The following is a 71,500-nucleotide window of genomic DNA, read 5'->3' on the forward strand; positions in this document are numbered from 1 at the left end:
ATTTGGAGGAGGGGACCGAGTGCAACATATCAAAATTTGCAGATGATACAAAGATGGGAGGGAAAGTAGAGAGTGAGGAGGACATAAAAAACCTGCAAGGGGATATAGACAGGCTGGGTGAGTGGGCGGAGATTTGGCAGATGCAATATAATATTGGAAAATGTGAGGTTATGCACTTTGGCAGGAAAAATCAGAGAGCAAGTTATTTTCTTAATGGCGAGAGACTGGAAAGTACTGCAGTACAAAGGAATCTGGGGGTCCTAGTACAAGAAAATCAAAAAGTTGGTATGCAGGTGCAGCAGGTGATCAAGAAAGCCAACGGAATGTTGGCTTTTATTGCTAGGGGGATAGAATATAAAAACAAGGAGGTATTGCTGCAGTTATATAAGGTATCGGTGAGACCGCACCTGGAATACTGCATACAGTTTTGGTGTCCATACTTAAGAAAAGACATACTTGCTCTCGAGGCAGTACAAAGAAGGTTCACTCGGTTAATCCCGGGGATGAGGGGGCGGACATATGAGGAGAGGTTGAGTAGATTGGGACTCTACTCATTGGAGTTCAGAAGAATGAGAGGCGATCTTATTGAAACATATAAGATTGTGAAGGGTCTTGATCGGGTGGATGCAGTAAGGATGTTCCCAAAGATGGGTGAAACTAGAACTAGGGGGCATAATCTTAGAATAAGGGGCTGCTCTTTCAAAACTGAGATGAGGAGAAACTTCTTCACTCAGAGGGTGGTAGGTCTGTGGAATTTGCTGCCCCAGGAAGCTGTGGAAGCTACATCATTAGATAAATTTAAAACAGAAATAGACAGTTTCCTAGAAGTAAAGGGAATTAGGGGTTATGGGGAGCGGGCAGGAAATTGGACATGAAGCTGAGTTCGGATCGGTCAATGCCCTGTGGGTGGCGGAGAGGGCCCAGGGGCTATGTGGCCGGGTCCTGCTCCGACTTCTTGTGTTCTTTAGATTTGTGGTTGGGATCAGATCAGCCATGATCTTATTGAATGGCGGAGCAGGCTCGAGGGGCCGATTGGCCTACTCCTGCTCCAATTTCTTATGTTCTTATGTTCTTATGTTCTTATGATGAATGAGGAGAGGCAATATAAACTAAATGGTACAATTTTAAAGGGGGTGCAGGAACAGAGAGACCTGGGGGTGTAGATACACAAATCTTTGAAGGTGGCAGAACAAGATGAGAAGGTTGTTAAAAAAGCATGAGGGATCCTGGGCTTTATTAATAGAGGCATGGAGTACAAAAGCAAGGAAGTTATGCTAAACCTTTATAAACACTGGTTGGGCCTCAGCGGGAGTATTGTGTTCAATTCTGGGCACCGCACTTTAGGAAGGATGTGAAGGCCTTAGAGAGGGTGCAGAGGAGATTTACTAGAATGGTTCCAGGGATGAGGGACTTCAGTTATGTGGAGAGACTGGAGAAGCTGGGATTGTTCTCCTTAGAACAGAGAAGGTTAAGGGGAGATTTGATAGAGGTGTTCAAAATCATGAATGGTTTTGACAGAGTAAAAAAGGAGAAACTGTTTCCAGTGGCAGAACGGTCAGTAACCAGAGGACACAGAGTTAAGGTGATCGGCAAAAGAGCCAGAGGCGACATGAGGAAATATTTTTTACGCAGCGAGTTGTTCTGATCCAGAGGGGCAATTTTTTCACTCAAAGGGTGGTGAGTGTCTGGAACGAGCTGCCAGAGGCAGTAGTAGAGGCGGGTACAATTTTGTCTTTTAAAAAGCATTTGGACAGTTACATGGGTAAGATGGGTATAGAGGGATATGGGCCAAGTGCAGGCAATTGGGACTAGCTTAGTGGTATAAACTGGGCGACATGGACATGTTGGGCCGAAGGGCCTGTTTCCATGTTGTAAACTTCCATGATTCTATGATCTGGAATGCGCTGCCTGAAAGGGCGGTGGAAGCAGATTCAATAATAACTTTCAAAAGGGAATTAGATAAAAATTTGAAGGGGAAAAATTTGTAGGGCTGTGGGGAAAGAGCGGGGAATGGGACTGATTGATAGTTTTTTCAAAGAGCCGGCACAGGCACGATGGGCCGAATGTTGCATCATTCTATGATTCCAAACTGATCCAAAACTGGACCAGAACTGAAGCCACACTGTCCCCAACTGAACACAATCTCTCTCTCTCTCTCCGGGTTTTGCTGCTCTCTCTGTGCCGAGATCTGGTGACGGGAGACAGGCTGCGCATCAGCACCAGTCTCTGCACCCGGGGACTGCGGGGATACCGGGGGGTGCGGAGAGTGCGGGGATACCGGGGGGTGCGGGGAGTGCGGAGATCACCGGGCAGTGCGGCACAAACCAAGCCTCGGCGCCACTGTAGGAGCAGCCGCCAACTGACGGTAAGAGCTGGCGGTCCCTCACCTTCAGTGTAATGTGAGCTCGACCGACCCATCCCTGAATCTTATCCTTATATCCCATCCCTGAATCTTATCCTTATATCCCAACCCTGAATCTTACCCTTATATCCCATCCCTGAATCTTATTCTTATATCCCATCCCTGAATCCCATCCCTGAATCTTATCCTTATATCCCAACCCTGAATCTTACCCTTATATCCCATCCCTGAATCTTATTCTTATATCCCATCCCTGAATCCCATCCCTGAATCTTATCCTTATATCCCAACCCTGAATCTTACCCTTATATCCCATCCCTGAATCCCATCCCTGAATCTTATCCTGATATCCCATCCCTGAATCTTATCCTTATATCCCATCCCTGAATCTTACCCTTATATCCCATCCCTGAATCTTATCCTTATATCCCATCCCTGAATCCCAACCCTGAATCTTATCCTTATATCCCATCCCTGAATCTTATCCTTATATCCCATCCCTGAATCTTATCCTTATATCCCATCCCTGAATCCCATCCCTGAATCTTATCCTTATATCCCATCCCTGAATCTTATCCTGATATCCCATCCCTGAATCTTATCCTTATATCCCATCCCTGAATCTTATCCTTATATCCCATCCCTGAATCCCCTCCCTGAATCTTATCCTTATATCCCATCCCTGAATCTTATCCTTATATCCCATCCCTGAATCTTATCCTTATATCCCATCCCTGAATCTTACCCTTATATCCCATCCCTGAATCTTATCCTTATATCCCATCCCTGAATCCCATCCCTGAATCTTATCCTTATATCCCATCCCTGAATCTTATCCTGATATCCCATCCCTGAATCTTATCCTTATATCCCAACCCTGAATCTTACCCTTATATCCCATCCCTGAATCCCATCCCTGAATCTTATCCTGATATCCCATCCCTGAATCTTATCCTTATATCCCATCCCTGAATCTTACCCTTATATCCCATCCCTGAATCTTATCCTTATATCCCATCCCTGAATCCCAACCCTGAATCTTATCCTTATATCCCATCCCTGAATCTTATCCTTATATCCCATCCCTGAATCTTATTCTTATATCCCATCCCTGAATCCCATCCCTGAATCTTATCCTTATATCCCATCCCTGAATCTTATCCTGATATCCCATCCCTGAATCTTATCCTTATATCCCAACCCTGAATCTTATTCTTATATCCCATCCCTGAATCTTATTCTTATATCCCATCCCTGAATCCTATCCTTATATCCCATCCCTGAATCTTATCCTTATATCCCATCCCTGAATCCCATCCGTGTATCCCGGATGGCGGGTGTTGCAGTGTTGACTCTCCAGGTGGTGATGTGAGTTGACTCTGTCCCGTGGAGTGTGAATGTTCAGTATCCCATTCACAGCTGGATGTGTGGGGTGCTGGGGGAAACCTATTGGGTAGGGAATTGGTTAGGAGGCAGGAGACAGAGAGTGGGAATAACGGGTATGTATTCAAATAGGCAGGATGTGACTAGTGGTGACCCCCAGGGATCTGTCCTGGGGCCTCAGCTTTTCACTATATTTATAAATAACTTGGATGAAGGAATAGAGAGCCGTGTATCTGAAGTTTGCAGCCGACTCTGAGTTAGGAGGCAAAGTAAATAGTGTAGATGGGAGCAGAAAGTTGCAAAGGGACATTGATAGATTCAGTGAGTGGGCAAAACTGCAGCAGATGGAGTTCAACATGGGGAAGTGTGAGGTCATCCACTTTGGACTGAAGAAAGATAAATCAGGGTATTTTCTAAATGGGGAGAAGCTCGGAACTGTGGAGGAGCAGAGAAATTTAGGGGTCCAAGTACAGAAATCACTCAAAGCTTGTGGACAGGTTCAGAAAATCATTAAAAAGGCTAATGGAATGTTGGCCTTTATTTCAGGAGAGCTGGAATACAAAGGGGTGGACGTTATATTACAGATGTGCAAAGCTCTGTTTAAACCCCATCTAGAGATGCTGCGTTCAGTTCTGGGCACCGCACCTCAGGAAGGATATATTCGCCTTGGAGGGGGTGCAGCGCAGATTCACTGGGACTGATGATACTGGGGTTAAATTATGAGGACAGGTTGCATCGACTAGGCTTGTATTCCCTTAAATATAGAAGATCATGGGGTGATCTAATTGAGGTGTTTAAGGTGATTAAAGGATTTGATAGGGTCGATAGAGAGAAACTATTTCCTCTGGTGGGGGGAGTCCAGAACAAGGGGGCAGAACCTTAAAATTAGAGCCAGGCCGTTCAGGGGTGATGTCAGGAAGCATTTCTTCACACAAAGGGGAGTGGAAATCTGGAAAACTCTCCCCAAAAAAAGCTGTTGAGGCCGGGGGTCAATTGAAAATTTCAAAATTGAGATTGATAGATTTTTGTTGGGTAAATGGAGTTAAGATGCAGATCAGCCATCTGTGGATCGAGGGGCTGAATGGCCTCCTCCTGTCCCGATGTTCCTATTTGCTGATGTGCAGTAGAATCATAGAATCATAGAAGTTTACAACATGGAAACAGGCCCTTCGGCCCAACATGTCCATGTCGCCCAGTTTATACCACTAAGCTAGTCCCAATTGCCTGCACTTGGCCCATATCCCTCTATACCCACCTTACCCATGTAACTGTCCAAATGCTTTTTAAAAGACAAAATTGTACCCGCCTCTACTACTGCCTCTGGCAGCTCGTTCCAGACACTCACCACCCTTTGAGTGAAAAAATTGCCCCTCTGGACCCTTTTGTATCTCTCCCCTCTCACCTTAAATCTATGTCCCCTCGTTATAGACTCCCCAACCTTTGGGAAAAGATTTTGACTATCTACCTTATCTATGCCCCTCATTATTTTATAGACTTGTATAAGATCACCCCTCAACCTCCTACTCTCCAGGAAAAAAAGTCTCAGTCTATCCAACCTCTCCCTATAAGTCAAACCATCAAGTCCCGGTAGCATCCTAGTAAATCTTTTCTGCACTCTTTCTAGTTTAATAATATCCTTTCTATAATAGGGTGACCAGAACTGTGCACAGTATTCCAAGTGTGGCCTAACTAATGCCTTGTACAACTTCAACAAGACATCCCAACTCCTGTATTCAATGTTCTGACCAATGAAACCAAGCAAGCTGAATGCCTTCTTCACCACCCTATCCACCTGTGACTCCACTTTCAAGGAGCAATGAACCTGTACTCCTAGATCTCTTTGTTCTATAACTCTCCCCAACGCCCTACCATTAACGGAGTAGGTCCTGGCCCGATTCGATCTCCCAAAATGCATCACCTCACATTTATCGAAATTAAACTCCATCTGCCATTCGGCCCACTGGCCCAATTTATCAAGATCCCGTTGCAATCCTCGATAACCTTCTTCACTGTCCACGATGCCACCAATCTTGGTGTCATCTGCAAACTTACTAACCATGCCTCCTAAATTCTCATCCAAATCATTAATATAAATAACAAATAACAGCGGACCCAGCACCGATCCCTGAGGCACACCGCTGGTCACAGGCCTCCAATTTGAAAAACAACCCTCCACAACCACCCTCTGTCTTCTGTCGTCAAGCCAATGTTGTATCCAATTGGCTACCTCACCTTGGATCCCGTGAGATTTAACCTTATGTAACAACCTACCATGCGGTACCTTGTCAAAGGCTTTGCTAAAGTCCATGTAGACCACGTCTACTGCACAGCCCTCATCTATCTTCTTGGTTACCCCTTCAAAAAACTCAATCAAATTCGTGAGACATGATTTTCCTCTCACAAAACCATGCTGACTGTTCCTAATCAGTCCCTGCCTCTCCAAATGCCCGTAGATCCTGTCTCTCAGAATACCCTCTAACAACTTCCCCACTACAGATGTCAGGCTCACTGGTCTGTAGTTCCCAGGCTTTTCCCTGCCGCCCTTCTTAAACAAAGGTACAACATTTGCCAGCCTCCAATCTTCAGGCACCTCACCTGTAGCGGTGGATGATTCAAATATCTCTGCTAGGGGACCCGCAATTTCCTCCCTAACCTCCCATAACGTCCTGGGATACATTTCATCAGGTCCCGGAGATTTATCTACCTTGATGCGCGTTAAGACTTCCAGCACCTCCCTCTCTGTAATATGTACACTCCTCAAGACATCACTATTTATTTCCCCAAGTTCCCTAACATCCATGCCTTTCTCAACCGTAAATACCGATGCGAAATATTCATTTAGGATCTCACCCATCTCTTGTGGTTCCGCACATAGATGACCTTGTTGATCCTTCAGAGGCCCTACTTTCTCCCTAGTTACTCTTTTGCCCTTTATGTATTTGTAGAAGCTCTTTGGATTCACCTTTGCCTTATCTGCCAAAGCAATCTCATGTTCCCTTTTTGCCCTCCTGATTTCTCTCTTAACTTTACTCCGGCAATCTCTAAACTCTTCAAGGGATCCACTTGATCCCAGCTGCCTATGCATGTCATATGCCTCCTTCTTCTTTCTGACTAGGGCCTCAATCTCCCGAGTCATCCAAGGTTCCCTACTTCTACCAGCCTTGCCCTTCACTTTATAAGGAATGTGCTTACCCTGAACCCTGGTTAACACACTTTTGAAAGCCTCTCACTTACCAGACGTCCCTTTGCCTGCCAACAGACTCTCCCAATCAACTTCTGAAAGTTCCTGTCTAATACCATCAAAATTGGCCTTTCCCCAATTTAGAATTTTAACTTTTGGGCCAGACCTATCATTCTCCATAGCTATCTTAAAACTAATGGAATTATGATCACTGGTCCCAAAGTGATCCCTCACTAACACTTCTGTCACCTGCCCTTCCTTATTTCCCAAGAGGAGGTCAAGTTTTGCCCCCTCTCTAGTCGGGCCATCCACATACTGAATGAGAAATTCCTCCTGAATACACTCAACAAATTTCTCTCCATCCAAGCCCCTAATGCTATGGCTGTCCCAGTCAATGTTGGGAAAGTTAAAGTCCCCTACTGTTACCACCCTATTTTTCTTGCAGCTGTCTGTAATCTCCTTACATATTTGCTCCTCAATTTCCCGTTGACTATTTGGGGGTCTGTAGTACAATCCTATCAACGTGATCTCTCCCTTCTTATTTTTCAGTTCTACCCATATCGACTCCGTGGGCGAACCCTCGGATATATCCCCTCTCACTACTGCCGTGATGTTCTCCCTAATCAAGAACGCAACTCCCCCTCCTCTCTTACCTCCTGCTCTATCTTTCCTATAGCATCTGAACCCTGGAATATTTAGCTGCCAGTCCTGCCCCTCCCTCAGCCATGTTTCAGTAATAGCTATAACATCCCAGTCCCATGTACCCATCCATGCCCTGAGTTCATCTGCCTTGCCCATCAGACTTCTTGCATTGAAATAAATGCAGTTTAATCTAGACTTCCCTTGGTCTTTGCCCTGCTTTCTCAGACCATCTGTCCGGTCATGTTCTGTACACTCTCCCTTACTGCCTTTTATTTCTGTCACCACTTTACTTCCCACTGACTTCCTGCATCGATTCCCATCCCCCTGCCACTTTAGTTTAAACCCTCCCCAACAGCACTAGCAAACACTTCCCCTAGGACATTGGTTCCAGTCCTGCCCAGATGCAGACCGTCCAATTTGTACTGGTCCCACCTCCCCCAGAACCGGTTCCAATGTCCCAGGAATTTGAATCCCTCCCTCTTGCACCATCTCTCAAGCCACGTATTCATCCTAGCTATCCTGTCATTCCTACTCTGACTAGCCCGTGGCACTGGTAGCAATCCTGAGATTACTACCTTTTGAGGTCCTACTTTTTAGTTTAACTCCAAACTCCCTAAATTCAGCTTGTAGGACCTCATCCCGTTTTTTGCCTATATCGTTGGTACCTATATGCACCACGACAACTGGCTGTTCACCCTCCCCCTCCAGAATGTTCTGCAGCCGCTCCGAGATATCCCTGACCCTTGCACCAGGGAGGCAACATACCATCCTGGAGTCTCGGTTGCGTCCGCAGAAACGCCTGTCTATTCCCCTTACAATCGAGTCCCCTATCACTGTAGCTCTGCCACTCTTTTTCCTGCCCTCCTGTGCAGCAGAGCCAGCCACGGTGCCATGAACCTGGCCGCTGCCACCTTCCCCTGGTGAGCCATCTCCCACAACAGTATCCAAAACGGTATACCTGTTTGAGAGGGGGATGGCCACAGGGGACCCCTGCACTACCTGCCTGCACCTCTTACTCTTCCTGGTGGTCACCCATTCACTTCCTGCCTGTACTGCCTTTACCTGTGGTGTGACCAACTCGCTAAACGTGCTATCCACGTGTTTCTCTGCATCGTGGATGCTCCACAGTGAGTCCACCCGCAGCTCCAGCTCCGAGATACGATCGGTCAGTAGCTGCAGGTGGACACACTTCCTGCACACATGGTCGGCAGGGACACTGGTCGTGTCCATGACTTCCCACATCTTGCAGGAGGAGCATATCACGGGTGCGAGGTCTGCTGCCATGATTTGCCTTAGCTTAGTTACCCCTTTTAAATTACGTTGAAATTTGAAAATGTTAACCATACCAAGGACCTAGGTTCACTAAAAAAAAAACTACCTGCTATAAAAGCTGCTTAGTTTCCCAGCTCTTAGTTTAAACCAATGCCCTAATTTAGAGAAAAAAAACAGTAATACTCACCAACCAATCACTTACCTGCTGTCCTGTGACGTCACTCCTTGGTTTTCTGTTGTTGTTTTTGATCCGCTCAGGTCCCCCACCGCTCTGGTCTCGGGACTGGGGCCGCCGGCCGCCGCTCTTTTATCCCCGCTCTCGCTCTCTCTCCTCTGCTCCCGATCAGGTCCGCCATCGCTCTGGTCTCGGGCCTCGGTCCACCGCTCTTTTATCCCCGCTCTCGGTCTCTCTCTCCTCTGCTCCCGATCAGGTCCGCCGCTCTTTTATCCCCGCTCTCGGTCTCTCTCTCCTCTGCTCCCGATCAGGTCCGCCGCCGCAGTGTCCCATTCCCACAGAACTCTCTGCTGCTGCCTAAATGTCACAATGAATTTCCTTAAAGTGCATGTAGGTACATGTAGCACAACGGCTTCAGGGCATTCTCAAGGGGGAGGGTGAGCAGGCAGAGGTCGTGGTCCACATTGGGACCAACGACATAGGTAGGAAGGGAGATAAAATCCTGCATCAAGAATTTAGGGAGCTAGGTAGCAGATTAATCTCTGGATTACTCCCAGTGCCACGGGCTAGTGAGTATAGAAATAGGAGGATAGAACAGATGAATGCGTGGCTAAAGAGTTGGTGCAGGAGGGAGGGTTTCAGTTTCCTGGATCACTGGGCCTGCTTCTGGGGAAGGTGGGACTTGTACAAGTCGGATGGGTTGCACCTGAACCAGAGCAGGACAAATATCCTTGCGGGGAGGTTTGCTAGCACTGTTGGGGGGGGTTTAAACTAACTTGGCAGGGGGATGGGATACAGAGTGGAGCTACAATAGGGGGTGATGTGCAGCCAAATATTGAGAAAAAAACAAGTCAGCTTGGAAGACAGGGCAAATATGTGAGGGCAAGGCTGGATGGCATCTATTTTAATGCAAGGAGTCTTGCAAATAAGGTGGATGAACTGAAGGTGTTGATAAACACATGGGAGTATGATATTGTTGCTGTCACAGAGACATGGTTGAGGGAGGGGCAAGACTGGCAGCTCAATATTCCGGGGTACAGAATCTTCAGGCGAGACAGAGGGGGAGGTATAAGAGGAGGGGGGGGTCGCAATATTAATTAAAGAATCAATTACTGCCATAAGGAGGGATGATATATTAGCAGGTTCCTCAAATGAGGCCATATGGGTGGAGCTTAAAAACAAAAAGGGGGCAAGCACTTTGATGGGAGTGTACTATAGACCCCCAAACAGTCAGGGGGAGATAGAGGAACAGATATGTAGGCAAATCTCAGAAAATTGTGCAAATAATAGGGTAATAATAGTGGGGGATTTCAACTTCCCCAATATTAACTGGGATACTCAGAGTGTAAAAGGCTTAGAGGGTACAAAATTGTGCAAATAATAGGGTAATAATAGTGGGGGATTTCAACTTCCCCAATATTAACTGGGATACTCAGAGTGTAAAAGGCTTAGAGGGTACAAAATTCTTAACGTGCATCCAGGAGAGCTTTTTGAGCCAGCATGTAGAAAGTCCTACAAGAGAGGGGGCGGTACTGGACCTAATTCTAGGGAATGTGGCCGGCCAAGTGGAAGAAGTGCTAGTAGGTGAGCACTTTGGTGACAGTGACCATAATTCAGTGAGATTTAAGGTGGTCATGGAAAAGGACAGGGAGGGGCCGGAAATAAAGGTTCTAAATTGGGGGAAGGCCGATTTTAATAGGATAAGGCAGGATCTGGCCAAAATGGACTGGGATCAGCTGCTTGTAGGAAAATCCGCATCGGAGCAATGGGAGTCTTTCAGAAGGGAGATTGAGACCATACAATGGCAACATGTTCCCGTAAAGGTCAAGGGTGGTTCCAAGAACTCCAGGGAACCTTGGATGTCAGGGGATATACGAGAATGGATTAGGAAAAAAAGGAGGGCTTTTGGCAGATACAAAAGGCTAAGGACGGAGGAAGCCCTAGAGGAGTACAAAAAGTGCAGGGGGATACTTAAAAAGGAAATTAGGAGATCAAGGAGGGGCCATGAAATAACACTGGCGAGCAAAATAAAGGAAAATCCTAAGATGTTTTATAAGTATATTAAGGGTAAGAGGATAACTCGGGAAAAAATAGGGCCCATTAGGGACAAAAATGGTAATCTGTGTGTGGAGCCGGCAGATGTAGGAGGGGTTCTAAATGAATTTTTTGCATCTGTTTTCACTATGGAGAAGGACGATGTAGACATAGAAATACGGCAGGGGGACTGTGATATACTCGAACATATTAACATCGAGCGGGAGGAGGTATTGGCGGTTTTAGCAGGCCTAAAAATGGATAAATCCCCAGGCCCGGACGAAATGTATCCCAGGCTACTGTGTGAGGCAAAGGAGGAGATTGCGGGGGCTCTAACACATATATTCAGAACCTCTCTGGCCACAGGGGATGTGCCAGAGGACTGGAGAACCGCTAATGTAGTACCATTATTCAAGAAGGGGAGTAGGGAAAAACCGGGGAACTACAGGCCAGTGAGCCTAACATCAGTGGTAGGAAAATTATTGGAAAAAATTCTGAAGGACAAAATTAGTCTCCACTTGGAGAAGCAAGGATTAATCAGGGATAGTCAACATGGCTTTGTCAAGGGAAGATCATGTCTGACTAATTTGATTGAATTTTTTGAGGGGGTGACTAGGCGTGTGGATGAGGGTAACACAGTGGATGTGGTATACATGGATTTCAGTAAGGCCTTCGATAAAGTCCCGCACAGGAGACTGGTCAAGAAGGTACGAGCCCATGGAGTCCAGGGTGCCTTGGCACTTTGGATACAAAACTGGCTTAGTGGCAGAAGGCAGAGGGTGATGGTCGAAGGTTGTTTTTGTGACTGGAAGCCTGTGGCCAGTGGGGTACCACAGGGATCGGTGCTGGGTCCCTTGCTGTTTGTGGTCTACATTAACGACTTGGATATGAATGTAAAAGGTATGACCAGTAAGTTCGCTGATGATACAAAAATTGGTAGGGTGTTAAATAGCGAGGAGGATAGCCTCAGTCTGCAGGACGATATAGATGGGCTGGTCAGATGGGCGGAACAGTGGCAAATGGAATTTAACCCGGAAAAGTGCGAGGTGATGCACTTTGGAGGGACTAACAAGGCAAGGGAATACACATTGAATGGGAAGACCCTAGGCAAGACAGAGGGTCAGAGGGATCTTGGTGTGCAAGTTCACAGATCCCTGAAGGCGGCGGAACAGGTAGATAAGGTGGTAAAGAAAGCATATGGGATACTTGCCTTTATTAGCCGAGGCATAGAATATAAGAGCAAGGAGGTTATGATGGAGCTGTATAAAACACTGGTTAGGCCACAGCTGGAGTACTGTGTGCAGTTCTAGTCGCCACACTACAGGAAGGATGTGATCGCTTTGGAGAGGGTGCAGAGGAGATTCACCAGGATGTTACCAGGGCTGGAGCGCTTCAGCTATGAAGAGAGACTGGGAAGATTGGGTTTGTTTTCCTTGGAGCAGAGGAGGCTGAGGGGGGACATGATTGAGGTGTACAAAATTATGAGGGGCATAGATAGGATGGATACTAAGGAGCTTTTTCCCTTCGTTGAGGGTTCTATAACACGGGGACATAGATTCAAGGTAAAAGGCCGGAGGTTTAGAGGGGATTTGAGAAAGAACTTTTTCACCCAGAGGGTGGTTGGAGTCTGGAACTCACTGCCTGAGAGGGTTGTGGAGGCAGGAACCCTCACAACATTCAAGAAGCATTTGGATGAGCACTTGAAATGCCATAGCATACAAGGCTACGGACCAAATGCTGGAATATGGGATTAGATTAGACTGGGCTTGATGGCCGGCGCGGACACGATGGGCCGAAGGGCCTCTATCCGTGCTGTATAACTCTATGACTCTAACAAGATCCCACAAACAGCAATGAGAGGACTGAGCAGTTAACCATTAATTTCAGGGTGAAATATAGCCAGACACTAGAGACTCCCTACTCTTTAAATAGTGTTACAGGACTGCTTACACCATCCTGAACAGACAGACAGGGCTTTATTCATCTCATGCAGAAGACAGTATCTCCCCTTGACATTCAACGGCATTACCATCGCCAAATCCCCCACCATCAACATCCTGGGGTCACCATTGACCAGAAACTTAACTGGACCAGCCATATAAATACTGTGGCTACAAGAGCAGGTCAGAGGCTGGGTATTCTGCGGCGAGTGACTCACCTCCTGACTCCCCAAAGCCTTTCCACCATCTACAAGGACAAGGGCAGCAGGCACATGGGAACAACACCACCTGCACGTTCCCCTCCAAGTCACACACCATCCCGACTTGGAAATATATCGCCGTTCCTTCATTGTCGCTGGGTCAAAATCCTGGAACTCCCTTCCTAACAGCACTGTGGGAGAACCGTCACCACACGGACTGCAGCGGTTCAAGAAGGCGGCTCACCACCACCTTCTCAAGGGCAATTAGGGATGGGCAATAAATGCCGGCCTCGCCAGCGACGCCCACATCCCAAGAATGAATTAAATAAAACTCTGCCAGTGCAGCACTCCCTCAGCCAGCCTGGATTATCGGCTGAAGTGGGTTCAAAGGTGGAACTTTCAAATCAGAATCATAAAAAGGAAAAGCAGAAAATACTCAGCGGGTCAGTCAGGATCAGGAAAGAGAAAATGCAGTTTCTAACGTCTCGGGTGTGTAATCAGTTATCAGGACAGATGGATGAGAGATCAGCACTTTAGTACGGTAGGAAAAATAGAGGAGGAGGTGAAGAGGGAGAGAAGCAACAGATACATCAATCTCAGAGAGGGAATTAAAGTGTTAAATGACTAAATAATAAACAGTTTGTTAACACAAAAGAGCCAGCAGTGAAAGTGTCTCTGTGAAGGGCACAGTGCTACAGGAGCCCTTCACACTCCAGCAATCTCATCCCTCCATCTCCGGGAGAGTTTGTACAGTATACAGAAGGTGTCTGGGGTTAGGCAGTTGGCAACTTCACACAAAAGCTGTGGGGAGCGACGGTGTGACTGTGGGGAGCGACGGTGTGACGGTGTGGGGTGTGACAGTGTGACGGGGTGTGACGGTGTGGGGTGCGACGGTGTGACAGTGTGGGGTGTGACGGTGTGGGGTGTGACGTGTGACGGTGTGGGGGTGTGACGGTGTGGGGTGTGACGTGTGACGGTGTGTGACGGTGTGGGGTGCGATGGTGTGGGGTGTGACAGTGTGACGGGGTGTGACGGTGTGGGGTGCGACAGTGTGACGGGGTGTGACGGTGTGGGGTTCGACGGTGTGACAGTGTGGGGTGTGACGGTGTGGGGTGTGACGTGTGACGGTGTGGGGGTGTGACGGTGTGGGGTGTGACGTGTGACGGTGTGTGACGGTGTGGGGTGCGATGGTGTGGGGTGTGACGGTGTGGGGTGTGACGGTGTGGGGGTGTGACGGTGTGGGGGTGTGACGGTGTGGGGTGTGACGTGTGACGGTGTGGGGTGTGACGGTGTGGGGTGTGACGGTGTGGGGTGCGACGGTGTGACGTGTGACGGTGTGGGATGTGACGGTGTGGGATGTGACGGTGTGGGATGTGACGGTGTGGGGTGTGACGGTGTGGGGAGCGACGGTGTGACGTGTGACGGTGTGGGGTGTGACGGTGTGGGATGTGACGGTGTGGGATGTGACGGTGTGGGGTGTGACGGTGTGGGGAGCGACGGTGTGACGTGTGACGGTGTGGGGTGTGACGGTGTGGGGTGTGACGGTGTGGGGTGTGACGGTGTGACGTGTGACGGTGTGACGTGTGACGGTGTGGGGAGCGACGGTGTGACGTGTGACGGTGTGGGGTGTGACGGTGTGACGGTGTGGGGTGTGACGGTGTGGGGTGCGACGGTGTGACGTGTGACGGTGTGGGGTGTGACGGTGTGGGGAGCGACGGTGTGGGGTGTGACGGTGTGGGGAGCGACGGTGTGACGTGTGACGGTGTGGGGTGTGACGGTGTGGGGAGCGACGGTGTGGGGTGTGACGGTGTGGGGAGCGACGGTGTGGGGTGTGACGGTGTGGGATGTGACGGTGTGACGTGTGACGGTGTGGGGAGCGACGGTGTGGGGTGTGACGGTGTGGGGTGTGACGGTGTGGGGAGCGACGGTGTGGGGTGTGACGGTGTGGGGAGCGACGGTGTGGGGGTGTGACGGTGTGGGGTGCGACGGTGTGACGTGTGACGGTGTGGGGTGTGACGGTGTGGGGTGTGACGGTGTGGGGTGTGACGGTGTGACGTGTGACGGTGTGGGGTGTGACGGTGTGGGGAGCGACGGTGTGGGGGTGTGACGGTGTGGGATGTGACGGTGTGACGTGTGACGGTGTGGGGAGCGACGGTGTGGGGTGTGACGGTGTGGGGTGCGACGGTGTGGGGGTGTGACGGTGTGGGGTGCGACGGTGTGACGTGTGACGGTGTGGGGTGTGACGGTGTGGGGTGTGACGGTGTGGGGTGTGACGGTGTGGGGTGTGACGGTGTGGGGAGCGACGGTGTGGGGGTGCGACGGTGTGTCTGTGGGGTGTGACGGTGTGGGGAGCAACGGTGTGTCTGTGGGGTGTGACGGTGTGACAGTGTGGGGTGCGACAGTGTGGGGTGCGACAGTGTGGGGTGCGACAGTGTGGGGTGCGACAGTGTGGGGTGCGACAGTGTGACGGGGTGTGACGGTGTGGGGCGTGACGGTGTGGGGCGTGACAGTGTGACGGTGTGACGGGGTGTGACGGTGTGGGGTGTGACGGTGTGACAGTGTGGGGTATGACTGTGTGACGGGGTGTGATGGTGTGGGGTGTGACGGTGTGGGGTGTGGGGGTGTGGGGTGCGACGGTATGACAGTGTGACGTTGTGGGGTGTGACGTTGTGGGGTGTGACGGTGTGACGGCGTGAGGTGTGATGGTGTGATAGTGTGGGGTGTGACAGTGTGACGGTGTGGGGGTGTGACGGTGTGGGGTGTGATGGTTGGGGGTGTGACGGGGTTACGGTGTGACGGCGTGGGGTGTGACGGTGGGGGGGTGTGGGGGCGTGATGGCGTGGGGTGTGACGGTGTGACGGCCTGGGGTGTGGGGGTGTGACGGTGTGGGGGTGTGACGGTGTGGGGTATGACGGTGTCCGGTGTGGGGGTGTGATGGTGTGGGGGTGTGACGGTGTGACGGTGTGACGGTGTGGGGGTGTGACGGTGTGGGGGTGTGACGGTGTCCGGTGTGGGGGTGTGACGATGTGACGGTGTGGGGGTGTGGGGGTGTGAGGTGGCGGTGTGGGGGTGTGACGGTGTGGGGGTGTGACGGTGTCCAGTGTGGGGGTGTGACGGTGTGACGGTGTCCGGTGTGGGGGTGTGACGGTGTGGGGGTGTGGGGGTGTGGGGGTGTGACGGTGTGGGGGTGTGACGGTGTGGGGGTGTGGGGGTGTGACGGTGTGGGGGTGTGACGGTGTCCGGTGTGGGGGCGTGACGGTGTGACGGTTTGGGGGTGTGACGGTGTGGGGGTGTGACGGTGTGGGGATGTGACGGTGTGACGGTGTGACGGTTTGGGGGTGTGATGGTGTGGGGGTGTGACGGTTTGTGGTGTGACGGTTTGTGGTGTGACGGTTTGGGGGTGTGACGGTGTGGGGGTGTGACGGTGTGGGGGTGTGACGGTGTGGGGGTGTGACGGTGTGGGGGTGTGACGGTGTGGGGGTGTGACGGTGTGACGGTGTGGGGGTGTGATGGTGTGGGGGTGTGACGGTTTGGGGGTGTGATGTGGGATGTGGGAATTCAGGGATCCTTCCTGTATCCCTGATTCCTTCACCTGCGGGAAGTGTGTCCAGCTGCAGCTATTGTTTGACCGCTTGACGGCTCTGGAGCTGCGGATGGACTCACTTTGGAGCATCCGCGATGCTGAGAAAGTCGTGGATAGCACGTTCAGTGAGTTGGTCACACCGCAGATAAAAATTACTGAGGGAGATAGTGAATGGGTGACCAACAGACAGAGGAAGAGTAGGAAGGCAGTGCAGGGGTCCCCTGCGGTCATCTCCCTCCAAAACAGGTATACCGTTTTGGATACTGTTGGCGGAGATGGCTCACCAGGGGAAGGTGGCAGTGGCCAGGTTCATGGCACCGTGGCTGGCTCTGCTGCACAGGAGGGCAGGAAAAAGAGTGGCAGAGCTATAGTGATAGGGGACTCGATTGTAAGGGGAATAGACAGGCGTTTCTGCGGACGCAACCGAGACTCCAGGATGGTATGTTGCCTCCCTGGTGCAAGGGTCAAGGATGTCTCGGAGCGGCTGCAGGACATTCTGGAGGGGGAGGGTGAACAGCCAGTTGTCGTGGTGCATATAGGCACCAACGATATAGGTAAAAAACAGGATGAGGTCCTACAAGCTGAATTTAGGGAGTTAGGAGTTAAACTAAAGAGTAGGACCTCAAAGGTAGTAATCTCAGGATTGCTACCAGTGCCACGGGCTAGTCAGAGTAGGAATGACAGGATAGCTAAGATGAATACGTGGCTTGAGAGATGGTGCAAGAGGGAGGGATTCAAATTCCTGGGCCATTGGAACCGGTTCTGGGGGAGGTGGGACCAGTACAAATTGGACGGTCTGCATCTGGGCAGGACTGGAACCAATGTCCTAGGGGGAGTGTTTGCTAGTGCTGTTGGGGAGGGTTTAAACTAATGTGGCAGGGGGATGGGAACCGATGCAGGAAGTCAGTGGGAAATAAAGTGGTGACAGAAACAAAAGGCAGTAAGGGAGAGTGTACAGAACATGACCGGACAGATGGTCTGAGAAAGAAGGGCAAAGACCAAGGGAAGACTAGATTAAACTGCATTTATTTCAATGCAAGAAGTCTGATGGGCAAGGCAGATGAACTCAGGGCATGGATGGGTACATGGGACTGGGATGTTATAGCTATTACTGAAACATGGCTAAGGGAGGGGCAGGACTGGCAGCTCAATGTTCCAGGGTACAGATGCTATAGGAAAGATAGAGCAGGAGGTAAGAGAGGAGGGGGAGTTGCGTTCTTGATTAGGGAGAACATCACGGCAGTAGTGAGAGGGGATATATCCGAGGGTTCGCCCACTGAGTCCATATGGGTAGAACTGAAAAATAAGAAGGGAGAGATCACTTTGATAGGATTGTACTACAGACCCCCAAATAGTCAACGGGAAATTGAGGAGCAAATATGTAAGGAGATTACAGACAGCTGCAAGAAAAATAGGGTGGTAATAGTAGGGGACTTTAACTTTCCCAACATTGACTGGGACAGCCATAGCATTAGGGGCTTGGATGGAGAGAAATTTGTTGAGTGTATTCAGGAGGACTTTCTCATTCAGTATGTGGATGGCCCGACTAGAGAGGGGGCAAAACTTGACCTCCTCTTGGGAAATAAGGAAGGGCAGGTGACAGAAGTGTTAGTGAGGGATCACTTTGGGACCAGTGATCATAATTCCATTAGTTTTAAGATAGCTATGGAGAAGGATAGGTCTGGCCCAAAAGTTAAAATTCTAAATTGGGGAAAGGCCAATTTTGATGGTATTAGACAGGAACTTTCAGAAGTTGATTGGGAGAGTCTGTTGGCAGGCAAAGGGACGTCTGGTAAGTGGGAGGCTTTCAAAAGTGTGTTAACCAGGGTTCAGTGTAAGCACATTCCTTATAAAGTGAAGGGCAAGGCTGGTAGAAGTAGGGAACCTTGGATGACTCGGGAGATTGAGGCACTAGTCAAAAAGAAGAAGGAGGCATATGACATGCATAGGCAGCTGGGATCAAGTGGATCCCTTGAAGAGTATAGAGATTGCCGGAGTAGAGTTAAGAGAGAAATCAGGAGGGCAAAAAGGGGATATGAGATTGCTTTGGCAGATCAGGCAAAGGTGAATCCAAAGAGCTTCTACAAATACATAAAGGGCAAAAGGGTAACAAGGGAGAGAGTAGGGCCTCTTAAGGATCAACAAGGTCATCTATGTGCGGAACCACAAGAGATGGGTGAGATCCTGAATGAATATTTCACATCGGTATTTACGGTTGAGAAAGGCATGGATGTTAGGGAACTTGGGGAAATAAATAGTGATGTCTTGAGGAGTGTACATATTACAGAGAGGGAGGTGCTGGAAGTCTTAACGCGCATCAAGGTAGATAAATCTCCGGGACCTGATGAAATGTATCCCAGGACGTTATGGGAGGTTAGGGAGGAAATTGCGGGTCCCCTAGCAGAGATATTTGAATCATCCACCGCTACAGGTGAGGTGCCTGAAGATTGGAGGGTAGCAAATGTTGTGCCTTTGTTTAAGAAGGGCGGCAGGGAAAAGCCTGGGAACTACAGACCAGTGAGCCTGACATCTGTAGTGGGTAAGTTGTTAGAGGGTATTCTGAGGGACAGAATCTACAGGCATTTGGAGAGGCAGGGACTAATTAGGAACAGTCAGCATGGTTTTGTGAGAGGAAAATCATGTCTCACGAATTTGATTGAGTTTTTTGAAGGGGTAACCAAGAAGATAGATGAGGGCTGTGCAGTAGACGTGGTCTACATGGACTTCAGCAAAGCATTTGACAAGGTACCGCATGGTAGGTTGTTACATAAGGTTAAATCTCATGGGATCCAAGGTGAGGTAGCCAATTGGATACAAAATTGGCTTGACGACAGAAGACAGAGGGTGGTTGTCGAGGGTTGTTTTTCAAACTGGATGCCTGTGTCCAGTGGTGTGCCTCAGGGATCGGTGCTGGGTCCGCTGTTATTTGTTATTTATATTAATGATTTGGATGAGAATTTAGGAGGCATGGTTAGTAAGTTTGCAGATGACACCAAGATTGGTGGCATTGTGGACAGTGAAGAAGGTTATCTAGGATTGCAACGGGATCTTGATAAATTGGGCCAGTGGGCCGATGAATGGCAGATGGAGTTTAATTTAGATAAATGTGAGGTGATGCATTTTGGTAGATCGAATCGGGCCAGGACCTACTCCGTTAATGGTAGGGCGTTGGGGAGAGTTATAGAACAAAGAGATCTAGGAGTACAGATTCATAGCTCCTTGAAAGTGGAGTCACAGGTGGATAGGGTGGTGAAGAAGGCATTCAGCATGCTTGGTTTCATTGGTCAGAACATTGAATGCAGGAGTTGGGATGTCTTGTTGAAGTTGTACAGGGCATTGGTGAGGCCACACTTGGAGTACTGTGTACAGTTCTGGTCACCCTATTATAGAAAGGATATTATTAAACTAGAAAGAGTGCAGAAAAGATTTACTAGGATGCTACCGGGACTTGATGGTTTGACTTACAGGGAGAGGTTAGACAGACTGGGACTTTGTTCCCTGGAGAGTAGGAGGTTAAGGGGTGATCTTATAGAAGTCTATAAAATAATGAGGGGCATAGATAAGGTCGATAGTCAAAATCTTTTCCCAAAGGTAGGGGAGTCTATAACGAGGGGGCACAGATTTAAGGTGAGAGGGGAGAGATACAAAAGGATCCAGAGGGGCAATTTTTTCACTCAAAGGGTGGTGAGTGTCTGGAACGAGCTGCCAGAGGCAGTAGTAGAGGCGGGTACAATTTTGTCTTTTAAAAAGCATTTGGACAGTTACATGGGGAAGATGGGTATCGAGGGATATGGGCCAAGTGCAGGCAATTGGGACTAGCTTAGTGGTATAAACTGGGCGACATGGACATGTTGGGCCGAAGGGCCTGTTTCCATGTTGTAACTTCTATGATTCTATGATTCTATGATTCTATGGTGTGACGGTGTGGGGTGTGACGGTGTGACGGTGTGACGGTTTGGGGGTGTGACGGTTTGGGGGTGTGACGGTTTGGGGGTGTGACGGTTTGGGGGTGTGACGGTGTGGGGGTGTGACGGTTTGGGGTGTGACAGTGTGACGGTGTGGGGTATGACGGTGTCCGGTGTGGGGGTGCGGGGGTGTGGGGTATGACGGTGTGGGGTATGACGGTGTCCGGTGTGGGGGTATGACGATGTGGGGGGGTGACGGCGTGGGGGTGTGACGGTGTGGGGTGTGACGGTGTCCGGTGTGGGGGTGTGACGATGTGGGGGTGTGACGGTGTGACAGTGTGGGGTGTGACGGTGTGGGGTGTGACGGTGTGGGGTGTGACGGTGTGGGGATGTGACGGTGTGGGGGTGTGACGGTGTGACGGTGTGGGGATGTGACGGTGTGGGGGTGTGACGGTGTGACGGTGTGGGGATGTGACGGTGTGGGGTGTGACGGTGTGGGGACGTGACGGTGTGGGGGTGTGACGGTGTGACAGTGTGGGGTGTGACAGTGTGGGGTGTGACAGTGTGGGGTGTGACGGTGTGGGGGTGTGACGGTGTGGGGACGTGACGGTGTGGGGGTGTGACGGTGTGACAGTGTGGGGTGTGACGGTGTGGGGGTGTGACGGTGTGGGGTGTGACGGTGTGGGGTGTGACGGTGTGGGGACGTGACGGTGTGGGGGTGTGACGGTGTGACAGTGTGGGGGTGTGACGGTGTGGGGGTGTGACGGTGTGACAGTGTGGGGTGTGACGGTGTGGGGGTGTGACGGTGTGACAGTGTGGGGTGTGACGGTGTGGGGTGTGACGGTGTGGGGACGTGACGGTGTGGGATTGTGACGGTGTGACAGTGTGGGGTGTGACGGTGTGGGGTGTGACGGTGTGGGGACGTGACGGTGTGGGGGTGTGACGGTGTGACAGTGTGGGGGTGTGACGGTGTGGGGGTGTGACGGTGTGGGGGTGTGACGGTGTGACAGTGTGGGGTGTGACGGTGTGGGGGTGTGACGGTGTGACGGTGTGGGGACGTGACGGTGTGGGGGTGTGACGGTGTGACAGTGTGGGGTGTGACAGTGTGGGGTGTGACGGTGTGGGGGTGTGACGGTGTGACAGTGTGGGGTGTGACGGTGTGGGGTGTGACAGTGTGGGGTGTGACGGTGTGGGGGTGTGACGGTGTGGGGACGTGACGGTGTGGGGGTGTGACGGTGTGACAGTGTGGGGTGTGACGGTGTGGGGTGTGACGGTGTGGGGTGTGACGGTGTGGGGTGTGACAGTGTGGGGTGTGACGGTGTGGGGGTGTGACGGTGTGGGGACGTGACGGTGTGGGGGTGTGACGGTGTGACGGTGTGGGGTGTGACGGTGTGGGGTGTGACGGTGTGGGGACGTGACGGTGTGGGGGTGTGACGGTGTGACAGTGTGGGGTGTGACGGTGTGGGGGTGTAACGGTGTGGGGTATGACGGTGTCCGGTGTGGGGGTGTGACGATGTGGGGGTGTGACGGTGTGGGGGTGTGACGGTGTGACGGCGTGGGGGTGTGACGGCGTGGGGGTGTGACGGCGTGGGGGTATGACGGTGTGACGGTGTGGGGGTGTGACGGTGTGGGGGTGTGACGGTGTGGGGGTGTGGGGTGTGACGGTGTGGGGTGACGGCGTGGGGGTGTGACGGTGTGGGGTGTGACGGTGTGGGGTGTGACGGCGTGGGGGTGTGACGGTGTGACGGTGTGGGGGTGTGACGGGGTGTGGGGTGTGACGGTGTGACGTGTGACCATGTGGGGTGTGACAGTGTGGGGGTGTGACAGTGTGACGGTGTGGGGTGTGACGGTGTGGGGGTGTGATGGTGTGGGGGTGTGACGGTGTGACGGTGTGGGGTGTGACGGTGTGACGGTGTGGGGTGTGACGGTGTGGGGGTGTGACAGTGTGACAGTGTGGGGTGTGACGGTGTGGGGTGTGACGGTGTGACGGCGTGACGATGTGGGGTGTGACGGTGTGGGGTGTGACGGTGTGGGGTGTGACGGTGTGACGGTGTGGGGGTGTGACGGTGTGGGGGTGTGGGGTGTGACGGTGTGACGGTGTGGGGGTGTGACGGTGTGGGGGTGTGGGGTGTGACGGTGTGGGGGTGTGGGGTGTGACAGTGTGATGGTGTGGGGTGTGACGGTGTGGGGTGTGACGGTGTGACGGTGTGACGGTGTGGGGTGTGACGGTGTGGGGGTGTGACGGTGTGGGGGTGTGACGGTGTGACGGTGTGGGGTGTGACGGTGTGGGGTGTGACGGTGTGGGGTGTGACGGTGTGGGGTGTGACGGTGTGACAGTGTGGGGGTGTGACGGTGTGGGGGTGTGGGGTGTGACGGTGTGACGGTGTGGGGTGTGATGGTGTGACGGTGTGGGGTGTGACGGTGTGGGGTGTGACGGTGTGACGGTGTGGGGTGTGACGGTGTGGGGGTGTGACGGTGTGGGGGTGTGACGGTGTGGGGTGTGACGGTGTGGGGTGTGACGGTGTGGGGTGTGACGGTGTGGGGTGTGACGGTGTGGGGTGTGACGGTGTGGGGTGTGACGGTGTGGGGTGTGACGGTGTGACAGTGTGGGGTGTGACGGTGTGGGGTGTGACGGTGTGACGGTGTGACGGTGTGGGGTGTGACGGTGTGGGGTGTGACGGTGTGACAGTGTGCTTGTGCTGTGCCTGGTGACTCCAGTTCTGCTGGGTTCAGAGTCAGGCTGTGATGTGAGGGTGGACCAGGATGGAGAAGATCTCTGAGTTTCTGATCTTTTGGAGTTACAGCTCGATTACGATGGGGAAACATAACAGCAAGCTGACACCAGAGGTCATGGACGACCTGGTGAAAAGCACAGAGTTTAATGAACAGGAGCTGAAGCAGTGGTACAAAGGCTTCCTGAAGGACTGTCCGACTGGGATCCTCAATCTCGAGGAGTTTCAGCAGCTCTACGTCAAGGTACCGATCAGTATCAGCACCCATTACTGGACTGAGGGAAAGGCCCACCTCCACTCACAAAGCAACTGTCCCTCTATCCACTCCCCCTCCCCTGCGCACCTCCCCCACACCCCCTCCCCCGCATCCCCTCCCCCTCCCCCTCCCCCGCATCCCCTCCCCCTCCCCCGCATCCCCTCCCCCTCCCCCGCATCCCCTCCCCCGCATCCCCTCCCCCTCCCCCGCATCCCCTCCCCATCCCGCTCCCCCACACCGAGTCCCCACACCCCTCCCTACACCCCATCCCCCGCACCTCCCATCCCCTAACTCTGAAACTACTGGATTGCGATAAAAACCCATCTGGTTCACGAATGTCCTTTAGGGAAGGAAACCTGCCGTCCTTACCCGGTCTGGGCCTGTTTGTGACTCCAGACCCACAGCGATGTGGTTGATTCTTAATCACCCCCTTGAAATGGCCCAGCAAGCCACGCAGTTGTACAATCTCGCTAAAAAAAGTCATAATAAGAATAAAACCGGACGGACCACTCGGCACTGGACATGACAAAGGCAAACCAAGCCCTGCAAGGTCCTCCTCACTAACATCTGGGGACTTGTGCCAAAATTGGGACAGCTGTCCCACAGACTAGTCAAGCAACAGCCTGACATAGCCATACTCACAGAATCATACCTTTCAGCCAACGTCCCAGACTCTTCCATCACCATCCCTGGGTATGTCCTGTCCCACCGGCAGGACAGACCCACCAGAGGTGGCGGTACAGTGATATACAGTCAGGAGTGAGTGGCCCTGGGAGTCCTCAACATTGACTCTGGACCCCATGAAATCTCATTGCATCAGGTCAAACATAGGCAAAGAAACCTCCTGCTGATTATCACCTACTTACCATGTTGAGCACCACTTGGAGGAAGTACTGAGAGTGGCAAGGGCACAGAATGTACTATGGGTGGGGGCTTCAATGTCCATCACCAAAAGTGGCTCAGTAGCACCACTATTGACTGAGCTGGCCGAGTCCTGAAGGACATAGCTGCCAGACTGGGCCTGCGGCAGGTGGTGAGACAACCAACATAAGGAAAAAACCTACTTGATCTCGTCCTCACCAATCTACCTGTCGCAGACGTCCATGACAGAATTTGTAGGAGTGACCATTGCACAGTCCTTGTGGAGACACTCAGGACACCATCCAACGTGTTGTGTGGCACTACCACCGTGCTAAATGGGATAGATTCAAAGCAGATCTAGCAGCTCAAAAGTGGGTATCCATGAGGCGCTGTGGGCCATCAGCAGCAGCAGAATTGTATTCCTGTAACCTCATGGCCTGACATATTCCTCACTCTACCATTACCAACAAACCAGGGGATCAACCCTGGTTCAACGAGGAGTGTAGAAGAGCATGCCAGGAGCAGCACCAGGTGTACCTAAAAATGAGGTGCCAACCTGGTGAAGTTACAACATAGGACTACATGCATGCTAAACAGTGGAAGCAACATGCTATAGACAGAGCTAAGCGATTCCACAACCAACGGATCAGATCAAAGCTCTGCAGTCCTGCCACATCCAGTCGTAAATGGTGGTGGACAATTAAACAACTAATGAAAGGAGGAGGCTCCATGAACATCCCCATCCTCAATGATGGCAGAGTCCAGCACGTGAGTGCAAAAGATAAGACTGAAGCGTTTACAACCATCTTCAGCCAGAAATGCTGAGTGGATGATCCATCTCGGCCTCCTCTTGAGATCCCCACCATCACAGAAGCCAGTCTTCAGCCAATTCGATTCACTCCATGTGATATCATAGAATCATAGAAAATTTACGGCACAGAAGGAGGCCGTTCGGCCCATCGTGTCTGTGCCGGCCGAAAAAGAGCCACCCAGCTTAATCCCACTTTCCAGCACTCGGTCCGTAGCCCTGGAGGTTACAGCACTTCAGGTGCATATTCAGGTACTTTTTAAATGAGTTGAGGGTTTCTGCCTCTCCCACCCTTTCAGGCAGTGAGTTCCAGACCCCCACCACCCTCTGGGTGAAAATATTTCTCCTCAACTCCCCTCCAATCCTTCCACCAATTACTTTAAATCTATGCCCCCTGGTTATTGACCTCTCTGCTAAGGGAAATAGGTCCTCCCTATCCACTCTATCTAGGCCCCTCATAATTTTATACACCTCAATTAAATCTCCCCTCAGCCTCCTCTGTTCCACAGAGAAGAACCCAGCCAATCCAATCTTTCCTCATAGCTAAAATTCTCCAGTCCTGGCAACATCCTCGTAAATCTCCTCTGCACCCTCTCTAGTGCAATCACATCTTTCCTGTAATGTGACCAGAACTGTACACAGTACTCAAGCTGTGGCCTAACCAGTGTTTTATACAGTTCCAGCATAACATCCCTGCTCTTATATTCTGTGCCTCGGCTAATAAAGGAAAGTATCCCGTATGCCTTTTTAACCACCTTATCTACCTGTCCTGCTACCTTCAGGGATCTGTGGACATGCACTCCAAGGTCCCTCTGTTCCTCTACATCTCTCAGTGTATTCCCTTGCTTTGTTTGCACTCCCCAAATGCACTTCTCTGCCCACCTGACCAGTGCACTAATATCTTCCTGCAGTCTACAGCTTTCCTCCACACGGCCAATTTTTGTATCATCTGCAAACTTCTTGATCAAGCCCGCCACGTTCAAGTCCAAATCATTAATACGTACCACAAAAAGCAAGGGACCTGGTACTGAGCCCTGCGGAACCCCACTGGAAACAGCCTTCCAGTCACAAAAACACCCGTCGACCATTACCCTTTGCTTCCTGCCACTGAGCCAATTTTGGATTCCACTTTCCCTTGGATCCCATGGGATTTTATTCTTTTGACCAGTCTGCCATGTGGGACCTTGTCAAAAGCCTTGCTAAAATCCATGTAGACTACATCAAACACCGTCATCAATCCTCCTTGTTACCTGCTCAAAAAATTCAATCAAGTTAGTCAGACACGACCTTCACTTAACAAATCCGTGCTGATTGTCCTTGATTAATCAGTGCCTTTCGAAATGACGGTTTATCCCTCGAAATTGATTCCAATAATTTGACTGTTAGACTGACTGGCCTGTAATTACTCGGTCTATCCTTCACTCCCCTTTTAAACAACGGTACAATGTTAGCAGTCCTCCAATCCTCCGGCACCACGCCTGTATCCAGTGAGGATTGGAAAATGATGGTCAGAGCCTCCGCTATTTCCTCCCTGGCTTCTTTTAACAGCCTGGGATACATTTCATCCGGGCCTGGTGATTTATCTACTTTCAAAGATGCTAATCCCATTAATACTTCCTCTCTCACTGAGTTTATCCCATCCAATATTTCACACTCCTCCTCCTTAACTACAATCTCTGCATCGTCCCTCTCTTTTGTGAAGACAGACACAAAGTATTCATTAAGAACCAGACCCACATCTTCCGCCTCCACACATAGTTTACCTTTTGGTCTCTAATAAGCCCTACTCTTTCCTTAGTTATCCTCTTGCTCTTAATGTATTTATAAAACATCTTTGGGTTTTCTTTGATTTTACTTGCCAGTATTTTTTCATTCCCTCTTTTTGCTTTCCTAATTTCCTTTTTAATTTCACCCCTGCACTTTCTATATTCCTCTAGGCTTTCTGCAGTATTGAGCTCTCGGTGTCTGACATAAGCTTCCCTTTTTTGCCTTATCTTACCCTGTGTGCTCCTTGTCATCCAGGGGGCTCTAGATTTGGGAGTCCCACCCTTTTTCTTTGTGGGAACATGTTTACTCTGAACCCCTTGAATCTCCCCCTTGAATGCCTCCCACTGCTCTGACACTGATTTACCTTCAAGTAGCCGTTTCCAGTCCACTTTTGCTAAATCACTTCTCAGCTTAGTAAAATTGGCCTTTCCCCAATTGAGAACTTTTACTCCTGTTCTATCTTTGTCCTTTTCCATAACTATGCTAAATCTAACTGAATTATGATCACTATCACCAAAATGCTCTCCCACTGATACTCCTTCCACCTGCCCAGCCTCATTCCCTAAAACTAAATCCAGAACTGTCCCCTCTCTTGTTGGGTTTGCTAAGTACTGGCCAAAAATGTTCTCCTGAATGCATTTTAAGAATTCTGCGCCCTCTGTACCTTTTCCACTGATTCTATCCCAGTTAATATTCGGGTAGTTGAAATCCCCCACTATTACAGCACTATTGTTTTGGCACTTCTCAGAAATTTGCCTCCATATTTGCTCTTCTATCTCCCTCTGACTGTTTGGGGGTCTATAGTACACTCCCAGCAGTGTGACTGCCCCTTTTTTTGTTCTTTAGCTCAACCCATTTGGCCTCATTTGATGATCCTTCTAACATATCATCCCTCCTCACAGCTGTAATTGTTTCTTTAACCAATATTGCGACACCCCCCTCCTTCTTTATCCCCCTCTATCTCCTCTTGAAAACCCTGTAACCAGGAATGTTGAGCTGCCATTCCTGCCCCTCTTTAAGCCATGTTTCAGTAATAGCTAAGATATCGTACATCCACGTGTCTATCTGTGTCCTCAGCTCATCCGCCTTATTCACTGGACTCCCTGTATTGAGGTATATACCTTTAAGCACTGACAAACACGTCTGTTGTCCAGTTTCTAGCCTTTGTTTCCTCTGCCTTCCAAACTCGCTCACTAATTTTCAGCCTTCCATTTCCAGCTCTGCTTCTCTCCCTTCTGAATCTACGCTCAGGCTCCCATCCCCCTGCCAAGTTAGTTTAAACCCTCCCCCACAGCACCAGCAAACCTCCCCGTGAGGATATTGGTCCCGGCTCTGTTGAGGTGCAACCCGTCCGACTTGTACAGGTCCCACCTCCCACAGAACCGGTCCCAATGTCCCAGGAATCTAAAGCCCTCCCTCCTGCACCATCTCTCCAGCCACGCATTCATCTGCTCCATTCTCCTATTTCTATACTCACTAACGCGTGGCCCCGGGAGTAATCCAGAGATTACTACCCTTGAGGTCCTGCTTATTAATCTCTTTCCTAACTCCTTAAACTCTGCCTGCAGGATCTCATCCCTCTTTCTACCTATTTCATTGGTGCCGATATGGACCACGACCTCTGGCTGTTCACCCTCCCACCCCAGAATGTTCTGCAGCCACTCAGTGACATCCTTGACCCTGGCACCAGGGAGGCAACTTACCATCCTGGAATCACGTCTGCAGCCGCAGAAACGCCTGTCTGCTCCCCTAACTATAGAATCCCCGATCACTATTGCTCTCCTGATCTTTTTCCTCCCTCCTGGACAGCTGGGCCACCCATGGTGCTATGGTCTTGGATCTGGATGCACTCCCCAGAGAAACCTTCTCCTTCACCGGTATTCTCATCTGAATACTGGTTAAAGAGTGAGATGCCCTCAGGGGACTCCTGCACTACCTGCCTGGTCCTCCGTGTCTGTCTGGTGGTCACCCAGTCCCTCTCTGCCTGCTCTCTCTTAATCTGCGGGGTGACCACCTCCTGAAACGTGCTGTCCCCGTAGCTCTCACCCTCATGGATTCACTGCAGTGACTCCAGCCGCTGCTCAAGGTCCGAAACCTAGAGCTCGAGCTCCTCCAGCTGACGACACTTCCTGCACCTGTGGCCGTCCAGGACATGGGAAACGTCCTGGAGTTCCCACATGGCACAGGCCGTGCATTCGATGGGTCGAAGCTGCCCTGCTATGCCTCAATTTATTAGATTATTAACTCAAATTAACAAAAATAAACTTTAAAAACTATTAAAAAAACACTCACCAATCAGCTCCTTCCGTTGCGCTGACGTCACTTTAGGTATTTTTCCACCTCTTTCCCTGCCCTCGCTCCTCTCTCTCCCCCTCGCTCCTCTCTCTCCCCCTCGCTCCTCTCTCTCCCCCTCGCTCCTCTCTCTCCCCCTCGCTCCTCTCTCTCCCCCTCGCTCCTCTCTCTCCCCCTCGCTCCTCTCTCTCCCCCTCGCTCCTCTCTCTCCCCCTCGCTCCTCTCTCTCCCCCTCGCTCCTCTCTCTCCCCCTCGCTCCTCTCTCTCCCCCTCGCTCCTCTCTCTCCCCCTCGCTCCTCTCTCTCCCCCTCGCTCCTCTCTCTCCCCCTCGCTCCTCTCTCTCCCCCTCGCTCCTCTCTCTCCCCCTCGCTCCTCTCTCTCCCCCTCGCTCCTCTCTCTCCCCCTCGCTCCTCTCTCTCCCCCTCGCTCCTCTCTCTCCCCCTCGCTCCTCTCTCTCCCCCTCGCTCCTCTCTCTCCCCCTCGCTCCTCTCTCTCCCCCTCGCTCCTCTCTCTCCCCCTCGCTCCTCTCTCTCCCCCTCGCTCCTCTCTCTCCCCCTCGCTCCTCTCTCTCCCCCTCGCTCCTCTCTCTCCCCCTCGCTCCTCTCTCTCCCCCCCCCCCCCCCCCCGTCGCCCCGCTCTCTCTTCCTCTCTCGCTCCTCCTTTTATCACGTGATATCAAGAAACGGCTGAGTGCACTGGATACAGCAAAGGCTATGGGCCCCGACAACATCCCAGCTGTAGTGCTGAAGACTTGTGCTCCAGAACTAGCTGTGCCTCTAGCCAAGCTGTTCCAGTACAGCTACAACACTGGCATCTACCCGACAATGTGGAAAATTGCCCAGGTATGTCCTGTCCACAAAAAGCAGGACAAATCCAATCCGGCCAATTACCGCCCCATCAGTCTACTCTCAATCATCAGCAAAGTGATGGAAGGTGTCGTCGACTGTGCTATCAAACTCACCAATAACCTGCTCACTGATGCTCAGTTTGGGTTCCGCCAGGACCACTCAGCTCCAGACCTCATTACAGCCTTGGTCCAAACATGGACAAAAGAGCTGAATTTCAGAGGTGAGGTGAGTGTGACTGCCCTTGACATCAAGGCAGCATTTGACCAAGTGTGGCACCAAGGAGCCCTAGTAAAATTGAAGTCAGTGGGAATCAGGGGGAAAACTCTCCAGTGGCTGGAGTCATACCTAGCACAAAGGAAGATGGTAATGGTTGTTGGAGGCCAATCATCTCAGCCCTAGGACATCGCTGCAGGAGTTCCTCAGGGCAGTGTCCTAGGCTCAACCATCTTCAGCTGCTTCACCAATGACCTTCCCTCCATCATAAGGTCAGAAGTGGGGATGTTCGCTGATGATTGCACAGTGTTCAGTTCCATTTGCAACCCCTTAAATAATGAAGCAGTCCGAGCCTGCATGCAGCAAGACCTGGACAACATCCAGGCTTGGGCTGATATGTGGCAAGTAACATTCGCGCCAGATAAGTGCCAGGCAATGACCATCTCCAACAAGGCAGCGAGTGACTCACCTCCTGACTCCCCAAAGCCTTTCCACCATCTACAAGGCACAAGTCAGGAGTGTGATGGAATACTCTCCACTTGCCTGGATGAGTGCAGCTCCAACAACATTCAAGAAACTCGACACCATCCAGGACAAAGCAGCCCGCTTGATTGGCACCCCATCCACCACCCTAAACATTCACTCCCTTCACCACCGGCGCACAGTGGCTGCAGTGTGTACCATCCACAGGATGCACTGCAGCAACTCGGCAAGGCTTCTTCCACAGCACCTCCCAAACCCACGACCTCTACCACCTAGAAGGACAAGAGCAGCAGGCACATGGGAACAACACCACCTGCACGATCCCCTCCAAGTCACACACCATCCCGACTTGGAAATATATCGCCGTTCCTTCATCGTTGCTGGGTCAAAATCCTGGAACTCCCTTCCTAACAGCACTGTGGGAGAACCGTCACCACACGGACTGCAGCGGTTCAAGAAGGCGGCTCACCACCACCTTCTCAAGGGCAATTAGGGATGGGCAATAAATGCTGGCTTGGACAGCCACATCCCATGAATGAATAATAAAAAAAAATCCTTCCTTAGATCAGGAGACCAAAACTGTACACAGTGCTCCAGGTGAGGTCTCACCAAAGCCCTGTACAATTGCAGTTAGACCTTCTTCCTCTTATACTCCAACCTCCTTGCAATAAAGGCCAACATACCATTTGCCTTCCTAATTGCTTGCTGTACCTGCATGCTAACTTTCTGTGATTCGTGTATATGGACATTCAAATCCCTCTGAACACCAACATATAACAGTTTCTCACCATTTAAAAAATATTCTGTTTTTCTATTTTTCCTACCAAAGTGAATAACCTCACATTTCCCCACATTATATTCCATCTGCCACCTTCTTGCCCACTCACTTAACCTGTCTATATCCCTTTGCAGACTCTTTGTGTCCTCCTCACAGCTTACCTTCCCACCTAGCTTTGTACCATCAGCAAATATGGATACATTACACTCAGTCCCTTCAACTAAGTCATTAATATAGACTGTGAATAGCTGAGGCCTAAGCACCGATCCTTGTGGTACCCCACTAGTTACAGCCTGCCAACCTGAGAATGACCCGTTTATTCCCACTCTCTGTTTTCTGTCCGTTAACCAATCTTCTATCCATGCTAATAAATTACCCCAACCCCATGAGCCCTTATCTTGTGTAACAACCTTTTATGTGGCACCTTATCGAATACCTTTTGAAAATCCAAATATACAACATCCACTGGTTCCCCTTTATCTACCCTGCTAGTTACATCCTTTAAACACTCTAATAAATTTGTCAAACACGATATCCCTTTCATATTATGATTTTCTCAGTGCACTATTACTATGTCGTTAATAATATATTCCAGCATTTTCCCGACGACTGATGTCAGACTAACTGGCCTGTAGTTCCCTGTTTTCTCTCCCTCCTTCCTTGAATAGTGGGGTTACATTTGCCACCTTCCAATCCACTGGGACTGTTCTAGAATCTAGGGAATTCTGGAAGATTAAAACCAATGCATCCACTATCTCTGCAGCCACCTCTTTTAGAACCCTCTGATATAGGCCATCAGGTCCAGGGGATTTGTCGGCTTTTAATCCCATTAATTTCTCCAGTACCTTTTCTTTACCGATCTTAATTGCTGTAAGTTCCTCACTCTCATTACATAGAAACATAGAAAATAGGAGCAAGAGTAGGCCATTCGGTCCTTCAGGCCTGTTCTGCCATTCAAAATGATCATGGCTGATCGTCTACTCAGTACCCTGTTCCCACTTTTTCCCCATATCCCTTGATCCCTTTAGCATTAAGAAATATATCGATCTCCTTCTTGAATACATCTAATGACTTGGCCTCCACTGCCTTCTGTGGTAGAGAATTCCACAGGTTCACCACCCACTGAGTGAAGAAATTTCTCCTCATCTCGGTTCTAAATGGCATACCCCGTATCCTGAGACTGTGATCCCTGGTTCTGGACTCCCCAGCCATCGGGAACATCCTCCCTGCATCTAGTCTGTCTAGTCCTGTTAGAATATTGTATGTTTCGATGAGATCACCTCTCATTCTTCTAAACTCGAGTGAATATAGGCCTAGTCGACCCAATCTCTCCTCATACGTCAGTCCTGCCATCCCAGGAATCAGTCTGGTAAACCTTTGTTGCACTCCCTCCATGGCAAGGACATCCTCCCTCAGATAAGGAGACCAAAACTGCACACAATACTCCAGATGTGGTCTCACCAAGGCTCTGTATAACTGCAGTAAGACATCCCTGCTCCTGTACTCAAATCCTTTTGCAATGAAGGCCAACATACCATTCGCCTTCCTAACTGCTTGCTGCACCTGAATGCTCGCTTTCAGTGACTGGTGTACAAGGACACCCAGGTCTCATTGCACCTCCCCTTTTCCCAATCAATCACCATTCAGATAATAATCTGCCTTTTTGTTTTTACAACCAAAGTGGATAACCTCACATTTATCCACGTTATACTGCATCTGCCATGTTCTTGCCCACTCACCCAACTTGTCTAAATCACATTGGAGCCTCTTTGCATCCTCCTCACAGCTCACATTCCACCCCAGCTTTGTGTCGTCTGCAAACTTGGAAATGTTACATTTGGTTTCCTCATCTAAATCATTGATATATATTGTGAATAGCTGGGGCCCAAGCACTGATCCCTGCGGTACCCCACTAGTCACTGCCTGCCACCCGGAAAAAGACCCGTTTATTCCTACTCTCTGTTTCCTGTCTGTCAACCAATTCTCAATCCATGCCAGTATATTCCCCCCAATCCCATGTGCTTTAATTTTACACACTAACCTCTTGTGTGGGACCTTATCAAAAGCCTTCTGAAAATCCAAATACACCACATCCACTGGTTCTCCCCTATCTATTCTACTAGTTACATCCTCAAAAAACTCCAGTAGATTTGTTAAACATGATTTCCCTTTCATAAACCCATGCTGACTTTGTTCAATCCCGTTAATGCCCTCCAAGTGTTCAGTTATCACATCTTTTATAATAGACATGAGCATTTTCCCCACTACTGATGTTAGGCTAACTGGTCTGTAATTCCCTGTTTTTTCTCTCCCTCCTTTTTTAAATAGTGGGGTTACATTTGCTACCCTCCAATCTGTAGGAACTGTTCCATAATCTATAGAATTTTGGAAGATGATCACCAATGCATCCACTATTTCCAGGGCCACTTCCTTTAGTACTCTGGGATGTAGATTATCAGGCCCTGGGAATTTGTCAGCCTTTAGCCCCATTAATTTCACTCGCACTATTTTTTTACTAATACTGATTTCCTTCAGTTCTTCCCTCTCACTAGACCCTTGGTTCCCTAACATTTCTGGCAGGTTATTTGTGTCCTCCTTTGTGAAGACAGAACCAAAGTTTGTGTTTAATTGTTCTGCCATTTCTTTGTTCCCCATTATAATTTCCTCCATTTCTGACTGTAAGGGACCTACATTGTCTTCACTAATCTTTTTCTCTTGACATATTTATAGAAGCTTTTACAGTCAGTTTTTATGTTCCCTGCTAGTTTACTCTCATACTCTATTTTTCCCCTCTTAATCAATCTCTTTGTCCTTTGCTGAATTCTGAACTGCTCCCAATCTTCAGGCTTGCCGCTTTTTCTGGCAATTTTATATGTCTCCTCTTTGGATCTAATACTATCCCTAATTTCTTTTGTAATCCACGATTGAGCCACCTTTCCTGTTTTATTTTTGCGCCAGACAGGAATGAATAATTGTTGTAATTCCTGCACACGTTCTTTAAATATTAGCCATTGCCTATCCACCGTCATCCCTTTTAGTAAAGTTCCCCAATCTATCATAGCCAACTTGCACCTCATACTTTCATAATTTCCTTTATTTGGATTCAGGACCCTAGTTTCGGATTCAACTACTTCACTCTCCATCTTAATGAGGAATTCTATCATGTTATGGTCGCTCTTCCCTCAGGGACCCTCACAACAAGATTGTTAATTAATCCTTTCTCATTCTATATAGAGGCAGTAGTAGAGGCGGGTACAATTTTGTCTTTTAAAAAGCATTTGGACAGTTACATGGGTAAGATGGGTATAGAGGGATATGGGCCAAGTGCAGGCAATTGGGACTAGCTTAGTGGTATAAACTGGGCAACATGGACATGTTGGGCCGAAGGGCCTGTTTCCATGTTGTAACTTCTATGATTCTATGATTGCACAACACCCAGTCTAGGATCGCCTGTTCTCTAGTTGGTTCCTCAACGTATTGGTCTAGAAAACCATCACATACACACTCCAGGAATTCCTCCCCCACAGTATTATTGCTAATTTGGTTTGACCAATCTATATGTAAATTAAAGTCACCCATGATTATAGTTGTACCCTTCTTGCATGCGTCTCTAATTTCCTGTTTAACGCCCTCCCCTACATCTCCACTACTGTTTGGGGGCCTATAGACAACCCCCACCAACGTTTTCTGCCCCTTGGTGTTTCTTAGCTCCACCCATACAGATTCCACATCGTGATTTTCCGAGTCAATATCCTTCCTCACTATTGCATTGATTTCCTCCTTTGCTAGTAACTCTACCCCTTCTCCTTTCCCTTTTTGCCTGTCCTTCCTAAATATTGACTACCCCTGGATGTTCAGTTCCCATCCTTGGTCACCCTGCAGCCATGTCCCCGTAATCGCAATGATATCATAACCATTAATATCTATCTGCGCTGTTAATTCATCTACCTTATTGCGAATGCTCCGCGCATTAAGACACAATGCCTTTAGACTTGTCTTTTTAAGATTGCTAGTCATCTTAGTTTTATTTTGCACTATGGCCCGATTTGTTTTTCGCCCTTGTTTTCTCTGCGTTCCACGATTGCTTCTTCCCTTTCTGTCTTTTGTTTCTATCCTTGTTTCCCCCTCCTCTGTCTCCCTGCTCAGGTTCCCATCCCCCTGCCATTCTAGTTTAAACCTTCCCCAACAGCACTAGCAAACACCCCCGCGAGGACATTGGTCCCGGTCCTGCTCAGGTGTAACCCGTCCCGCTTGTACAGGTCCCACCTTCCCCACAACCGGTCCCAATGTCCCAGGAATCTAAATCCCTCCCTCCTACACCATCCCTGCAGCCACGCATTCATCTGGTCTATTCTCCTGTTCCTATACTCACTAGCACGTGGCACTGGTAGTAATCCTGAGATCACTACCTTTGAAGTCCTGCTTTTTAATTTATCTCCTAACTCCTTAAATTCACCTTGCAGGACCTCGTCCTTTTTTTACCTATGTCGTTGGTACCAATATGGACCACGACTACTGGCTGTTCACCCTCCCCCTCCAGAATGCCCTGCAGCCGCTCCGTGACATCCTTGACCCGAGCACCAGGGAGGCAACATACCATCCTGGAGTCACATTTACGGCTGCAGAAACGCCTATCTGTTCCCCTTACAATGGAATCCCCTATCACTATAGCCCTGCCACTCTTCTTCCTCCCCTCCTGTGCAGCAGAGCCACCCGTGGTGCCCCGAACTTGGCTCTTGCTGCTTTCCCCTGATAAGCCATCTCCCCCAACAGTATCCAAAGCAGAATATCTGTTTGAGAGGGAGATGGCCCAGAGGACTCCTGCTCTACCTGCCTAGTCCTTTTACTCTGCCTGGCGGTCACCCATTTCCTTTCTGCTGCGTAATCTTTACCTGCGGTGTGACCACCTCACTGAACGTGCTATCCACGATAGTCTCAGCATCACGGATGCTCCACAGTGAATCCACCCGCAGCTCCAGCTCCGAAATGCGGTTAGCCAGTAGCTGCAGCTGGACACACTTCCTGCACACATGGTCGCCAGGGACTCTGGTAGTGTCCATGACTTCCCCCATAGTGCAGGAGGAGCATATCACGGGTGCGAGCTCTGCTGCCATGACTTGCCTTAGATTTACACTGCATTCACCTCTCGGACTCTCGGACTCTCCTTTTACACTGCACTCACCTCTTGGACTCTGTGGAGAAAGAAACAGAGTTAACGTTTCAGGTCGAAGACCTTGTGTCAGAACTTAGACCCTTGGCTCCCCACTATTTCCCGTATTTTTTTGTGTCTTCTACTCTGAAGACAAATACAAAATATTTGTTTAACGCCTCTGCCATTTCGTTATTCCCCATTATAATATCTGCAGTCTCTGCCTCTAAGGAACCAACTTTTACTTTTGCTAATCTCTTCCTTTTTACAATCTTTTTATATATTTTTTTTATTCGTTCACGGGATGTGGGTGTCGCTGGCGAGGCCGGCATTTATTGCCCATCCCTAATTGCCCTTGAGAAGGTGGTGGTGAGCCGCCTTCTTGAACCGCTGCAGTCCGTGTGGTGACGGTTCTCCCACAGTGCTGTTAGGGAGGGAGTTCCAGGATTTTGACCCAGCAACGATGAAGGAACGGTGATATATTTCCAAGTCGGGATGGTGTGTGACTTGGAGGGGAACGTGCAGGTGGTGTTGTTTCCATGCGCCTGCTGCTCTTGTCCTTCTAGGTGGTCGAGGTCGTGGGTTTGGGAGGTGCTGTCGAAGAAACCTTGGCGAGTTGCTGCAGTGTATCCTGTGGATGGTACACACTGCAGCCACAGTGCGCCGGTGGTGAAGGGAGTGAATGTTTAGGGTGGTGGATGGGGTGCCAATCAAGCGGGCTGCTTTGTCCTGGATGGTGTCGAGTTTCTTGAGTGTTGTTGGAGCTGCACTCATCCAGGCAAGTGGAGAGTATTCCATCACACTCCTGATTTGTGCCTTGTAGATGGTGGAAAGGCTTTGGGGAGTCAGGAGGTGAGTCACTCGCCGCAGAATATCCAGCCTCTGACCTGCTCTCGTCGCCACAGTATTTATGTGGCTGGTCCAGTTAAGTTTCTGGAAAATGGTGACCCCCAGGATGTTGATGGTGGGGGATTCGGCGATGATAATGCCGTTGAATGTCAAGGGGAGGTGGTTAGACTCTCTCTTGTTGGAGATTGTTATTGCCTGGCACTTGTCTGGCGCGAATGTTACTTGCCACTTATGAGCCCAAGCCTGGATGTTGTCCAGGTCTTGCTGCATGCGGGCTTATATTTCTTGCTAGTTTACTTTCATATTCAATTTTCTCTCTCTTTATCAATTTTTTGGTCATCCTTTGCTGGTTTCTAAAACCCTCCCAATCCTCAGGCTTAATACTCTTTTTTACAACATTATAAGCCTCTTCTTTTAATCTAATACTATCCTTAACTTCACTAGTTAGCCACGGGTGGATCATTTTTCCCGTGGTGTTGTTATTTCTCAAGGGAATGTATATTCGTTGAGAATGAATTATTTATTTAAATGTTCACCATTGCTGATCGACCATCACATCTTTTAATCTAATTTCCCAATCTACCTTCGCCAACTCGCCCCTCATACCTACAAAATTGGCCTTGTTTAAATTTAAGACCCTAGTTTCGAACTTAACGACATCACTCTTAAACTCAATATGAAATTCTATCATGTTATGATCACTCTTTCCCAGAGGATCCTTTATTATAGGATTACTAATTAATCCTGTCTCGTCATACTAGATCTAAAATAGCCTGTTCCCTAGTTGGATCCTCGACATATTGTTCTAGAAAATTGTCTCGAATGCATTCCATGAACTCGTCCTCCAAACTACTTTTGCCAATTTGATTTTCCCAGTCTATATGAAGATTAAAGTCCCCCATGATTATTGCATTACCTTTGTTACAAGCTCCTCTAATTTCCTGATATACACTCTGTCCAACAGTATAACTACTGTTAGGGGGCCTGTAAACTACTCCCACCAGTGTTTTCTGGCCCTTGCTATTTCTTAGCTCCACCCAGACTGATTCTACATCCTCATTTTCTGAGCTAAGATCCTTTCTCACCATCATTTTTATCTCATCCTTTATTATCAGGGCTATCCCCACCCTGCCCCCCTGCCTCCTCCCCCCGCCCCCCCCCTCCCTCCCTCCTTTTCCATTTTGCCTATCTTTTCTAAAAGTCGAGTACCCTGGAATATTTAGTTCCCAATCTTGATCACCCTGCAAACATGTCTCAGTAATGGCTACTGGATCAAACCCATTTATCTCTATTTGTACCATTAATTCATCGATCTTGTTACGAATGCTTCATGCATTCAGATACAGTGCCTTTAATTTAAACTTTTTACTATTTTTCCCTGATGTGACCTTAGTCACTAATGCCCCATTACCTTTGCTAAACTCTCTGTCCCTTCCCGACACACTCTGCTTGTTTTTACCCAAATCACTACTCTGCTCTACAGCATGGACTTTTGTCTACAGACTTATAAATTTACCCTTACCTGAACACTCCTCCCCTCTTATTAGTTTAAAGCCCTATCTACCGCCTTAGTCACTCGATTCGCCAGGACACTGGTCCCAGCCCAAAGGAACAGCTCCCTCTTTCTCCAGTACTGGTGCCAGTGCCCCATGAATTGAAACCCCTGTCTCCCACACCACTCTTTGAGCCCTGCATTTAACTCTCTGATCTGTTTGACCCTATGCCAATTTGCACATGACTCCAGAGATTATTACCTTTGAGGTTCTGTTTATTAATTTGGACCCGAGCTCCTCAAACTCCCTCAGCAGAACCTCATTCCTAGTTCTACCTATGTCGTTGGTCCCTACGTGGACCACGACAACTGGATCCTCCCCCTCATGCTCCAAGTTCTTTCTCAGCCGCGAGGAGATGTCCTTAACCCTGGCACCGGGCAGGCAACACAGCCTTTGGGACTCACTCTCGCGGCTGCAGAGAACAGTATCTGTCCCCCTGACTCTACTGTCCCCTACCACGACCACATTCCGTTTTACTCCCCGTACTTGTACCACGGTGCTGTGGTCAGTTTGCCCATCCTCCCTGCAGTCTTTGTTCTCATTCACACAGGTAGCAAGTACCTCGTACCTGTTGGACGAGGTCAAGGGCTGAGACTCCTCCATCACTACATCCTGGGTCCCCATACCCCCCTGACTCGCAGGCACATCCTCCTGTCCCTGACCACTGAACAAATCGAAACTATTACCTAATCTAAGGGGTGTGACTGCCTCCTGGATCGAAGTGTCCAGGTAACTTTCCCCCTCCCTGATGCACCACAGTGTCTGCACCTCACACTCCAGCTCAACAACTCTGAGCCGAAGTTCCTCGAGTTGCAGACACTTATTGCAGATGTTGCCTGGGATCACACTGCTCTCCACAAACTCCCACATGCTGCAGTTATAGCAACACCTGCACTGCCATCTCTATCTAACATCGTTTTATTTATTTACTTAATTAAAGTTTTTATGTAATTAATTGACTTGGTTTATTTTTAGTTATAAACCAATCATGAACTGTAGGGAGAGTGGGTCCATTCTCATTGCTCCCTGCAGAGAGCAGCCCCACTGCTGAATGAGGCAGCCAATAGGGAACATCATTCAGACGGGGAGGTGCTGGGGGTCCTGGCATTGTCCTGTGGGAGTGTCAGACCCCACTGGATGGGGAACCAGCTTCAGTGTCTTTGTAAGGTGACCCGTGGCTGTATTTAGTCAGAGAGCTAGACACTGATCAGGACATAATAAAAGGAATGATCTGAGAGTCCGTTTTATGTTCAGGGTCACAATGTTACACTGAGTTACATCGAGTCTACAGTACAGAAACAGGCCATTCGGCCCAACTGGTCTATGCCAGTGTTTATGCTCCACATGAGCCTCCTCCCTCCCTACTCCATCTCACCCTATCACCATTTCCTTCTATTCCTTTCTCCCTCATCTGTTCATCTCGCTTCCCCTTAAATGTATCTACACTATTCGCCTCAACTACTCCTTGTGGGAGTGAGTTCCACATTCTCACCACTCTCTGGGTAAAGAAGTTTCTCCTGAATTCCCCATTGGATTTATTAGTGACTATTTTATATTTATGGCCTCTAGTTCTGGTCTCCCCCACAAGTGGAAACATCTTCTCTACGTTTACCCTATCAAACCCTTCCATAATCTTAAAGACCCCTCAGTCTTCTCTTTTCTGGAGAAATGAATATATATATAATATGGTTGATATAAAATGATATTGATGAGGTGATGGATCGGGGGAGTTGGAACCAGAAGGTTTTTAACAGTGAGGTTTCCCTGGAGCTCTGTTGGGTCCTTGTCCGTATCTAACTTTCGATCAGTTACTCGAAGATGTCGTACTGCCCTCGCGGCAATGGGCGAAGACGCTCGGTCTGCGCTCCCCGCTCTACGAAACAACTCGCAGCCCCGTAGATACGTTCAAGGGGCCCCTTAGGTGTATAAATGCCGTTATATTTTCGGGGGGTGGGGGGGTGGGGTGGGGGTGGTGGAGACGTTCTTTTTTAAACTACGTCAAAGGCGCTATATAAATTCCGAAGCTGATCTCGCTCCTGTTGGCACGACGATGGCCGGGTAACGTTCCGGCCGAAAGCTTCATGGGTCTGAGCGTTTACAATTCCACTCTCCGCAAATTGACCATCGAGAAACCCAGCATATTCATGGGTACAGTGCCCCCATACCCTGGGCTATCAGGGGTACAGTGCCCCCATACCCTGGGCTATCAGGGGTACAGTGCCCCCATACCCTGGGCTATCAGGGGTACAGTGCCCCCATACCCTGGGCTATCAGGGGTACAGTGCCCCCATACCCTGGGCTATCGGGTACAGTGCCCCCATTCCCTGGGCTATCGGGTACAGTGCCCCCATACCCTGGGCTATCGGGTGTACAGTGCCCCCATACCCTGGGCTATCAGGTACAGTGCCCCCATACCCTGGGCTATCGGGTACAGTGCCCCCATACCCTGGGCTATCAGGGGTACAGTGCCCCCATACCCTGGGCTATCGGGTACAGTGCCCCCATACCCTGGGCTATCAGGGGTACAGTGCCCCCATACCCTGGGCTATTGGGTACAGTGCCCCAATACCCTGGGCTATCAGGGGTACAGTGCCCCCATACCCTGGGCTATCAGGGGTACAGTGCCCCCATACCCTGGGCTATCAGGTGTACAGTGCCCCCATACCCTGGGCTATCAGGTACAGTGCCCCCATACCCTGGGCTATCAGGGGTACAGTGCCCCCATACCCTGGGCTATCAGGGGTACAGCCAACTCATGCAATTTAAGGTGCTGTGTTCACACTGCGTTTCTGCCATGTCTGGTGTTTATGCCTCATCTGTGCCAGGTGCGTATGGTATTTGTCGTGCTGTGTTCATGCGGTGTTTTGCCATGTCTGTGCTGTGTTTTATGCCATGTCTGTCCCGTATTTGTGCTGTGTCTGTGCCATATATGTACTGTGTGGAAACTGTGTTTGGCGTGCTGTGTTTGTGCGGTGTTTTGCGATGTGCGTTTTATGTTTTGCCGCCTTCTTGCAGTGTTTTGCTGTGTTTGTACCATGTCCGTCCTGTTTTTATATCATGTCTGTGCCTTGTTTACACTGTGACTGTGCAATGTTTCAGCCATGTCTGTCATGCATTTATGCCGTGCCTGTTCTGTGTTTGTGCCGTGCCTGTGCCATGTTTGTGCCGTGCCTGTGATGTGTTTATGCCATGTCTTTCCCATGTTTTTCACATGTCTGTCTTGTGTTCATGCTGTGTCTGTGCCATATTTATGCTGTTTCTGTGCCGTGTTTATGCCATGTCTTTCCCATGTTTATGCCATGTATGTCGCATGTTCATGCTATGTTTGTGCCATGTTTATGCCATGTCTGTGCCATGTACACGCCATGTGCATGTGGCATTTGTCGTGCTGTGTCCATGCTGTGTTCGTGCTGTGTTCGTGCAGTGCTTTGCTGTGTTTGTGCTGTGTTCGTGCTGTGTTCGTGCTGTGGTCGTGCTGTGGTCGTGCTGTGGTCGTGCTGTGTTCGTGCTGTGTTCGTGCTGTGTTCGTGCTGTGTTTTGCTGTGATTTGCTGTTTTCGTGCAGTGTTTTGCTGTGTTTTGCTGTGTTCGTGCAGTGTTCTGCTGTGTTCTGCTGTGTTTGTGCTGTGTTTGTGCTGTGTTTGTGCTGTGTTTGTGCTGTGTTTGTGCTGTGTTCGTGCAGTGTTCGTGCAGTGTTCTGCTGTGTTTTGCTGTGTTCGTGCTGTGTTTTGCTGTGTTCTGCTGTGTTCGTGCAGTGTTTTGCTGTGTTCGTGCTGTGTTTGTGCTGTGTTTTGCTGTGTTCGTGCAGTGTTCTGCTGTGTTCGTGCAGTGTTTTGCTGTGTTCGTGCAGTGTTTTGCTGTGTTCGTGCAGTGTTTTGCTGTGTTCGTGCAGTGTTCGTGCAGTGTTTGCTGTGTTCGTGCAGTGTTCGTGCTGTGTTCGTGCAGTGTTCGTGCTGTGTTCGTGCTGTGTTCGTGCAGTGTTTTGCTGTGTTCGTGCAGTGTTTTGCTGTGTTTTGCTGTGTTCGTGCAGTGTTTTGCTGTGTTCATGCAGTGTTTGTGCTGTGTTCGTGCTGTGTTTTGCTGTGTTTGTGCAGTGTTTTGCTGTGTTCGTGCAGTGTTCGTGCAGTGTTCGTGCAGTGTTCGTGCTGTGTTCGTGCTGTGCAGTGTTCGTGCAGTGTTCGTGCTATGTTCGTGCTATGTTCGTGCTGTGTTTGTGCTGTGTTTTGCTGTGATTTGCTGTGTTCGTGCAGTGTTTTGCTGTGTTCGTGCAGTGTTCGTGCTGTGTTCGTGCAGTGTTTTGCTGTGTTCGTGCAGTGTTCGTGCTGTGTTCGTGCAGTGTTTTGCTGTGTTTTGCTGTGTTCGTGCAGTGTTTTGCTGTGTTCGTGCAGTGTTTTGCTGTGTTCGTGCTGTGTTCGTGCAGTGTTTTGCTGTGTTCGTGCAGTGTTTTGCTGTGTTTTGCTGTGTTCGTGCAGTGTTTTGCTGTGTTCGTGCAGTGTTTTGCTGTGTTCGTGCAGTGTTTTGCTGTGTTCGTGCAGTGTTCGTGCAGTGCTTTGCTGTGTTCGTGCTGTGTTCGTGCTGTGGTCGTGCTGTGGTCGTGCTGTGTTCGTGCTGTGTTCGTGCTGTGTTTTGCTGTGATTTGCTGTTTTCGTGCAGTGTTTTGCTGTGTTTTGCTGTGTTCGTGCAGTGTTCTGCTGTGTTCTGCTGTGTTTGTGCTGTGTTTGTGCTGTGTTTGTGCTGTGTTTGTGCTGTGTTCGTGCAGTGTTCTGCTGTGTTTTGCTGTGTTCGTGCTGTGTTTTGCTGTGTTCTGCTGTGTTCGTGCAGTGTTTTGCTGTGTTCGTGCAGTGTTTTGCTGTGTTTTGCTGTGTTCGTGCAGTGTTTTGCTGTGTTCGTGCAGTGTTTTGCTGTGTTCGTGCAGTGTTTTGCTGTGTTCGTGCAGTGTTCGTGCAGTGCTTTGCTGTGTTCGTGCTGTGTTCGTGCTGTGTTCGTGCTGTGTTCGTGCTGTGTTCGTGCTGTGGTCGTGCTGTGGTCGTGCTGTGGTCGTGCTGTGTTCGTGCTGTGTTCGTGCTGTGTTTTGCTGTGATTTGCTGTTTTCGTGCAGTGTTTTGCTGTGTTTTGCTGTGTTCGTGCAGTGTTCTGCTGTGTTCTGCTGTGTTCTGCTGTGTTTGTGCTGTGTTTGTGCTGTGTTTGTGCTGTGTTTGTGCTGTGTTTGTGCTGTGTTCGTGCAGTGTTCTGCTGTGTTTTGCTGTGTTCGTGCTGTGTTTTGCTGTGTTCTGCTGTGTTCGTGCAGTGTTCTGCTGTGTTCGTGCAGTGTTTTGCTGTGTTCGTGCTGTGTTTGTGCTGTGTTTTGCTGTGTTCGTGCAGTGTTTGCTGTGTTCGTGCAGTGTTTTGCTGTGTTCGTGCAGTGTTCGTGCAGTGTTCGTGCAGTGTTCGTGCTGTGTTCGTGCAGTGTTTTGCTGTGTTCGTGCAGTGTTTTGCTGTGATTTGCTGTGTTCGTGCAGTGTTTTGCTGTGTTCGTGCAGTGTTCGTGCTGTGTTCGTGCAGTGTTTTGCTGTGTTCGTGCTGTGTTCGTGCAGTGTTTTGCTGTGTTCGTGCAGTGTTTTGCTGTGTTCGTGCTGTGTTCGTGCAGTGTTTTGCTGTGTTCGTGCAGTGTTTTGCTGTGTTCGTGCTGTGTTCGTGCAGTGTTTTGCTGTGTTCGTGCAGTGTTTTGCTGTGTTCGTGCTGTGATTTGCTGTGTTCGTGCAGTGTTTTGCTGTGTTCGTGCAGTGTTTTGCTGTGTTCGTGCAGTGTTTTGCTGTGTTCGTGCTGTGATTTGCTGTGTTCGTGCTGTGATTTGCTGTGTTCGTGCTGTGTTCGTGCTGTGTTCGTGCAGTGTTTTGCTGTGTTCGTGCTGTGATTTGCTGTGTTCGTGCAGTGTTTTGCTGTGTTCGTGCAGTGTTTTGCTGTGTTCGTGCAGTGTTTTGCTGTGTTCGTGCAGTGTTTTGCTGTGTTCGTGCAGTGTTTTGCTGTGTTCGTGCAGTGTTTTGCTGTGTTCGTGCAGTGTTTTGCTGTGTTCGTGCAGTGTTTTGCTGTGTTCGTGCAGTGTTTTGCTGTGTTCGTGCAGTGTTTTGCTGTGTTCGTGCAGTGTTTTGCTGTGTTCGTGCAGTGTTTTGCTGTGCTTGTGCTGTGATTTGCCCTGTTTGCCCCCACCCATGAGGGGAAACCCTCCCTCACAGTACTATGTAACTGGGCTCCTTTCCCGCAGTTTTTCCCGTATGGCGACGCCTCCAGATTTGCTCAGCACGCGTTCCGGACCTTTGACAAGAACGGTGACGGCACCATTGATTTCCGTGAGTTTATCTGCGCCTTGTCCATCACCTCGAGAGGCGGCATCGAGCAGAAACTGAACTGGGCTTTCAACATGTACGACCTGGACGGAGATGGCAAAATCACCCGGGAGGAGATGCTGGAGATCATCGAGGTACCAAACCCGGGGGAGGGGGCAGTGTGTGTACAGTGTGTGGGGGAGGGGCAGTGTGTGTACAGTGTGTGGGGGAGGGGCAGTGTGTGTACAGTGTGGGGGAGGGGCAGTGTGTGTACAGTGTGTGGGGGAGGGGCAGTGTGTGTACAGTGTGTGGGGGAGGGGCAGTGTGTGTACAGTGTGTGGGGGAGGGGCAGTGTGTGTACAGTGTGTGGGGGAGGGGCAGTGTGTGTACAGTGTGGGGGAGGGGCAGTGTGTGTACAGTGTGGGGGAGGGGCAGTGTGTGTACAGTGTGTGGGGGAGGGGCAGTGTGTGTACAGTGTGTGGGGGAGGGGCAGTGTGTGTACAGTTTGGGGGAGGGGGCAGTGTGTGTACAGTGTGGGGGGGAGGGGCAGTGTGTGTACAGTGTGGGGGAGGGGGCAGTGTGTGTACAGTGTGGGGGGAGGGGCAGTGTGTGTACAGTGTGGGGGAGGGGCAGTGTGTGTACCGAGTGGGGGAGGGGCTGTGTGTGTACAGTGTGGGGGAGGGGCAGTGTGTGTACAGTGTGGGGGAGGGGCAGTGTGTGTACAGTGTGGGGGAGGGGCAGTGTGTGTACAGTGTGGGGGAGGGGCAGTGTGTGTACAGTGTGGGGGAGGGGCAGTGTGTGTACAGTGTGGGGGAGGGGCAGTGTGTGTACAGTGTGGGGGAGGGGCAGTGTGTGTACAGTGTGGGGGGGAGGGGCAGTGTGTGTACAGTGTGGGGGGAGGGGCAGTGTGTGTACAGTGTGGGGGAGGGGCAGTGTGTGTACAGTGTGGGGGAGGGGCAGTGTGTGTACAGTGTGGGGGGAGGGGCTGTGTGTGTACAGAGTGTGGGGGGAGGGGCTGTGTGTGTACAGAGTGTGGGGGGAGGGGCAGTGTGTGTACAGTGTGGGGGGAGGGGCAGTGTGTGTACAGAGTGGGGGAGGGGCTGTGTGTGTACAGAGTGTGGGGGGAGGGGCAGTGTGTGTACAGTGTGGGGGGAGGGGCAGTGTGTGTACAGAGTGGGGGAGGGGCTGTGTGTGTACAGAGTGTGGGGGGAGGGGCAGTGTGTGTACAGTGTGGGGGGAGGGGCAGTGTGTGTACCGAGTGTGGGGGGAGGGGCAGTGTGTGTACCGAGTGTGGGGGGAGGGGCAGTGTGTGTACCGAGTGTGGGGGGAGGGGCAGTGTGTGTACCGAGTGTGGGGGGAGGGGCAGTGTGTGTACCGAGTGTGGGGGGAGGGGCAGTGTGTGTACCGAGTGTGGGGGGAGGGGCAGTGTGTGTACCGAGTGTGGGGGGAGGGGCAGTGTGTGTACAGTGTGGGGGGAGGGGCAGTGTGTGTACAGAGTGGGGGAGGGGCTGTGTGTGTACAGAGTGTGGGGGGAGGGGCAGTGTGTGTACAGTGTGGGGGGAGGGGCAGTGTGTGTACCGAGTGTGGGGGGAGGGGCAGTGTGTGTACCGAGTGTGGGGGGAGGGGCAGTGTGTGTACCGAGTGTGGGGGGAGGGGCAGTGTGTGTACCGAGTGTGGGGGGAGGGGCAGTGTGTGTACCGAGTGTGGGGGGAGGGGCAGTGTGTGTACCGAGTGTGGGGGGAGGGGCAGTGTGTGTACCGAGTGTGGGGGGAGGGGCAGTGTGTGTACCGAGTGTGGGGGGAGGGGCAGTGTGTGTACAGTGTGGGGGAGGGGCTGTGTGTGTACCGAGTGGGGGAGGGGCTGTGTGTGTACCGAGTGTGGGGGAGGGGCAGTGTGTGTACAGTGTGGGGGAGGGGCTGTGTGTGTACCGAGTGGGGGAGGGGCTGTGTGTGTACCGAGTGTGGGGGAGGGGCAGTGTGTGTACAGTGTGGGGGAGGGGCAGTGTGTGTACAGTGTGGGGGAGGGGCAGTGTGTGTACAGTGTGGGGGAGGGGCAGTGTGTGTACAGTGTGGGGGAGGGGCAGTGTGTGTACAGTGTGGGGGAGGGGCAGTGTGTGTACAGTGTGGGGGAGGGGCAGTGTGTGTACAGTGTGGGGGAGGGGCAGTGTGTGTACAGTGTGGGGGAGGGGCAGAGTGCGTACAGTGTGGGGGAGGGGCAGAGTGGGTGAGGGGTTACTGGTTAAGCCAATTGTCAGTCAGCTCATTGAATCAGTGAGCCCAGTCTGATGTTTAATGGTGTTTCTCAGACTTTTTTTTTCAAGAAATATACTTTATTCATAAAATTTGCAACAATCCAGTTGTCATATCTCATTCCAAACGTACACAATACAGATTATACAATTTTCAGGTTACATCAAGTACAGTTCAATGAACACATTGGACATAATTACAGTTCATGACACTCTAGGGTGTCTCATTGCACCACAATCAATACAGGTGATTCATTACAGATTCATTACAGGTACATTACATTTCATTACATCAATTTGAATTTTACATTCTGCCCGAGGGGGTTTTTCCCTGATTTCAGCCCCTCGGTTTACAATGGCGGGAAGGCTCTATACGGTTGCCTTTCCCCACAGGGCCTTTGCGGCGGCCGCACCCATCCTCAGTGCGTCCCTGAGCACGTAGTCCTGGACCTTGGAATGTGCCAGTCTGCAACACTCGGTCGAGGACAGCTCCTTGCACTGGAAGACCAGCAAGTTTCGGGCAGACCAAAGGGCGTCTTTCACCGAGTTGATGGTCTTCCAGCAGCAGTTGATGTCCGTCTCGGTGTGCGTCCCCGGGAACAGCCCGTAGAGCACAGAGTCCTGTGTTACGGAACTGCTCGGGACGAACCTGGACAGATACCACTGCATCTCTCTCCAGACCTTCTTTGCAAAGGCACATTCCATAAGGAGATGGGTGACGGTCTCGTCTCCACCGCAACCTCCTCTGGGACAGCGCGCGGTGGCGCTGAGAGTCCGGGAGTGCATGAAGGATCTGACGGGAAGGGCCCTTCTCACCACCAGCCAAGCTCGGTCTTGGTGCTTGTTTGAAAGCTCTGGCGATGAGGCGTTCTGCCAAATGACATTGACAGTCTGCTCGGGGAACCAACCGACAGGATCCACCATCTCCTTTTCCCTCAGGGTCTCGAGGACGTTACGTGCGGACCACTTACTGATCGCCTTGTGGTCAAAGGTGTTTTTTTGCACAAACCTTTCCATGAAGGACAGGTGGGGCGGAACGGTCCAACTGGACGGAGCGTTCCGTGGCAGCGTGGCCAGGCCCATCCTTCTCAACACCGGGGACAGGTAGAACCTCAGCACGTAGTGACACTTTGTGTTTGCGTACCGAGGGTCTATGCACAGCTTGATGCAGCCGCACACAAAGGTGGCCATCAGGATGAGGGCCACATTGGGGCACGCCTTTCCCCACTTTCTCCGGAGATTTGTACATCGTGACCCTGCGGACATGGTCCATTTTTGATCTCCAGACAAAGTGGAAGATGGCTCGGGTGACTGTCGCGGCGCACGAGCGAGGTATGGGCCAGACCTGTGCCACGTACAGCAACACCGAGAGCACCTCGCTCCTGATGACCAGGTTCATGCCCACGATCGAGAGGGATCGTCGATCCCACAGTCCCAGTTTCTGCTTAACCTTGGAAATACGCTCCTCCCAGTTTTTGGTGCACGCCCCGGCCCCCCCGAACCAGACCCCCAGCACCTTCAGGTAATCCGACCTGACGGTGAAGGGGACAAAGGATCGGTCGGTCCAGTTCCCAAAGAACATGGCCTCGCTCTTGCTACGATTTACCCTGGCCCCCGAGGCCAGTTCGAACTGGTCACAGATGCTCATCAATCTGCGGACCGAGAGCTGATCCGAGCAAAAGACGGCGACGTCATCCATGTACAGGGAGGCCTTGACCTGAGTGCCTCCGCTGCCTGGGATCGTCACCCCTCTTATGCCCACATCCCTCCTGATGGACTCGGCAAAGGGTTCGATGCAACACACGAACAAGACGGAGGAGAGAGGACAGCCCTGCCTGACTCCAGATTTGATCGTGAAGCTTTCTGATTCCCACCCGTTGATTGAAACTGCGCTACTGATGTTTGTGGTTTGTGTAGAGCAGTTGGATCCAATTGCGGATTCCCTCCCCAAACCCCATTTTGGAGAGCACGTCCATCATGTACGTGTGGGATATTCTGTCAAAGGCCTTCTCCTGGTCCAGGCTGATCAGGCAGGTGTTCACCCCCCTGTCCTGTACGTAGGCAATCGTATCCCTGAGTAGCGCCAGGCTATCAGAGATCTTCCTGCCGGGTACGGTGCAGGTCTGATCGGGGTGGATCACCACCTCCAGGGCTGACTTGACCCGATTGGCGATGACCTTGGACAGAATTTTGTAGTCCACGTTAAGTAGTGAGATGGGTCGCCAATTTTTGATTTCTTCCCTCTCCCCCTTCTGCTTGTAGATGAGGGTGATGATGCCTTTCCTCATGGAGTCTGACATGCTGCCTGCCAGGAGCATACCCCCGTACACTTCCAGCAGGTCTGGGCCTATCCAGTCCCACAGAGCCGAGTACAACTCCATCGGTAAGCCGTCGCTTCCGGGAGTCTTACTCTTCTCGAAGGATCGGACGGCCTTTGTCAGTTCGTCCAGAGTTAGCGGGTGATCCAGACTCTCCCGCTTGCTGTCGTCTAGAACCTCCGTGATAGACGACAAGAAGGAGTGGGAGGCCGCGCTGTCTGTGGGCTTCGCGTCGTACAGTCCGGCATAAAAGGATTTGCAGATCCTCAGTATGTCGGGCTGCGAGGACGTGACCGAGCCGTCCTCTTCCTTCAGGCTGCTGATCACAGAGCTCTCTCTGTGCACCTTTTGGAAGAAGAAGCGCGAGCAAGTCTCGTCCTGCTCCACGGAGCGGACTCTGGACCGGAAGATGATCTTGGAGGCCTCGGAGGCAAAGAGCGAGGCTTGCTGGTCCTTCACCTCTCTGAGTTCCTCCCCGACATCGATCCCCATCGACTGCAGCAGGAGAAGATTCTGCATGCTTTTCTGGAGTCGGGACATTTCCCTCTGCCTCTCTCTCGCCTTCTGAACACCTTTGAGGATGAAGAACCTCTTGATGTTCGCCTTGATGGCTTCCCACCAGTGCACTGGGGAATCAAAGAGGGGCTTTACGGTTCTCCAACCTTTGTAATCCCTCGTCAGTTCCTCAATGTTTCCCGGGGTCAGCAGTTTCACGTTCAGCTTCCATGTCCTCCTGCCCACTCTCTGATCGTCCTGTAGGTGACAGTCGGCCAGGAGGAGGCAGTGGTCAGAGAAGAACACCGGTGTGACCTTGGTGGATCTGACCTTGAGCGTCAGGGGCGCAAACAGGAAGTCTATCCTGGAACGGACGGACCCGTCTGGTCTGTACCAGGTGTATTTGACGCGCTGTCCCATCTGCAGGGTTGCTGAAGACGTCGCACAGCTTGGCGTCTTTCAAAGCTTCCATCAGGAGTTTGGACGTGGTGTCCAGTTGCTGTCGGCTCTGCCGGATCGTCCAGCCGCATCGATGATGCAGTTGAAGTTACGGTTTCCCGGAGCCGTTCTTCGCTCTCTGCGGTGCTGCTCCCGGCCTCCCGGGGCTGGTGTACACTGGGCACTACGCTGCTCCTCGTGTCCCGGGGCTGGTGTACACTGGGCACTACACTGCTCCTGGTGTCCCGGGGCTGGTGTACACTGGGCACTACGCTGCTCCTGGTGTCCCGGGGCTGGTGTACACTGGGCACTACGCTGCTCCTGGTGTCCCGGGGCTGGTGTACACTGGGCACTACGCTGCTCCTGGTGTCCCGGGGCTGGTGTACACTGGGCACTACGCTGCTCCTCGTGTCCCGGGGCTGGTGTACACTGGGCACTACGCTGCTCCTCGTGTCCCGGGGCTGGTGTACACTGGGCACTACGCTGCTCCTGGTGTCCCGGGGCTGGTGTACACTGGGCACTACGCTGCTCCCGGCCTCCCGGGGCTGGTGTACACTGGGCACTACACTGCTCCTGGTGTCCCGGGGCTGGTGTACACTGGGCACTACACTGCTCCTGGTGTCCCGGGGCTGGTGTACACTGGGCACTACGCTGCTCCTGGTGTCCCGGGGCTGGTGTACACTGGGCACTACGCTGCTCCTGGTGTCCCGGGGCTGGTGTACACTGGGCACTACGCTGCTCCTGGTGTCCCGGGGCTGGAGGGTGCTGGAGGCGTTGTCGCTCCCATTTTCTGGAGATGGGGGCTGTCGATCGCGTCGCTGTCGCCTTGGATGTTTTGCCGCTTTCGGTGGGACGCCTGACTGCTTCGCTCCTGTCGTCTCTCCTCGTCAGACGCTGTAGTCGGTAGGAGCTCGTTTCCTTTCCTCTGGCTTCCTCTTTCTGTTCTTCTTGCTCACTAGCTGCCATTCTTCCTCTGCTGCCTCCTCGTCCATGGACTCTGTCGTCTGGTGGGGAGGCTCGGAGCTGGGTGTCGGGGTCTTGCAGTTTTCAGCTTGACCCTTTCCTCGCTCCGGTCGGGGTCTTCTCGGAGGAGGTCACGGCGGGACGAGGGTTCTTGGCCTTCTTTGGGGCAGCCTTGCTTGTTGCCCCCTCCTCCTTTGCTGTGTTGCTCTTGGCCGCCTGGGCGTAGCTGAAGCTGCGTTTGGGGCAGGCCCTGTAGAGATGGCCATCCTCCCCGCACAGGTTGCAGCGCTTGCTCTCCTTGCAGTCCTTAGTCTGGTGCCCTTCCTGCTTGCAGTTCTTGCAGACGGTTGCAGTGCAGGAGGCCGCCACGTGGCCGGATTTGCCGCAGGTGCGACAGACTCTGGGTTGCCCCACGTACATGATGTACCCTCGACTTCCTCCGATGGCGAAGCTGGAGGGAGGGTGGACGATGTTGCCGTGGGCGTCCAGTCTCAACGTTGCCGTGACCTCCCTCTTGCTGGTCCAGATCCCGAACTGGTCGGTGACGTCAACGCTGTTCTCCGCCCCGTTGACGTATCTGGCGAGGAACGACAGCACATCGACGACCGGGACGTGTGGATTGTACATGTGGACAATCAGCTTCCGATTCCTCTGCGTTGGGAGGGTGAAGAGCGGCTCCGCAGTGAGAATCGCCAGCGGTCCTTCACTCCCCTTCTCCCCGAACACCTGAAGAAACTTCTGGCATCCAGCGACGGTCTTAAAGGTGACGTCAAAGTATCTGCTTCGAGGGAAATCCTGTAGGCAGAAGATGTCCGCTGCTTTAAATCCACAGCACTCGACCAAAATGCACGATCCATCGGTGTAACACATTGAACTGTCGTTACCGTCACCCTGACGGTGTTTGGCACACCATGGCCGGGTGCCCGGGTGCCCTTCCCTGCCATTGCAGTATTGATGTCGTCCCTATGCAAATTTAGGGGCGGAGCCACACACAAATCGACCAATCGCAGCAAAGTCCGCACTTTGCGAGCGCACGAGGTCACAGCCTGTGTTCCGATCCACTCCGATCCAAATAAACTGAATGGGAACACACTCGATCTGAGCCAAAAGACCGGTTGCACTGTCTGAAGGAGACCTGTTATTTGCTGCGGGTCTTTGCATTGTGTGGCTGGTCTCCACTCACCCGCTGCCGGGACCTGTCAGATTGGGACTGGGGGCCGGGGCCTGAGAGTCTGGTGCCCTCGACTGAAATGGCCTGAGGGGCAGATGTTCCGTGGGCTTTTGGGACCCTCTGGGGCTGTGAGGAGGAAGGGACTGGGGGAGGGGTCTGGGGACTAGGGAGGGGGAGGGGACTGAGGAGGGGTCGGGGGAGTGGACAGGGGGAGGGGGCGGGTGGGATGGAGGGGTCTGGGGTAGGGTATGGGACCGGGGGCAGGGATCTGTGGTTGGGGGATGGGACGGGGAAGGGGAGGGGTTTGGGGGTTGGGTATGGGGCCGGGGGCAGGGATCTGTGGTTGGGGGAGGGGGAGGGGACGGGAGGAGGGGGCTGTACAGTTAATGATTTAATAAGAAGCAGGTTGAATATGTTCGGGGAGTGTTCAGTCAGCTGGCAATTCATGCACTCTCCCTGTTTCAGGCGATTTATAAAATGGTGGGCACGGTGATCATGATGAGGATGAATGAGGACCATCTCACCCCACAGCAGCGAGTGGACAAGATCTTCAGTAAAATGGATAAAGACCACAATGACCAGATCACACTCGAGGAGTTCAAGGAGGCAGCAAAGAGTGACCCATCGATTGTGCTCCTGCTGCAATGTGACATTCAGGAATAGAGCAGGACAGGGGACCAGCCCACCAGCAACTTCTCAATGTTTGACGCAGCCATCCCTCCAATACTGTGTACCCGGGCACAAAGCAACCATTCAACCATTATAACCTTTCAACTCCCTCAGTAGATCATCAGGAGTAGACCCCTGCCCCAGTACCGAATTTCAAAGGAACAGTCACCCACACTGTACACATTCAAACAGGGGACCATTCCACATTAGAAAGTCCAAATGGGGCAGGAATCTCGTCACAGCAACAGGGGTCGGGTCAAAGGTAAAGGTTTTCAGGAGTGTCATGTTTGAGGAAGGTGTCACTGTGATCATCGCTCGAGTGCAGTAAGGGTTACTGACTGTGTAACCATACAAAGTCAGCAGGGTAATGGTTACTGACTGTTAAATGTTACAAGGTTAGCAGAGTAAGGGTTACTGACTTTTTAACTGTAAAAATTCAGCAATTACAGGTTACTCACTGTGTAACTAAAGAAATTCAGCTGGATAAGTGTTACTGACTGTGTAACTATACAATGTTAACTGAGTAAGGGTTACTGACTGTGTAACTATACAATGTTAACTGGGTAATGGTTACTGACTGTAACAGGACAATGTTAGCAGGGTAATGGTTACTGACAGTGTAACGATACACTGTTAACAGGTTAATGGTTACTGACTGTAACAGGACAATGTTAGCAGGGTAATGGTTACTGACAGTGTAACCAGTGAAGGAAGACAATGGACTCTCGCCCTGGCCAGTGGGGGAAGGGCTTGAGACACTTGCCTTGAGCCAGTGGGAGAAGGGCTGGAACTTTTCTCTCGCTGGGAGGTTTAGTTTGGAAATCACAAATGTTTCACCCCCTTGATGAAACCTTTAAACTGTAACTTTGTCCCTATTAGTTTCTGTGCAATATTTGATACTTTGTGCATGTGCTACAATTCTGTAAATTGACATTTCCCATTCTTCATGAAGCGTAGAAACAGTGATGTGTCTGTGAATGGTACAGAGTTACTTGTGGTTATTAAACTCTGCCTGAAATGCATTCTGTCCACATTCATAATTTGGTGTCTGGAACCTGCTAGAAGTTCAAGAGGTAATTAATTAAAGATGAAATGACAAGATATCTTGATAAAGAGAGAATAGTTAGAAGGAGCCAGTACAGATATCCAAAGGAACAATCGTGATTGACAAACCTGCTGATAGAATTCTCTGAGGAGGTAACAGACCTGGTCGATGGGGAAATGCAGTGGATGTAGTGTATATGGACTCTAGGAAAGCCTGCAACAAGGAGAGATCATTGGAGATTATTAAAGGTATGGAATTAGGGGGAGGATATCAAACTGGATTAAAAGTGGTTAGAAGGGAGAAGACAGAGTAGGAGTTATGGGCAGTTTCTCAGAGAGGCTGGAGGTGGGTTGTGAGCAGTGGTGTCCCTCAGGATTCTGTTCTGGAGCCACTTCTGTTCACTCTGTTCATCATCGCTGGGTCAAAATCCTGGAACTCCCTTCCTAACAGCACTGTGGGAGAACCTTCACCACACGGACTGCAGCGGTTCAAGAAGGCGGCTCACCACCACCTTCTCAAGGGCAGTTAGGGATGGGCAATAAATGCCGGCCTCGCCAGCGACGCCCACATCCTGAGAATGAATTAAAAAATTAGTGATTTGGATATACGGAGTGATGTCGAAATTTGCAGATACCAAAATAGGAGGTATAGTTAATTCTTTAGACCAAAGGAAGCTGTAAAGGGACATTTGATAAGATGAGGGAATGGGCTAAAAAGTTGCAGATGGAATTCAGTGTCAAAATATAACAGCAGTAATGATACTGTGAATGGGAATCAGCTCGGTATGTGGAAGAGCAGAGGGATTTGAGGGACAGGTTTCCAGGATGTTAAAGGCAGCGCCTCAGGGTGATGAGGCTGTGACAAAGTGATTGGAATTCGAGGCTTTGTCACAAGAGACCTAGAATCTAAAAACCAAGAGAGAATGATAATCCTACATAAAACTTTAATAAGCCCTCAGTTATTGGGCTCTGCACTATAGGGAGGATACTGAGGCTTTTGAGAGGGGACAGCACAGATTCACCAGGACACTGCCCAGAATAAGGGAATATAAACACAAGGAGAGACTTGAAAAATTGGGGTTTTATCATGAGAACAGCAGAGATTACAGGGAGATATGATTAAAGTGTTTACAATTGTGAAAGACGGGACAAGGTAGATAGAAACAGACTGTTTCCAGTAGTCGAGGGGTCAAGAACGAGAGACTGTAAAAACAAGATTAAATGTAAGAGATTTTGAACAGAGGGGAGGAGGAACTTTGTCACAGAGAGTTGTGAGGCTGTGGAATTCACTCCCAGAGTTAGTGGTTGAGGCAGAAACTGCCAACATTGAAGATTAGATTGGAGAGGGGGGATGAAGGGACATGGGGACAGGGTGGGTCATTATAATTAGGGCCATTAGCTTATGTGGAGGGTAAATGCTGATACGGATTGGTCGGGCCGAATGGCCTGTTTCGGTGATGTGGGTTCTATGGAAAAGCCAGAGGAGGTTCAGAACACTGAGGCGTTGAACTTTGAAAGGACCAAGCTGACAGGCAGTGAGGGAGGAACTAAAAGACTTGGGGCCCGATGTTAGCAGGGCTGCGGGTTCTCGGCGGGGGGGCAATCGGGCGCGTGGGTAACGCGCCCGGTGAAATTAGTCTGCTTTCCGCGCGATCGTAGCAGACAATCCACTAATTGGATCCACTTACCTCTTGTTCCGGGTTCCCCGCTGCTGATCTGCGCGGCGGGCGGGCTGAGCATGTGCAGTAAGGTCTGTCAGCTAGAGGCGCTCTATTTAAAGGGGCAGTCCTCCACTGACAGATGCTGCAACAAATAGGAAAAATTACAGCATGGAGCAGCCCAGGGGGAAGGCTGCTCCCAGTTTAATGATGCCTCACTCCAGGTATCAATACATGGGGTGAGGAGGAGGGGGAGGACAGAGATCTTCCCCCCCAGCGGGCAGGAGGAAGCGGCCTGCCTCTGCCACCAAGAAGGCCTGGCTCGAGGTGGCAGAGGAGGTCACCTGCGCCACCAACATATCGCCCACCTGCATACAGTGCAGGAGGCGCTGCAATGACCTCAGTAGGTCAGCCAAAGTGAGTACACGTAGTCTTTCCCCTACACTCCGTCTGCCACATCACTGCCCCCACCCCACATCTCCTTCGGCACTGCCAACACTACTCTGTCACATGACTCCTCATACCCACTCAAACCTCATCCTCATCTTACCTGCACCTACTCACCTCGCCAGTACTCATCCCGCCACTAACACGCAGCCCAATCCTCATACAATCTCATGGCTCTATCTCATACTCACCCTCTCGTTCATCTCTTTCACGGTCAGTCTCACTCAACCTGCCACTACCTGTGCTGCAGCCACAGGGCATGCATCAGATATGTGCAGTAGGAAGCGTAAGGCAAACGTGTCGTGAGCATGAAGGGGATGCACAAGGGTGTTTGAGGGTTTGTCATGGGTGTTACTTGAATTTCTGAACAACTCACATTACATATTATATTGTTGTGGAGATGCCGGTGATGGACTGGGGTTGACAATTGTAAACAATTTTACAACACCAAGTTATAGTCCAGCAATTTTATTTTAAATTCACAAGCTTTCGGAGGCTTCCTCCTTCGTCAGGTTTTTTCACATCGTTCACCTGACGAAGGAGGAAGCCTCTGAAAGCTTGTGAATTTAAAATAAAATTGCTGGACTATAACTTGGTGTTGTAAAATTGTTTACAAATATTATATTGGCACCACTACTGCCACGTCTTTGCGAATCTTGTCTGGTTTGTGCAATAATGCCCGCTCCTGAGGATCACTATGAGGACCCACAACTGATGCCACCCATTGTGTCACTGCAGAGTGGGTGTAGGTGTATTTGCAGGGCTCTTCTGCGCAGACGACTGAGAGATGTCGGCGATGTCCCCGGTTGCAGCCTGGAAGGATGCGGAGGAGAAGTTGTTGAGGGCAGTGGTGACTTTGACAACGACAGGTAAGAAGATGGTGCTCGGGCCGGCCGGGAGCAGCTCGGCATGAAGGAGGCTGCAGATGTCCACGACTACATGTCGAGTGACTCTGAGCCTCCGTGTGCACTGCTGCTCAGAGAGGTCCAGGAAGCTGAACCTCGGTCTGTGGACCCTGTGGCGAGGGTAGTGCCCTCTGCGACGCATCTCTCTCTGCCATTGCCCTCCCTCCTGCTGTACAGGTGGATGTGTCACAGCACTCTGTTGTGGAGCTCCACGTGTCAGAGGTGGACGGCGAGGCTGGTGATGCTGTTCGTCCTCCGAGGAGGTCATGACTGCAGCTACAGCGGCCCCCCATCCGCAAGATGTACATCTGAGGGGGTCCGCAAGGTAGGTACATGTCTCCGGACCCCGGGGTGAGTGTGCAGGTTGGTGACTTCGACCATCAGGAGGAGGGTGGTGGAGGCCAAACTTTGTCCCAAGTGACAGAGTGGCCTCCTGCAATGGCTGAGGGTCTCCCCCACCCCCCCACCCCGCCCCACCTGTCAAATGGACCTTTGCAGCTGCCACAGGCTGACAGCTGCAACACGTCCATTTGATCTGGGAGTGTTTCCCCCAGTGTGGGAAACAGTCCCACTTTGTTCTAAAATCCCACATAATCCCTTAATCAGGTCAGTTAATGACCTGAAATACCTAAATAAATACTGTCAAGTGGCATCCTGCTGGCTTTAATTGCCTGCGGAATTCCCACCAGCGGGGGCTGCGCGCGCACGCCGGCGCGTCAGTGGGGAACCCGGAAGTGGGCGGGTTCAGGGTGGGCTCCGGTCCCGCGCCGGGATTCTCCGATTTTCAGAGCCCCCCCGCCAGGAACGCACCCGATAGCGGGTGCTAAAATAGAGCCCCTGGATTCTGCTAAAAAAAACCTCAGCTGGGGGCAAGTGCAAAAACTTTCAAGAACCTTCAGTGAACAAGGAGAATATGTAGAGACCCAGGGCCAGTGAGCACAGTGTCAAGAAACATGATCAGCGATCAATTGATGGGAAAATACAACACAAAGGAGCAAAAAAAGCATTCATCTGATAATCTGTGGGAGAAATGGGAAGGGACCACTGGGAAGAATTCTGGGACCTGCAATAATTGTAAAAAAGGTCAGTCAGAGGGGAAATGAGAGATGGGAATGAGCAGAGCTGGAGAAACTAACATCAGCAGTAAAGTATCCATTCAACATTCGAACAGCAAGAGGGGAATCAAAGGAGAATCAGGAGTCCTTGAGGATGGAAAGAGGGCTGGAACTGAGGGTGAATTAAAAATAGTGAACAAATGAAATGATTACTCCTGGTTCCCCAGAGACGACACGAGGAGCTGCCCATTAATCACAGGAGGTTCTCCAGCTGAACCCACTTTAATATCAGTTGCACAGATATCCAAGACAAGCTCCCGGGCTCAAAACTCTCAACATCCACAGACTGAAGTGAGCTGAAGGTTAAAGTCTACGCAGTGCTGACAGCTTCACAGGGCTGGCTCAGGAGATTGGAAACAAGTCAACATTTCAAATAAAACAAACTCGGGTAAATAATAGACCCATCAATCTTACATCAGTAAGTAACAAAGTAAAGGAATCCATCGGAGGAACAAATAAGCAATTGACATGTGCCCGAAATTGTTTTTAAAGTAATGGTGAGCCTAACACTGCCCACCATTATCAGTGGTGAAATCAAAGAGCAAGATCAGGTGACCACACATGGAGAGTCAAACACGGAAATCCAGAACTCGCTCTTCCTGGTTTGCCGGTGATGTGACAGCTTTGCCTTAAAGGGACCTCGCGGCTGAAATCAATGGAATCAACGGACCTGTGTCAACTTGCTCTCCTGCCCAGCTAGAAACTAATTAATATCATCACAAAACAGGTACGCTCGGTTATAAGAGAGGAGAGCAGGAGGTGAGTCCGAGAGGTGAGCACAGTGTAAACGGAGAGTCCGAGAGCGGGAGGAGAGTCCGAGAGCGGGAGGAGAGTCCGAGAGGTGAGCGCAGTGTAAAAGGAGAGTCCGAGAGCGGGAGGAGAGTTCGAGAGCGGGAGGAGAGTCCGAGAGGTGAGCGCAGTGTAAAAGGAGAGTTCGAGAGCGGGAGGAGAGTCCGAGAGGTGAGCACAGTGTAAACGGAGAGTCCGAGAGGTGAGCGCAGTGTAAAAGGAGAGTTCGAGAGCGGGAGGAGAGTCCGAGAGGTGAGCGCAGTGTAAAAGGAGAGTCCGAGAGCGGGAGGAGAGTTCGAGAGCGGGAGGAGAGTCCGAGAGGTGAGCGCAGTGTAAAAGGAGAGTCCGAGAGCGGGAGGAGAGTCCGAGTGCGAGAGTGAATCGGAATCTTTTAATCTTACCCTCCTTTTAGTTTGCTTTCTCTATCTCATTTTATTGAACATTTACTAATCCTGTCTGGCAGTTCCTGGTTCGCAGTTTGTGAATGAACTTCACTTCCTGGTTCTTACAGCATGACTTCCTTCAAGCTGACTGGTGGAGGAGGCGGGATCCAGTGCTGCTCGTCTTGCCACAAGAGCACACATGGTTGTGAGTTAGTGGTGAGTGAGGTGTGTTCACCATCGAGAGCAATTTCCAGCCCGATATTTCACAGAGTGGATACTGAACGGCCTCCTGGGTAATTTCCAAGATTCAAATTCTCAGCGGGGGCTCGAAAGTGGAGACCCCAAAAAACCCTCACCGAATCCCACCTTAAAGACCCCAGACACACACCCAGACACAGACCCACACACAGACCCCCCAGACACACACCCAGACACAGACCCCCCAGACACACACCCAGACACAGACCCACACACAGACCCACACACAGACCCCCCAGACACACACCCACACACACACCACCAACACCACCCCCCCACACACACACACAACCCCCCCTCTCTCACACACTGCTCACTATCCCCTGCCTCGTCTGTCATTTAATGATTGACAGCATTTGACCAGCTGATGGGGTTGATTTTGATCATTAATGTGATGGTGATTTACCAGCAGCCCCGCCCACTTTGCCCCGTCCGTCCGTTTTCCGGGTTTGCCCCCTGCATTCCGCGGTGAGCTCACTCCCCCGCTCACTCTCACTGCTCACCAGCCCAAAGCTCACTCTCACTGCTCACCAGCCCTCACTCAATCTCACTGCTCACCAGCCCCGGCTCACTCTTACTGCTCACCAGACCCTGCTCAGTCTGGCCACTCACTCTCATTGCTCACCAGCCCCGGCTCACTCTCACTGCTCATGAGACACCGCTCACTCTCACTGCTCACCAGCCCCGGCTCACTCTCACCGCTAACCAGCCCCTTCTCACTCTCACTGCTCCCTCTCACTGCTCACCAGCCCCCCGCTCACTCTCGCTGCTCACCAGCCCCCCGCTCACTCTCGCTGCTCACCAGCCCCCCGCTCACTCTCGCTGCTCACCAGCCCCCCGCTCACTCTCGCTGCTCACCAGCCCCCGCTCACTCTCGCTGCTCACCAGCCCCCCGCTCACTCTCGCTGCTCACCAGCCCCCCGCTCACTCTCGCTGCTCACCAGCCCCCGCTCACTCTCGCTGCTCACCAGCCCCCGCTCACTCTCGCTGCTCACCAGCCCCCCGCTCACTCTCGCTGCTCACCAGCCCCCCGCTCACTCTCGCTGCACACCAGCCCCCCGCTCACTCTCGCTGCTAACCAGCCCCCGCTCACTCTCGCTGCTCACCAGCCCCCCGCTCACTCTCACTGCTCACCAGCCCCCCGCTCACTCCCACTGCTCACACTCGCTGCTCACCAGCCCCCGCTCACTCTCATTGCTCACTCTTACTGCTCACCAGCTTCCTGCTCACTCTCATTGCTCACCAGCCCCCGCTCACTCTCACTGCTCACCAGCCCCAGCTCACTCTCACGGCTCAGTCTCACTGCTCACCAGCCCCTGCTCACTCTCACTGCTCACTAGCCCCAGCTCACTCTCACGGCTCAGTCTCACTGCTCACCAGCCCCCGCTCACTCTCACTGCTCACCAGCCCCCGCTCACTATCTCCGCTCACCCGCCCCAGCTCACTGTCATTGCTCACCAGCCCCCGCTCACTCTTACTGCTCACACTCACTGCTCACCAGCCCCTGCTCACTCTCACCGCTCACTGTCATTGCTCACCAGCCCCCGCTCACTCTTACTGCTCACACTCACTGCTCACCAGCCCCTGCTCACTCTCACCGCTCACTTCATTGCTCACCAGCTCCCCCTCACTCTCACTTCTCACCAGCCCTCACTCACTCTCACTGCTCACCATCCCTGGCAAACTCTCACTGCTCACCAGCCCCGGCTCACTCACACCGCTCACCAGCCCCGGCTCACTCTCACTGCTCACCCTCACTGCTCAACAGCCCCTGCTCACTCTCACCGCTCACTTCATTGCTCACCAGCTCCCCCTCACTCTCACTTCTCACCAGCCCTCACTCACTCTCACTGCTCACCAGCCCCTGCTCAATCTTACTGCTCACTCTCACTGCTCACCATCCCTGGCAAACTCTCACTGCTCACCAGCCCCGGCTCACTCTCACCGCTCACCAGCCCCCGCTCACTCTCACCGCTCACCAGCCCCCGCTCACTCGCACTGCTCACCAGCCCTGGTTCACTCTCACTGCTCACCAGCCCCGGCTCACTCTCACTGCTCACCAGCCCCGTTCACTTTCCCTGCTCCACCTGACAGTCAGCTCGTCATTAACAGCACAACCTCATCTCACTCCCACAATTGTCATGTCCCGTATCATTCCTCTCTCTATTCTGAGATGTCTTTTGTGCAACTCTCTATGGCTTGTGCTCTGTCTCCTTCCCCAGTAGGATAGTCAAAGGAAGGGTGGGACCGATTAGGGACCGAAAATGAGATCTTCTTGTGGAGGCAGAGGGCCTGACTGAGATACTAAATGAATACTTCACATCAGTCTCCACTAGAGAAGAGTCAGTAAAGGGGCCTTTTACATTCCATGGTTCGAGCACATGGGGCCGATTTTCGGATGGCAGAGCGGGTGCATTGGGGGCGGGGGGGCTCCTAAAATCGTGCAAATCCGGAGCAGGTTCGGAGCCCGGCTCCATCCCGCTGACTTCCGGATTCCCCAGTGACGCATTCAGGTGCGCGCGCCTTCCAAATGTGGGACTACCACCGGCAATTAAAGCCGGCGGGATGATAATTTCCATTGTTTTACAGTTAGTTAAAGTACTTGAACTACTTGATTGATGACATTTTGGCAGGAGTGCGAGTTTGAAGGGCCCTCAGCGTGTTTCCCATGCTGTGGGAAACACTCCCTGTTGGAGCAGACGTGTTTCAACCAGCAGCCAGCGGGAGACGCAAAGGATTATTTGACAGGTGGGGAGAAAAGGTCATTTATTGCAGCAGGACACTCTGTCACTTCAGACAAAGTTTTGGCTGCAAAACCTTTGTGTTTTCACTCAAAATTCTCACTTTGCATCCAAAACTCTGCTGTGCAAACATATTTAACTACTTTGCGGACCCCCTCAAACTCACACCGTCAGGACGGGGGCCACCATAGCTGCGTTCATCACTTCATCCGAGGACGAGCAACGTCACCATCCTCGCCAGGCACGGCGTCCACCTCCGCCACGTGGATCTCCACAACACAGTGCTGCACCACAGGCACCTGCACAACAGCACAGAGGGCAACAACAGAGAGAGCGACATCGCAACAGGGTCTACAGACCGAGGCTCAGCTTCCTGGACCTCTCTGAGGAGCAGTGCATACGGAGGCTCAGAGTCAGTCTCCAGGTGGTCGCAGACATCTGCAGCCTCCTTCATGCCGAGCTGCCCCCAGGTGGGCCGAGCAGCATCTCCTTACCTGTCGCTGTCACAGTCACCTCTTTACCTCCGGATCCTTCCTGGATGCCACTGGGGACATCGCCGGGGTCTCTCAGTTGTCTGCACACAATTGCATAAGGCAGGTCACTGACGGCTTGTTTCGCAGGGCCTCGCATTGCGTCAAGTTCCCCATGGACAACCTCAGCCAGACGGAGAGGGCAGTGGGATTCCATGCTGTGTCTGGCTTCCCACGGGTGCAGGGTGTAATCGATTGCACCCATATAGCAATACAAGAACCTCCACACGAGCCAGGACTGTTCATCAACAGCAAGGGCTCTCACTCCATCAACACTCAGCTCGTTTGTGACCACCGCAAGAGATTCCTTCACGTGTGCGCCAGATTCCCTGGCAGCTGCCACGATTCCTTCATCCTCCGGGAATCCAACATCCCGCCCCTCTTCCACGCACTGAACACCCGTAAGGTGTGACTCCTCGGGGACAAGAGATACCCCCTGCACACGTGGCTCATGACACCTCTGATGAACCCCATCACTGAGCACAGCGTCGATATAACGACAGTCACATCGCTACCAGGGCTACAATTGAGCATGTTATAGGGCTGCTCAAGATGCGATTTAGGTGCCTTGATCGTTCTGGGAGAGCTTCAATACGCACCAGACAGAGTGGGACACATTATAGTCGTGAGTTGTGCCCTGCACAACATGGCACAACAGAGAGGGGGGGCCGCTGGAGGAGGGCCCATCCACATCTGCCACCCACATTGAGGAGGAGGAGGAGGAGGAGGAGAAAGAGCAACCCATGGGCAGAGCAGCGGCTCACCTGGCTGCTCGTGAGGCCAGGGAGTCACTGATATGTGAACGGTTCTCCTAACATCAGACAGTGTGAAGAGTCCAGTCCTCACCGCCTGGACAGAGAAGCGGCCACACCAGCCCCCTCCCCCGCCCCGACTCTGCACAAAACAGTCCTGCACTGCATAAAGACCCACTGTAGAGTGACCCAATGGGTGGCATCAAGTGTCGGCGTTCATGGTGAAACTCGTAAGGCCAGTGCTAGTGTATCTGTCAGCCTGTTTAAGACGGCAGAATGTTGTTCACCCTGACTCTAAATGGCCGTTGTCAGGGCCTGAATGGTGAGTGTCTGGAACGAGCTGCCAGAGGCAGTAGTAGAGGCGGGTACAATTTTGTCTTTTAAAAAGCATTTGGACAGTTACATGGGTAAGATGGGTATAGAGGGATATGGGCCAAGTGCAGGCAATTGGGACTAGCTTAGTGGTATAAACTGGGCGACATGGACATGTTGGGTCGAAGGGCCTGTTTCCATGTTGTAACTTCTATGATTCTATGATTCTATGATTTGTGAAGCTCAATGGAGGCTAGCCTTCTCTCCATCGCAGACATGCCCTCACGTCCCTGTGACACTATCTCAGAGATGCCCTCACGTCCCTGTGACACTATCTCAGAGATTCCCTCACGTCCCTGTGACAGTATCTCAGAGATTCCCTCACGTCCCTGTGACACTATCTCAGAGATTCCCTCACGTCCCTGTGACAGTATCTCAGAGATTCCCTCACGTCCCTGTGACAGTATCTCAGAGATTCCCTCACGTCCCTGTGACAGTATCTCAGAGATTCCCTCACGTCCCTGTGACACTATCTCAGAGATTCCCTCACGTCCCTGTGACAGTATCTCAGAGATTCCCTCACGTCCCTGTGACACTATCTCAGAGATGCCCTCACGTCCCTGTGACAGTATCTCAGAGATGCCCTCACGTCCCTGTGACACTATCTCAGAGATTCCTTCACGTCCCTGTGACAGTATCTCAGAGATTCCCTCACGTCCCTGTGACACTATCTCAGAGATGCAGGTCTTATAGGAAGTAGCGTTTATTTTTTAGTGAATCAAGGTCCCTAGTGTAGTTAACATTCTCTAAATTGAGAACAATTTAAAGGAGTAAACTCCTTAAAGGGAGTGGTAAGTAGTTTTTCTTTCCTTTTTTTTCTCTTGACATTGCAGTTGTTGTTAAGCTAACTTAAGGGTTAAGTCATGGCAGGAGATCCCAGAGCCATGTCATGTTCCTCTTGTGGGATGTGGGAATTCAGGGCTCCTTCCTGTATCCCTGATTCCTTCACCTGCGGGAAGTGTGTCCAGCTGCAGCTATTGTTTGACCGCTTGACGGCTCTGGAGCTGCGGATGGACTCACTTTGGAGCATCCGCGATGCTGAGAAAGTCGTGGATAGCACGTTCAGTGAGTTGGTCACACCGCAGATAAAAATTACTGAGGGAGAGAGTGAATGGGTGACCAACAGACAGAGGAAGAGTAGGAAGGCAGTGCAGGGGTCCCCTGCGGTCATCTCCCTCCAAAACAGGTATACCGTTTTGGATACTGTTGGGGGAGATGGCTCACCAGGGGAAGGTGGCAGTGGCCAGGTTCATGGCACCGTGGCTGGCTCTGCTGCACAGGAGGGCAGGAAAAAGAGTGGCAGAGCTATAGTGATAGGGGACTCGATTGTAAGGGGAATAGACAGGCGTTTCTGCGGACGCAACCGAGACTCCAGGATGGTATGTTGCCTCCCTGGTGCAAGGGTCAAGGATGTCTCGGAGCGGCTGCAGGACATTCTGGAGGGGGAGGGTGAACAGCCAGTTGTCGTGGTGCATATAGGCACCAACGATATAGGTAAAAAACAGGATGAGGTCCTACAAGCTGAATTTAGGGAGTTAGGAGTTAAACTAAAGAGTAGGACCTCAAAGGTAGTAATCTCAGGATTGCTACCAGTGCCACGGGCAAGTCAGAGTAGGAATGACAGGATAGCTAAGATGAATACGTGGCTTGAGAGATGGTGCAAGAGGGAGGGATTCAAATTCCTGGGCCATTGGAACCGGTTCTGGGGGAGGTGGGACCAGTACAAATTGGGCGGTCTGCATCTGGACAGGACTGGAACCAATGTCCGAGGGGGAGTGTTTGCCAGTGCTGTTGGGGAGGGTTTAAACTAATGTGGCAGGGGGATGGGAACCGATGCAGGAAGTCAGTGGGAAATAAAATGGTGACAGAAACAAAAGGCAGTAAGGGAGAGTGTACAGAACATGACCGGACAGATGGTCTGAGAAAGCAGGGCAAAGATCAAGGGAAGTCTAGATTAAACTGCATTTATTTCAATGCAAGAAGTCTGATGGGCAAGGCAGATGAACTCAGGGCATGGATGGGTACATGGGACTGGGATGTTATAGCTATTACTGAAACATGGCTAAGGGAGGGGCAGGACTGGCAGCTCAATGTTCCAGGGTACAGATGCTATAGGAAAGATAGAGCAGGAGGTAAGAGAGGAGGGGGAGTTGCGTTCTTGATTAGGGAGAACATCACGGCAGTAGTGAGAGGGGATATATCCGAGGGTTCGCCCACTGAGTCTATATGGGTAGAACTGAAAAATAAGAAGGGAGAGATCACTTTGATAGGATTGTACTACAGACCCCCAAATAGTCAACGGGAAATTGAGGAGCAAATATGTAAGGAGATTACAGACAGCTGCAAGAAAAATAGGGTGGTAATAGTAGGGGACTTTAACTTTCCCAACATTGACTGGGACAGCCATAGCATTAGGGGCTTGGATGGAGAGAAATTTGTTGAGTGTATTCAGGAGGAATTTCTCATTCAGTATGTGGATGGCCCGACTAGAGAGGGGGCAAAACTTGACCTCCTCTTGGGAAATAAGGAAGGGCAGGTGATCATAATTCCATTAGTTTTAAGATAGCTATGGAGAAGGATAGGTCTGGCCCAAAAGTTAAAATTCTAAATTGGGGAAAGGCCAATTTTGATGGTAAGACAGGAACTTTCAGAAGTTGATTGGGAGAGTCTGTTGGCAGGCAAAGGGACGTCTGGTAAGTGGGAGGCTTTCAAAAGTGTGTTAACCAGGGTTCAGGGTAAGCACATTCCTTATAAAGTGAAGGGCAAGGCTGGTAGAAGTAGGGAACCTTGGATGACTCGGGAGATTGAGCAACTAGTCAAAAAGAAGAAGGAGGCATATGACATGCATAGGCAGCTGGGATCAAGTGGATCCCTTGAAGAGTATAGAGATTGCCGGAGTAGAGTTAAGAGAGAAATCAGGAGGGCAAAAAGGGGATATGAGATTGCTTTGGCAGATCAGGCAAAGGTGAATCCAAAGAGCTTCTACAAATACATAAAGGGCAAAAGGGTAACTAGGGAGAGAGTAGGGCCTCTTAAGGATCAACAAGGTCATCTATGTGCGGAACCACAAGAAATGGGTGAGATCCTGAATGAATATTTCACATCGGTATTTACGGTTGAGAAAGGCATGGATGTTAGGGAACTTGGGGAAATAAATAGTGATGTCTTGAGGAGTGTACATATTACAGAGAGGGAGGTGCTGGAAGTCTTAACGCGCATCAAGGTAGATAAATCTCCGGGACCTGATGAAATGTATCCCAGGACGTTATGGGAGGTTAGGGAGGAAATTGCGGGTCCCCTAGCAGAGATATTTGAATCATCCACCGCTACAGGTGAGGTGCCTGAAGATTGGAGGGTAGCAAATGTTGTGCCTTTGTTTAAGAAGGGCGGCAGGGAAAAGCCTGGGAACTACAGACCAGTGAGCCTGACATCTGTAGTGGGTAAGTTGTTAGAGGGTATTCTGAGGGACAGGATCTACAGGCATTTGGAGAGGCAGGGACTAATTAGGAACAGTCAGCATGGTTTTGTGAGAGGAAAATTATGTCTCACGAATTTGATTGAGTTTTTTGAAGGGGCAACCAAGAAGATAGATGAGGGCTGTGCAGTAGACGTGGTCTACATGGACTTCAGCAAAGCATTTGACAAGGTACCGCATGGTAGGTTGTTACATAAGGTTAAATCTCATGGGATCCAAGGTGAGGTAGCCAATTGGATACAAAATTGGCTTGACGACAGAAGACAGAGGGTGGTTGTAGAGGGTTGTTTTTCAAACTGGATGCCTGTGTCCAGCGGTGTGCCTCAGGGATCGGTGCTGGGTCCGCTGTTATTTGTTATTTATATTAATGATTTGGATGAGAATTTAGGAGGCATGGTTAGTAAGTTTGCAGATGACACCAAGATTGGTGGCATTGTGGACAGTGAAGAAGGTTATCTAGGATTGCAACGGGATCTTGATCAATTGGGCCAGTGGGCCGATGAATGGCAGATGGAGTTTAATTTAGATAAATGTGAGGTGATGCATTTTGGTAGATCGAATCGGGCCAGGACCTACTCCGTTAATGGTAGGGCGTTGGGGAGAGTTATAGAACAAAGAGATCTAGGAGTACAGATTCATAGCTCCTTGAAAGTGGAGTCACAGGTGGATAGGGTGGTGAAGAAGGCATTCGGCATGCTTGGTTTCATTGGTCAGAACATTGAATGCAGGAGTTGGGATGTCTTGTTGAAGTTGTACAGGGCATTGGTGAGGCCACACTTGGAGTACTGTGTACAGTTCTGGTCACCCTATTATAGAAAGGATATTATTAAACTAGAAAGAGTGCAGAAAAGATTTACTAGGATGCTACCGGGACTTGATGGTTTGACTTACAGGGAGAGGTTAGACAGACTGGGACTTTTTTCCCTGGAGAGTAGGAGGTTAAGGGGTGATCTTATAGAAGTCTATAAAATAATGAGGGGCATAGATAAGGTCGATAGTCAAAATCTTTTCCCAAAGGTAGGGGAGTCTATAACGAGGGGGCATAGAATTAAGGTGAGAGGGGAGAGATACAAAAGGGTCCAGAGGGGCAATTTTTTCACTCAAAGGGTGGTGAGTGTCTGGAACGAGCTGCCAGAGGCAGTAGTAGAGGCGGGTACAATTTTGTCTTTTAAAAAGCATTTGGACAGTTACATGGGTAAGATGGGTATAGAGGGATATGGGCCAAGTGCAGGCAATTGGGACTAGCTTAGTGGTATAAACTGGGCGACATGGACATGTTGGGCCGAAGGGCCTGTTTCCATGTTGTAACTTCTATGATTCTATGATTCTATGCCCTCATGTCCCTGTGACAGTATCTCAGAGATTCCCTCCGGTCCCTGTGACACTATCTCAGAGATTCCCTCATGTCCCTGTGACAGTATCTCAGAGATTCCCTCCGGTCCCTGTGACAGTATCTCAGAGATTCCCTCACGTCCCTGTGACAGTATCTCAGGGATTCCCTCACATCCCTGTGACAGTATCTCAGAGATTCCCTCCTGTACCTGTGACAGTATCTCAGAGATTCCCTCATGTCCCTGTGACAGTATCTCAGGGATTCCCTCACGTCCCTGTGACAGTATCTCAGGGATTCCCTCACGTCCCTGTGACAGTATCTCAGAGATTCCCTCCCTTACCTGTGCCACCATTCCACTCATGCAGGAGTTGGACTCCTCCATCCTCTGTGCGATTGTGGAGAGTGCGCGTGACACCTGTTCCAGCACCTCGCAAATGTGCTGCTGCCCCTCGATCATTCTCCTTTTAAAGGATGGTCCCCGGGGTTCAGTATCTGTGTCCAGCTGAGCAGAGTCTGGAGAGGAGTGCTCCCACCGACACGGACTCTCCACAGCTGCCCCTGCCACCAGTGTCTGCTCATGCTCACATGTGTGTGGTGACTCACCAGGTGCCAACCCAACTAACTGAGGACGGGGACCCACCAAGGTGTGAGTATCTGCGCTGGTGGATGGCTCGCTCAGGTGTGACGGTGCCCCTTCAGAGGCCGGCAGGTCCTCTGAGGAATCGCCCTCTGCTGTCACGCGGTTGCTGAAGGCCCTGGAAGAGTACAGAAGGCAATATTAAGCATCATCACAGATGTTGAGTTGCTGAAGATGGCGAGGCATGTTACCATCAATTGATATTGTGTGTGCTGAATGTTAAAGTTCTGTCACCAGACGTTTGTCGGGTGTCAGTCTCGGTGTCCCTGACGGACAGGCACTCGAGGGTGCGGCTCAGTTCCAGCGCCTCCTGCTCCGCGTCCGTGAGCACGACTCCTGTTGCGGCCCCCCTCCGGTCCTCGCCCTCTCTCGTGCATTCTGGGCTCGCCTCCTATAAGGGGACAAAGTACAGACATGTGAGTGAGCAATGGTGACGTGGCCAACCAATGAATGCATTGATTTGGGTGAGGCTGACCATGAAAGAGATGCATCAGAGGGTGAGTATGAGACAGAGACAGAACATTGTATGAGGATTGGGTTGAGTGATAGTGGAGGGGTGAGTCATGGGGAGGTGAGGAAGTGCAGGTAAGTTGGGGATGAGCTTTGAGTGGGTGTGAGCAGTGATAGAACCATAGAAAAGATACAGCACAGAAGGGGGCCATTCGGCCCATCGTGTCCGCACCACTAGAAGAAACCAGGTGCCCATTCTAATCCCACCTTCCAGCACCCGGTCCGTAGCCCTGCAGCTTACAGCACTTTAGGTGCAGGTCCAGGTACTTTTTAAAAGAGTTGAGGGTCCCTGCCTCTACCACCAATTCGGGCAGTGAATTCCATACACCCACCACCCTCTGGGTAAAAATGTTTTTCCTCATGTCCCCTCTAATCCTTCCACCAATCAGCTTAAATCTATATCCTCTAGTTCTTGAACTCTCGGCTAGGGGAAACAGGTACTCCCTGTCTACTCTATCTGGGCCCCTCATAATTTTGTACACCTCAATCAAGTCTCCCCTCAGCCTCCTCTGCTCCAAGGAAAACAACCCCAGCCTATCCAATCTCTCCTCATAGCTGCAATTTTCAAGCCCTGGCAACATTCTTGTAAATCTTCTCTGCACTCTCTCCAGAGCAATTACGTCCTTCCTGTAATGTGGTGACCAGAACTGCGCACAATACTCCAGCTGTGGCCTTACCAGCG

The 71,500-nt window shown here is 51.2% G+C and overlaps 1 protein-coding gene across 2 annotated transcripts; it reads left to right on the forward strand.

Annotated features, from left to right (window-relative positions):
- The first annotated feature begins 23,491 nt into the window (after window positions 1-23,491).
- Window positions 23,492-53,863, forward strand: LOC137342788 (visinin-like protein 1). 2 transcript variants are annotated; one of them, XM_068006966.1, is made up of 3 exons: window positions 23,492-23,653; window positions 45,507-45,722; window positions 53,666-53,863. In XM_068006966.1, exons 1-3 carry the CDS (start codon window positions 23,492-23,494, stop codon window positions 53,861-53,863), a joined length of 576 nt encoding a protein of 191 aa, XP_067863067.1. The 2 variants fall into 2 exon arrangements, with proteins under 2 accessions (XP_067863067.1, XP_067863068.1); XM_068006967.1 differs by lacking the exon at window positions 45,507-45,722.
- Window positions 53,864-71,500: the final 17,637 nt, after the last annotated feature.

The sequence above is a fragment of the Heptranchias perlo genome, chromosome 26, assembly GCF_035084215.1.
Source record: "Heptranchias perlo isolate sHepPer1 chromosome 26, sHepPer1.hap1, whole genome shotgun sequence".
NCBI classification, from domain to species: domain Eukaryota; kingdom Metazoa; phylum Chordata; class Chondrichthyes; order Hexanchiformes; family Hexanchidae; genus Heptranchias; species Heptranchias perlo.

Coding starts and splice junctions, on each gene's coding strand:
- LOC137342788 (XM_068006966.1), top strand. CDS start 23,492: ATGGGGAAACATAACAGCAAGCTGACACCAGAGGTCATGGACGACCTG. Junction 23,654..45,506: donor TTCAGCAGCTCTACGTCAAG/GTACCGATCAGT, acceptor CCTTTCCCGCAG/TTTTTCCCGTATGGCGACGC. Junction 45,723..53,665: donor AGATGCTGGAGATCATCGAG/GTACCAAACCCG, acceptor TCCCTGTTTCAG/GCGATTTATAAAATGGTGGG.